Source organism: Akebia trifoliata, chromosome 8 (genome assembly GCF_017979445.1).
Source record: "Akebia trifoliata isolate Shusen 1 chromosome 8, ASM1797944v1, whole genome shotgun sequence".
Classification (NCBI taxonomy): Eukaryota; Viridiplantae; Streptophyta; class Magnoliopsida; order Ranunculales; family Lardizabalaceae; genus Akebia; species Akebia trifoliata.
In genome coordinates, this window is record NC_141382.1 from 47,880,936 (window position 1) to 47,952,359 (window position 71,424).

Consider the following 71,424-nt stretch of genomic DNA (forward strand, 5'->3'; position numbering starts at 1 on the left):
GCTAAAAATCCCCAAACTGGATTGTGTAACTTGGTTTCGTGTCTCGTCTCATTCAGGCCCAATATCGAGTGACTCAACACACCCCGCACATGGGGGCCGAACTAGGCCGAAGCACATGGAGATATGAACTGGGTTATGTGGGGGAGAGAAAGACCCACTCTGGTATCATGATAAATTTAGGGGTCCAACTGAAAACCACTTGCCAATTAATGCAATGAGTGTTTGATGTGGGACTAAACTCAACATGCCACAAAATTCAATAATTGTTTGGACATATTCTAATTGTCCAAATTATATTGTGACCGATATGATTAATGAACACCCTAGTTATGTTAGAGGAAAATCCCTTGGATGCATACATGGAATTAAATTCAGATATATCTCTACGACATATCTTGAAACATTTTCATTTCCACAAGGCTTAACAAGATATTTGACTGAAAATTTCTTTTTTCGCATATATTTCATTGGAAATCACTGTTCATTTAACAAAATATTTTGGTAAACTGTTACTTTCATCCGTATTATCTTACATGGATTAGGTATTTATTTGTTATGCAAAGCTTTTCAGCTAATGGTTAACTATTAACATTATACATAGGGGTGGGGTGGGGTGGGGTGGGGTTAAGGGCACCCCATCAAAAAAATGATGGTTAACCCCACGTAAACTTTTAACCCCACCCCATCAAAAAAGAATTGTTAATAGTCCATTTTTTTGTAAATACCTAATAATGTTAATAGTTAACCATCAGCTGATGAGTTAACCCTATTAAAAGTGGTTTACAAAAAAATGGACTATTAACGATTCTTCAACTTGTTTTGATGGGGTTAGAAGTTTCGGAATGGACTGATTTTTGATGAGGATGATATATTCACCACAAAGATCATCATCATAAAAAAATCAGCTCATTCCGAAACTTTTAACTCATATAAGACAAAACAATTTGGCTATGGTGTGGGTGCCCTTGGTAATAATTGGGTTGCCTTTAACACTACCCTATGTATAGTCTAGTTGCTCACCTTTAGTAAGCTGTATTTTTTTGACCCAAAAGTTTTTGCATGATTAGTTGTAGTTTATGGAAAGAAAAATTGACATGGAGGTGTTTATTTATTTCTTCCTTATTGGTCTTGATATGGGTTATGGATTTTGTTGCATTATATTACAGGTTCCACTCGGAGTTGTTTTGGCAATCCCACCCTTCAACTACCCTTTCAACCTATCTGTCTCAAAAATTGCTCCTGCACTCATTGCTGGAAACTCAGTTGTTCTCAAGCCTCCAACTCAGGTGTTTTACATTAAACGTAGCTAGCTGTTCCACTGGGCCTTTAATATGTACAATATCATAGGATCCTCTATTGCAGCACACAAGTAATTTCTAGATCATCTTTCTTAAATGGACCAAGTTATTTTGTGTGACATGTTATATAATTGAATGGAGGAGGCTTCGATGGTGATAATTATGAGGGCGATGTTCTTCTCATGCGGTCGTTCCCATATTCCTTGTATGGTGCTGTAGCTGTGCTCCACATGGTGCATTGTTTTCACTTGGCTGGTTTTCCCAAAGGCCTAATCAATTGTGTTACCGGAAAAGGCTCTCAGATTGGTGATTTTCTCACAATGCATCCCGCGGTGAACTGTGTAAGGTAATCTGACACTCACTATTGGCTTTTGTCCATAAGCTTTTAGTTTCTTTACTTTTCCAAAAACTAACGATCTTCAACTCGTGAATTTTTCTTGCTTTTTTACAGCTTCATGGGTGGAGACACTGGAATTGCAATCTCAAAGAAGGTAGGCATGATCCCGCTTCAAATGGAGTTGGGAGGGAAAGATGCATGCAATGTGCTTGAAGATGCGGATTTGGATTTAGTCGCAGCCAACATCGTTAAAGGAGCTTTTTCCTACAGGTAAGCGAAAATCTTGGATCGTTATTTATTTAAAAAAAGAACATAGTGAACAAAAAATCGCACACAATATACAAGGATTTACGTGGTTCAGCAGTGTGCCTACGTCCACGGATCAAATCAAGAATCCAATCTCTATTTTCTTTCTAGTTTTTACATCCCTAGAGCTCTCTAGAAAAATAAAAAAGAAACAGAGAAAAGGTGTCTCTCCCCCAAAAATAGAAAACCCTTAAGAAAATATTACATAATTGCCCTTTACACAACAGTTACTAAATAATTTGAACTCTTCTCCAATTGATGAAAATGTTCTGCCTTACAAACTATCCACAGTGGTCAAAGATGCATGGCTATAAAAGTTGTTCTCGTTATGGATTCCATAGCTAATACTCTCGTCAAGAAAGTGAACGCCAAAATAGCAAAATTGACTGTTGGACCTCCTGAGGATGACTGCGATATCACCCCGGTCATATTGGAATCGTATGCGAATTTCATTGAAGGGTTGATCATGAATGCCAAGCAAAAAGGTGCGACATTCTGTCAGGAGTACAGGAGGGAAGGCAATCTTATCTGGCCCTTGTTGTTAGATAATGTTCGACTTGATATGAGGATAGCATGGGAGGAGCCATTTGGGCCTGTGTTGCCGGTCATCAGGATCAACTCTGTCGAAGAAGGAATTCACCATTGCAATGCTAACAATCTTGGCCTTCAGGTATGATACTTTTTTTTCTTAAAATTTCTACAAATGTCCTATATTTTTCATAAAACATCAATACACCTTGATTTTCCGGGGAAAAAAATATCTCCTACACCTTGGTATTGTCTTAAAATTTCTACAAATGTCATATATTTTTCATGAAACATTGATACACCTTGATTTTCCGGAAAAAAAAAAAAAAATCTCCTACACCTTGGTATTCTGTTGCAACTGATCCTGGCTTATCCGCCAAATTAACAAAGAAAAGGGCTGAAGAAGCGACTACATTTTTTTTTTTACTCTTGAGATTATTGTTCATCTTGATTACTTTCCTTCGTGATGATAAGACTCTGCTTGGCTACAACATGTAATTATCTGGAAAATATCTTTGCATAAATGAAACGACAATTGTTCTAGAAAAAGAAAATCTTTCTTTTAGTGAAATTATTTTCTCAAAATAAAAGTTGCTTGGCTGACTATTTTTCTAAGGAAAAAAAAAAGTGTCTTTATTTCAAATGAAGATTTATTTAGGCAGAAAGCTCTATTTATAATAATACCTTTTAGTTACTGTTAGAATGGTCCCACATCATTTGGGTACTATTGGAATGTGCAATGTATGAAACGGGGTCAACTCTCTCCTTGCAAGCCAGTTTTCATGGATGAGTTGGGCCCATAGGCTTTAACATGGTATCAAAGTGAGTGTACCTCAAGGATGGATTGGGTTAGTATCTCCAGCCCTGCGCGGAGGGGTAGAGCCGAAGCTCTAGACGTAATTTATTTTTTTGTGTGGAAAAATGATGATTATGTTTTATTCAAAATTATTATTATTTTTCAAAAAAAGTAGATGTTGCAAACCAAACAAAGTCTAGATGGAAAATTTCTTTGCAAATGACAATGGGGAAAGCTAATACATATAAGTAAAGCACAGGGTTGTGTCTTCACAAGAGATATCAACAAAGTGATATCGATTAGCGACGCAACGGAGACAGGAACAGTTCAAGTCAACTCTGCACAGGCTCGTGGGCCTGATCATTTTCCTTTCCAGGTATATTGACACTCTGATTTAATATTACTGTTTTAACATTTTCCTCAAACCACAAAAAATATGTGTTGTTGCCTGGTTTTAAGGATAGTGGAATTGGATCACAAGGAACCACTAACAGCTTTAACATGATGACCAAGATCAAGAGCACTGTTATCAACTTGCATACCCCTTCATATGCTATGGGTTGATATGCTCACTTCCCAATGTAACATCTTCTGCTGTAAGAAGTCTATCTATCTACCCATATCTACATTGTTTTCTTTTAAGAGCTGATATTAACACACCAACTTTTACTTATAACACACCAATCCATATGCAAACAACTGCTTAATTTCAAAAGTATTGCTGTGTTGCAAGTAAAAGTTGTGTGGCAAATAGACTCTCTCTCTCTCTCTGCCCTTTTTGGCTGCTGCTTCTTATTCTTCCTTTATACAGTTGTCTTTCTGACTTTGAAATATGGAAAATAAAGTTTTCAGAAAAATAAGATTTGCAAGCTTTTATTTTACAATTTGTCAAGAAATTGATTTTTCATATGCAATGAAATACTATTAAATCAATATTCCTATGAAGCTGGCCGTTCAGATTTAATTAAAAAAAGAACAAAAATTACTACAAGGGAACCTGAATAACAATCAAAAGGCTTCCTCTATTCCTTTGTATCACGTCTTTATGTTGCTCTAAAAATAATTCGTCTTAAAGTGACTGTAGGACATTCCATTTGACACTGAGCTGACGTGGAGGTGTGAACAGAACCATAGATGCTTTTTCGTTTTTTTTTTTTTTTATATAAGAAAAATGGTGTGTGGATGTTCTTATTTGGTGTGTCATATGTAGTGTTTTACTAATGGGAGGGTATTAATATTAGATAGCTGCTATTGGCTCCCCAACTTTTACTTATTCCACCCCAATTAAAAATAAAGAAAATAATTAAATGATTGCCAATAAGTAAAAGTTGAGGTGCCAATAGCAGCACTCTCTCATTTTATTTATTAGATATCTATTTTTTTGGATTTAAGATTTTATATGAGTCTAATCATAATTGTAAACAACTGATGAAATTGTTTGAACAAGTTTTATAATGCTTCGTAGTGCTTAAATAATAATTTGAGCCAAACCCTTGTAAAGTTTAAATGGCGTGTTCTAATCTTTAAATAGGATGTGAGAAATAATTTAAAAAATTGGGATGTAATAAATAAAAGTTGAGGTACCAATAGCAGCTCTCTAATATTATGAAAAAAAGGTTGGGATCTGTAGCCTCACTATTGGGAGCGGATCCTCTGTAGTAACGTTTTCATTTAAGTAGTATAGATTCATATATTGAAAAGAAAATCTAACACCTCAACCTTGCGAGGATCATAGTGTAGATTAGAATTTTTTATTTTTATTTTTTAAATGAGAAAAAAGGGTCAAAATTTTAAACCTGGCAAAGACTTTGAAAATGGAGTGCCCCTAAACTCTAATTTTTCAAGGAATGAGATTTTGTACATCAGTGACATGGTTCTCCCTCAAATCGTCAAATTTTACCATTGGGAAAACATACTATAGAGGATCTCCCATACTTAAAATGTTGGCACAATAGGAGACATGATATTGAAATTTTGTAAAAGTTGCGTTTTTTTTTTTTTTTGAGGGTGGGGGGAGAGAGTATGCACCATGCGAGAGGGGCAACCGATCTCCTCAAACAAACTCCAACTAATCTTCAAAATGATGATATTCACGCCTTGAAATATAAAGGGGAGAGAGAATTTTTGAAGGCCTTTCTCTATCATTGTTCACATTTTTTAAATATTTATTATATATATATATTGTAAATAGTGTTTTTGACTTTTTCTTTTCGTAGAACATGTTTTAAATACAATTTTTGTTCCTTACTTATTATATTTTTGTTTTTTCTCAAGTGAGTGAACAATAATTTAGAGAATTAATGATGAGTTAAAGATTTGGTTGGTTGGAGTTTAAAGTGGTTTGGAGCCTTGTTAGTAATTCGGAATACGGCAAAAATTCGGCACGTGAAAATTTTGAGTTGTATTCAATTTTGGATTGCAAAAATCTAGTCTAAAATTCGATAAATGTATAATATGCGGTATATACATTATACGTGTATTATCCGTTTCATTAAAAAAAAAAAAAAAATTTGGTTACATGATACTGATGTTAATAGTGATGATGATGATGATATTGGTGATAGTGAAGGTGATGATAAAGTGATGATGGTAATAATGAGGATGTTGAGTCAAATTCGACTCCCACTAACTATATTCCTATGGTGACCGCACTAGCTTGGACCAAGCAAGCACCAGCCATAGCCTGAGTGTTAGGCGTAGGGACTAGTCAGGATGCATGCAAGCTGGCTCGGATACCTTTCGTTATAAAAAAATATAAAAAATAAATAAATAACGAGGGTATTGAGTTATTGTTCAATTGGTTTACAAAAGAAGATCAAAGTCAACGGATAAATCAATCTGAAAAAATTAAGGTGATATCTTAAGTAAATGTACATGAGCATATCATTATTTTTTAAAGACGAAAAAGACATTTGTCACTTAAAAAAGGTGAATTCCTCCAAAATTTTGAAGCATGACCACTTTAAAGTAGAACTTATGTTACACGTTACAACTTACAAGTTTACACTTTATAACATGAAATGAGTTACAATAGCATATTTTTTTGTTCGAGTTTTATAAAAATTTGAGGAGTGAGAATATATTTTATTCTTTTTTAACTTAAAATAAGTGAATTATTCAAAATAATTCCATAATCCGAAGAATGATACTTCCACATAAAAAATGAAAAAAAAAAAAAATACTAAAATTTTCACGAATTAATGAGGAGATTGCTAACTAGGGTTTGGAGTATTGAAATTTGAAGAAATGTCAATTTAAATACTTGGGTTGGAGATACTCTTACTTTTTAAAGTTAGCTTTATTGGCCAATTAGTAACTTTACCCACAAAGTCTTTGACAATGATTTTTTTAAACCTAAAAAACATAAAGTAATTATGACAAGAAGTCGAAATTGGACATTTGGTAATTTTAAAATGAGAGGGCATTTTAGTAATTTTAAGCTAGTCTCCTTGATCGCGACAAAGGATAACATGCCATCGGTTTGAAAATCCGTGGGGTATCTTTCTAATTTACACAAACACCCATAGGGGTACCCAAAATTACCATTTTTTTTTATAACTTAATAGATATACAACCTAAACAAAGCCTAAGAGGGACTTTTGTTGGATTAAAATAATATATACAAGAGCATCTTCTTAAATTCCACCAGACATGCTTTACAATTTTTTATTTTTTATTTTTTATTTTTATTTTATTTTATGGACTATTCGTATTGCATAAACTTGAACATAGCATAGAAGGCACTTTTGTAATGAAAAGGAGAAAAAATAAAAAAAGGTGGGCATCTAACTTAGATTCATCATCACTTAGTCGGAGCATGGTTTCAAAACTTGTCTGAGACCGAGACATATTGCCCAGCTACGACACAGACAGACAAGTCAATGTATCAGACGAGATTTAAAATTCAAATGTTAAATTTTCTCACTGTTGAACGAGACGTCTCAACATATCAAAAAACTCGTTTGAGATGACTCAGTCTTTTCACGGATGAGATGAGAAGTCAAAATGAGTTTTAAAATCATGAGTTGGAGTATGAGTTTAAAACGACAAGGGAAACTTTTGAAAAAAAAAAAAGAAAAGAAGAAAATGAAAAACAAACGAGAAATTTTGAGAAATAAATAATATATATATATTAAAAAAAAATGCATTCATGATGTAAAGTATAATATATTTTACATTTAGTGTAAGTATAATATTTTTTTTGAGCAAAAAAAATATATTATTGAATATTACGTGCGATAACATGAAGCCACACACCCACCCATGGGTTGCCTAAGTGGTAAGGTGAGCACGTGAAATGTGGGTTAGGCGCACGTCACGGGTTTGATTCCCCCTCTTGAGTTTTCTCATGATTTAACTGGGGGACCATGGCGGTGGGTTGCTGTGGTAGTCCTCCCTAAAAAAAAAAACATAAAGCCACACATAATTAAACATTTTACGATGATAAAAAAAGGTTTGACCATCAATGTACCTTTGGAAAAAAGTAACACACTATTGAAAAAAAAAAATAGCATGAAATATTATCATCAAATCCTACATTAACCAATGAACCAAAGTACAAACAACCATAAGACACTATAAATTAATCATAGACCTACAAAAAATGGGTTAGTTTTGTTTTTAATTTATTTTATTCAAAACATAGAAAAAAAAAGTGTTTAAAACATAACAGTCATGTTCAAAACATTTAAACGCGTTTATTTGAAAAAAATTGACTTTGTTATTGTTTTAATTGTTAGTGGTACAAAACGTGTTTTAAATGAGACTTCAAAAAAAATTGAGTATTTTTGTCACTGTGCTTGGATTCCCTTGTCAACGTTTGTTCTATTGATCATTTATGATGCAATAATTATAACAAAACGTCCTAGAAATTTGGATAGAGCATCTTGCCTGTAATTCCCGCTAAAGACACCCATAAGGCACTTTAAATTATTGTTAGGGACATACAATGTGGTCACCAATCTTATAAGTTTTTTTTTTTTTTTTACTAATGGGGGTGTTTGGACCAGTTGGCCCAACTAAGGGGGCAAGGTTAGATAAGCACCATATCTCGCTCAAATCCCCCGAATACATACAATACCCCACAAGTCACACATACCAGATAAACTAGGATAAATCCTAATGGGTGGCCAGCATTGAAAGTTGTCAAATAGTAAATAGTAACTTGAAACCTTGCATACGTGTTTGGCATGCACAACACAACAAATCACAAATTGGATTCTCTTTGTCAATGTTACTAAAAAAAGAGAATTATTTGATGTGCATGGGTCGTAGGAAATCTCAATTCGATCTCATTCATGAATGAGATGTCAATTAGAAATTTGAAACCATGTTCTTGATTGGTCAACCAGTAACTTTACCTTAAAAGTTGATGACAATGAATTTTAGAAGAAAAGAAATATCAAGGATTTTGATAGAAGTTGAAGACCAGGGTATTTTGGCTACATGAAGACCACGAAGCTTTAAAAATTGAATCTATAGTTTACAAGGCTTTGGTGCCATGATTCCCATGTGATTTGTCAAGAAAAATAAAAATAGTGCAATCTTTTAATTTTGAAATGGAATTTTAACATTAGAGTGCAAGTTATTTTTTTAAAAGTGATGGAGTGCAACTAGTATTAGGTGATGTTCAACTAATTGGCTCCTTTCTTATTTTATCGATTATTCTTAGATCATACTGCATTAACTTGAATGGATCATGGGAAGCAAAATTCAAAATGAAAATGAGGGAAAAAAATGCATTTGGGCGTAACTTAGATTCCCTTAGCAAATTTTGTTATATTAACCATTTATGATGTAATAATCTTTACTATTATAATGAGAGAAGGGGAGAAGAAGTGGCTGAACACCAAAATTTGGGTGATCATAAATGCCCCTACGTTCATATCTAAATTTAATATAATCAAGGTCATTTTGGTAAAAGACAAAAAAAAAAAAATTGTAACTTAAATAATGAGCATTCAAAATTACAAAAATAACATTTTTACCATGTACTCTTCAAAATCCTTTATTTAATAGCTCAATTTACAAATAAGGTCACATGTGCCCCCTTGTAGTCATAATAAATCCAAAGGTTAAAATTCTTTGACCAAGAAAATGCCATAGGGCATTTTACCTTTAATTCTTGATACCTCCAAGAAATCTTAAATTATCATCAAAAGCACCCTAAGGGATCACCAATCTTTGATGTTTAAATCATTTAAGCTATCTTGACTCGACAAATGGTGAATTGAAATTTGCTCGTGTTCTAAGCATTTAAGATGCAAGCATGTGCAAATTGGGATCTCTTTGTTGAAGTTACTAAAAATGTAGTATTACAAAGTATAGACATCGAGAATCAGAACCACGAATTTGAGGGTGCTTAATATTTTTTAACATAAGAATAAGAATCAAAATCAATAATAAGAATCATAAGTGTAGTACGTAGTAGCTTTTATATCCATATCAAAACCGACTCATTAAAATCCCTAAAATAAACCTTACCCACAAATAAATTTAGGGTATTTAAAAACACCCTCCTATTAAATAGGTGATATTAGATTTACCCCTTTGTAAAATGCAAGATTAGGTTCACCCCCCTTGACCTTAAGTCAAGGTTATTTTTTCTTGATCATTTAACCCTTAAATTTTGATTTTCTACAAGTTTCAATGAAGTAATTTAAGTATTTGAAGAGTATTTTGAAAAAAAAAATCAGGATTTCATTGATAAATCATAACAAAAATGCAACATTGACTTGTCGTCAAGGGGGGTAAATCTAATATTATATTTTGTACGGGGATAAATCTAATATCACCAATTTAAAAGGGGGGGGGTATTATCCATAAATTTATCCCAGTTTTACATAAAATGCATCAATAGTTTAATATTTCTCCTCACAACCCGTGTGTGTGTGGTGGGGGGGGGGGGGGGGGGGGGACCTCATCCTTATTAAGAGTCCTTGGACTCACCTTGTGGCCTCAAAAAACATGATCCCATGCTTCAGGGTTGTAGAGGACAAAATTTTATGAACGTTAATAAAAAAAAATAAAAAAAAAAATATTTTTCACCGTTGAATTTTAATTTTAAGTTTTGGAGTTACATAGACGTTTCACAGTCGTCCATTTTGAAAACTTTGAATGAAGTTCAAAACAAATTTTCTTTTTGATTTTTGTTGTCGTGGATCTTAGTTTTTCATTGAAAGGTAGAGGGATGTGGTGTTGGATTGTTGATGGGGTAATTCATTTGAGCAAAAGGACCCTTAGTAAGACTTAATCTTGCTGACTTAGTTAGGAAAATAGTTTTAAAGGAATAGCAAATAAAAATAAATCTAAGGGTACATCAGTAATTTCACTTGGATTGAGACGAAACATGTGGGTCGGGTCTCATCTTCTATTCTCCTCCCACCAAATCGGGCCAGGTGCCCTCACGCGGAACCCAAAGCCAAAGCGGATTCCAAAGGCAACGCTTAGCTAAAATCCATAAATCGGGCGGAATCCGCTCGGATCTCTGGAATCTGGATTCTCTTTAAAAGCGTTTCAAGGGCACGAATTTCTCCTCACAATTTCGCAACAAAGAAAGCGAGCGAAAGCGAGAGAGAAAGAAAAAAAAGGGGAAAAAAACCTAATTTTCTTGGGAAAAAAACAGGTACACAAGTTTCTCAGAAAACTAATCCAGACATGGTTTACGTTTGTCCCTGATATTTTTATCCCTATCTTGCAAATCCCTAATTTCTGTATCCTTAATTGTAGTTGGTTCTGTTGTTGTTCCTTTTGATGGTTTCTAGGGTTTCTGTCAGGGTTTCAGATGGAGTGAGTTTCAGTGGAAATCGAAACTCTGAAGATCTGAAACGAGAAAAAATGGCGGAGAAAGGAATCGAAGACCAACTTGTGGAAGCTGGGAACAAACTTCTCAACCCTCCCTCTTCTGTCGAAGAGCTTCTCAATCTTCTCGACGTAAGCTCTCGTTTCTAGGGTTTTTCTTATTTGTAGTCGAGTTGAGTTGGAGATTTAGATTTTATATTACACTATGATTTTAGTATTATTGTCTTTCAATTTATTGACTGAGATTATGTTTAGAGATTGGAGAAGTTAACGCGGATCTTTGTTAGAAGGTTTTTGGTGTGACCTCGAGACATTTAATGGTATTTTTTTATATTAGGGTTTAAGTTCTAGGTCTTTAGGCTTTGTTTGGGTTGAGAGAAATGAAGAGAAAATAAACTCATTAAAACAAAAGAAAGAGAGAAGAAATCCAGTTTATTTCCATAAACATTAGAAAAACTTAGGGTCTGTTTGGATGCAATAAAAATTATTTTACATATCCTAAAATGGATTTTCTTTGATCTTGTTGTGGAAACCCTAAGCTAGATTAACTTCCATATTGTTTGTCTGCCATTTATCCTGTCATAGAGTAATATACATGTTTTTCAATATGTATTACAAAATGCAATTTTAATACAGAATCTTAAATACAAATAAAAAATAATAAATATCTCATTTTGATAAATTTTTAATATCATATTTCGTTGTCATAATAAATATTTTTCATAATTTTAAAAATAATAACTATTCTTAAGGGTCAGGAGCTCACATCGTGGCATCCAAAAACATGATCCGATGCCACTAGGATGTTGGGGAAGAAATTTTGAGAACTTTGAAAAAAAAATCAACAAAAAGTTACTTTTTCACCATTGAATTTTATTTTCAAATTTCAGAGTTCGGTTGCCGTCCATTTTTCAACACCTTTGGTGATGCTCAAACATTTTTTTTTCTCTTCTCTTTCAAATCTCTGTTTTGCAATGAAATCTAGAAGCTTATAGTATTGGATTTCCAATGTGATAAGCGCCCAACAACCTGTAGTAAGATTTGAAATCTTACTATCTTGGTAAGAATATTTTTTTTCTAGAGTTAGATGTGAATTAAGTTGTGGGAAAGAGGAATCCCAGCCTTTTGGTGGGATTCCCGTTTCCAGGTTTTCTTGGCTACACTCTTCACGTGTGGGACCCGCTAAACTAGTTAAATAGTCATTATGTGTGGCACAAACACTGAAGTTTGGATAGGCTATCTTACACGGTGATTTGGATAGTGTAACTAGGGAAACAAACAGGGCTTTAAGTTTGGAGAGAAAAAAAAGGGATAGAGTTGTAATTTTTAGTGCTCTTTATTAGTCATGAACATTTCGTTTCTCTCCATTTCTCTCATTTGGAAGGAAAAAAAGAGAGGAAAAACTGGTCTGTTTTTGCCTCCAGTTCTCTCCATTAAGAATTGGAGTGTTGTCGACCTGTATTTCCATTCTCTTTGATAATTTTGTGGGAGATACTTGATGGGTTTTCGTTCGAAAACTCAGAACAAGACACCGAATGATAGATAATTTTTACCATCCTTTGCGACATCACCTAGTTTTTTAATTGTTTCAGCAATCAATGATAGGTAGCATCTTATAACTGTTTATGGGTCGATGAACTTGGTAATCGTGGGTTGAACCTGCAGTCCAACTGGTTGATCTTTTGCAGCACCACACTGGTTTTAATTATCATTCGGCTAATATAGCACAAAGAAAAAAGAGGGATAGAGGATCACTGTTTGGTTACAATTTTTTTTTTTGAATGCACATGAAATGAACAATGGTTTTTTTTATAGCAGAAGTGTTATTCTTGGATCTGGATTAGAAGATTATATCTATTCTTGGTATTCCATTCGAAGAAAAAAACCGGATCATTAGAACCGGTTGTTGATTTTATCTACTGATAGTTTGACTATCATTTCTAAATCATACTAGCAATCTTGTTGAGATGTCTAACATCCAATTAGGGTTGGACATTTTTCATTTTGATTTGGAAAATCACAGCCTGGTAGCCATTTGGTTGGGCCATTTTTGTGCACATTTTATTGCGCTGATCTGTTTATTATTATTATATGCACACACACACATGGTTACTATTATGCTATTTTTCACTTTAGTTAAAATCGTGTTCTAGCTGCTGTTCTGCTCCTTCTGCAAGTTTTACCTTATTTATGCTTTCTGACTCAAGAAAATTCATCATCACTTGAGCTCTTAATCTGTTGTTTGTTCTCAAATAATAAGTTGGTAAGGTTTGCAAGTATTGATACACCCACTAATTACCGGCCATTTACCCTCTTTCCTAACATTTCTTTTTAGTCTTATCTTGATCATGCTTTATACATCTTCTTTTGGAGTTCTTGGCATACTTTTGGGGCTTAATTTTTTTTCTTTTCATTTATTTGTTTCAATTCTTCATGGTTGCTTCCATAGATGATTCATCTATAATCTTTCTTCCTCTGTTTTCCTGTGTGTGTATTTTTCAGCAAGTAGAGAGTTTTTTATTGAAGGTGGAACAATCACCATCTAAGTCGATGCAAAATGCTCTGTCCCCCTCAAGGAAGTCACTAATTGCTAATGAACTTTTGAGGCACTCAGATATGGATGTCAAAGTTTCTGTGGCTTCGTGCATCAGTGAAATCACAAGAATAACAGCACCAGATGCTCCTTACGATGATGATCAAATGAAGGTACTTATAAGATCTTCTGTTTTAATGGCTTCCTATTGTAGTGGCAGTTTCTATATTCCATCGATGATTCATTTTCTGCATATGCTCAGTAATTATGTATTTCTGTTTTATTGCTATGCAGGAAGTTTTTCAGCTGATCGTTGTGGCATTTGAGAAGTTATCTGATATGTCCAATCGGTCTTTTCAGAAGAGGGTTTCAATTCTTGAAACTGTGGCCAAGGTCCGATCATGTGTTGTGATGCTGGATCTAGAGTGTGATACATTGATCCTCGAGATGTTTGAGTATTTTATGAAAGCAATCAGGTAATAAATTGCATAATGTAATTTCTAGTGCTCCTCCCACTTCTCATCAATCTTGAGGAAAGGCAATCCTGTTTACATTATCATGATCATTTCATAATTATTTCCTGTTTTACCTGGCAAAATTTATTCTTGGAGCAATAGGTATACTAGCATTATGGAGTGGACAATCCCGTCCTATTAATATTATTGTGGATTTTATCATAATTGACATCTAGAAGAACTTCTGTGTACTCGACAATTGCATCTCTCTCTCTCTCTCTCTCGTGCTTATTGCGTTACATACGTGACATACTTTATACAGTTGGTATGCCCTTTCGGTAATAATATTTAGGAGGTATGTAACGCTTGTTTTTTGCTGATAACCCTTATGGTGTCGTCATCAACCATGGTTTATACCAACAACGTAGGGCTGGCAAAGATCATGAATCTCCGTCTACCTATGCAGGTCCCTCCATAGTTCTTGGTTTGCCATGCTACTCCTAGCCTCGTCAAGTAACATTGCATCTGCAAATAGCATGCACTTGTGACCTTCCTTCGAATGTGACTAAGTATTCATTCATAACCAGTGAAAAATATACGAACTTCAGGATGACACCTGGTGTGAGCAACTAAATGATGAGCAATTGATTTATTTGATGGGAGAACCCTAGGCGAATGCCGGCAATTTATTTACTTCAATTATATGATGGGATAGTAATTTTCCTTTAAAAGAAGCTTTTTGGCATTTTATGTGGGTAAACATGGTTTTAGCTCACATGGCATAGTTTGACATTTGTTACTCTTGGGTAAACTATACCTTCTCTTTCATGAACACATAATTATTGCATTTTGTTCGCTCTTTTAGATTAAGTGTTTTTTTTTGCAGTTTATTATTGATGGATAGATTCTATGTGCGATATGTAACTATAAAAGAGTTGTAGGGTGTCGCATCCTATTCATTTACTTTTGGATAATCTATTTATCTATTGTTTGCATGCTAGATGCACAATTATAATCGCTTAACTGGCTTATTTTGTCTTGTATGCTTATAATGAGAGAACAATGTTACTTAACTTTCAGGGACTTCCATCCGGACAATGTCTTTTCCTCCATGGAGACAATTATGACCCTGGTGCTTGAGGAAAGTGAAGACATTAATCCGGAACTTCTCTCCCCCCTCTTATCTAGGGTGAAAAAGGACAATGAGGTATACGCATTTTTTTTTGATAGATAAAAGAAATCATGTAACATATTCTTTGCCAGTGTCCTGAAACTCGATCAGATCAGCTGGTTTGACCTGGATCTGAGACTAGCCAGTTTTTCCATTTTTCTCCAAAAACAAATGAAATAAGGTTTTATCTCTCATACAGTGAGGGAGATGGCATTTCATCACATCTTTGTATTAACAAATGCCCATCTTATTATAGGTTAACACAGAATTTTTAACTTGTTTTGAGACCTCTGAAGGGTGATCATGTTTCATCATGACTTTTTGTTAACATATACCCACCTTTATTATCTGTAAGCAAACATTATTTAACTTGTTTTCCCTTTTATATATGTATGTGTGCTTGCACATGCATGTGCTCATGTGTCTGTATGCGTTACAAATAATAATAATAAAAAACTTTAGTTTTAGTTTTCTATTTGCCCATGTTTGTTGGTTAAACCAGTCCAGTCATACCTGGGACATGTCTGTTTCCAGGGTTGGTTGGATTAACCTTTTTATTTTACATGATCTCCTTGCGCTTCATCTATGTTATTTCTACTGTAGTGTCTTTACTGATTGTTATCTGATCATTGTTTCAGGATGTTTTACCGATTGCAAGAAAGTTAGGGGAGAAAGTTCTTGGAAACTGCGCAGCTAAGATCAAACCATGCCTGATGCAAATGGTGAGATCTATGGGCATGTCTCTAAATGATTACAGTAAAATTGTTGCCTCTATATGCCAGGAAGCATCTGATACCATGGAGCGCGAGCGTAAGGATGCCAATGCATCTGGAGAACATCTGGTGTGCCTCATTCTCTATATATATTTCTGTCAAAATTTGTTCAATATTGATTATTTTTTATTCTACATTTATTCCAATGAGGATACTATTTTCATTCTGTATATCGAACCTATCTATGTACCCAATTGATTATTGATGTTGCAACTGCCTGGTCCAATCTACATTTATTTTTTGATTGATGATAAGCAGAAATTCATTAATAGGGGGCAAGGTCTGGCGACTTGACTGGCCAAGCAAAAACAGATACAAACCGACTAATCTCTGGCAACTGCCTGGTTCAATCTACATGGTTTGAAGTTAACTAAATGTTGGCATGGAACTAGTGGAGAAAGTGACGTAGTTTAACTATTTTTATAGAATGGTTTGCCCTTTGAATGTGTTATGTGGCTTTAAGTAAATCCTCCCTGTTAACTCTTTAAGCATTTATCTACATAGAACTCTGGAAGCATGTCATACTAGGTTTTCCTCGGCGAAGAAAATATTGAGCAGGCAGGATGGGGCTTGGTTTTTCAAACTCTTTCTTTAAACTCATCCAATCACTCACTGTCTAAGAAAGATTTATTTTTGGATTTACAGTGTTTGGATTGAGAGAAATGGAGAGAAGAGAAGAGAAAATAAATGAGTTTCTCTCCATTTCTCTTGTTTGGATTGTTAAGTGGGGAGAGAAAAAAAGGTGAGTTTTCTCTCTCCAAAAGTGGAGAGATATGGAGAAAAACCCTTTTAAAATGTTTTATAATTTCAATTTCAACTCTGCCCCTAGATCTCTTTTAAGATATTTTAAAATTCCAAAGTTGTCCCAAGTTCTCTCCTATCAATCCAAACATGGTGGAGAGAAATTGAGTTTCTCTTTTCTCTTCTCTTCTCTTAACGAGTGTCTTTTCTCTCAATCCAAACATTACCTTCGAGTTTGTATTGAGTGTTAGTTTTCCCCTGTTTTGTTTGAGTTTCTTTACAAACGATCTTCTGTTGTAAGTTTTTCCTATTGCATATTTTATTCTTGGTTTACTTAATGCACATTGCAGATTGCTTAATGGATATAAAACAATCTGTTTAGCATGACCTGAAATGAAGTATTCGTTTGCTTTTCCACTTAAATAAGATTCCTGTGATTCATCTTGTTAAATGGCCTCATCACAGACCAAGATGAATATAGACAACTTAAGCCATAAAGTAGCCCATTTAATCTTAGGACTGACTTACTCCAAGTCAAGTCTTCTCTTAACATTTTATTTATTGCTGAAAAGTTTAACTAATAATTTAGTAAGAATTAGAACTATTTTTGGCTGAGTGGTGCAATGAGCAGAAATTACACATCCTCGACCTACTTGATTGCTTTGTATTTCTTCTTAGATTATAATGAACTCTAATTATAAACGATATTACTTATAAATCACAATTTTTTTGTTCACAAGTAATGAGAATGTTATAATTCATAATGTTGTTATAACCGTTATTTTGTCAACGCATGTCTTTTGACCTCCTCTTACAACCTCCATCGATGTTATTTTCTGAATTGTTTTGCCTTTCTTACAGTCTTCAACTTGCACCAAAGAACTCATTGATGTTGGGGTTTTCATTGGTCTCTGTTGTACATGCCCAATTGATATCTAATGATTTCATTTTTTTTATATTTCTGATCGGACAAATCCTAATTACCTCAGATTTATCCATGTATAATTGTGTTTTATAGTCTTACCACTCATCCATGTCAGCATGATCATATCTGTTAATGCTTATTCTTGAACATGTGTGTTTTTTTTTTTTTTTTTTTCCGACTTTTATTTTTGTCTGAACAATATTCTGTTCCAAAAACGTCTGGTCTTTGTTTTCTCTTAGTTTGATTGTTTCGTGTTAGTCACATGATACTCTAGAAGTGCACTTGTTATTTTATTTTATTTTGATAAGTACAAGTGCACTACCTTCGCTATATCCTATGTTCATTACATGGGTTATATCCTCATCAATCTCGTCATTTTTATGGATAATTGAAGCTATATCTTGAAAATTTTCTACTGTGCCATTTCTTGCCCATCAATCTTATGCATCACAACACGCATGAGTGCCCTTGTGAAGTTACCATTTTTTATATGTGCCCTTGCTGAAGTTACATTGCGTGTCTTTTCTTGGTTATACCTATCTTTAAGGTTTTAGATTTCAAGGCATCCCTTGTTTCTCATTTAACCAAAATCACATCTGTACAGGAAGTGGCCTCCTTGTTTATGAACATATAATCCATTCGTCTGTAGTGTAAAAAGGTGTTGGCCTTATGGGCCAACCCTTAACAAAAGACTCTCAGCACTGTTATCACTCTTTAAATGTCAACAAAAAGCTCCATTCTTGATATTTGAAGGGTCACATGGTAGATTCATCGGATCTAGAGCCAATCCTAACCTGTAGTGTACCTCAAAAATCTCAATCATCAAACTTATCAAAATTATAAAAATATTATTGAACTGAAGAACCTTTGGGCATGGATTACATATATTTTAAGCAATTTATCTTTTCAATGAATTTTCTAAATGGCATGGTGCTGGGTATACCTTTTGCAAGAGGTATGAGCCAGAAGTCAGTTTAGACATTTAAAAAAAGTGTGTTATCGCCATCACCATCACTTGGTGCAAAACCTATAAATGGAAACGCCTGTTTCTCATCTCTAGCTGCACTCACACATCAAAATTCAACTAAAAGAGCTGTTCTCTATCTTTACAAGGGTTTATTTAGTGAATCCTCTACCCCAGACCCAATCTAGATGATAAGATTGCTCAAATAGATCTTGATCATTGAATTCCTCAAAATTACAAAAAATTATTGAAATGGACCCCCTGGTCTGGCCATTTATCTCTGCCTTGAATATTATAAGTGGCATGGTTTTTTATTCGATATTCGCTTGTGCTATGTGTCTCATTGATGAGAACATAATCATGATTTTACTGATTTATTGACTTGGACGTGCTTCAGGAAGATGAGGGCAAATTGCTGGAAAAAACTGGCTCTGATGAGCCACCTCAGGCATGTAAACTTATTGAAATATACTTGTTTCTAGTAGTATTTATCTAATTCCTGAATCAGGTCAAAGTCTGAAAAGTGCTGTCCAAAAACCTATTATCCATTGAACAGGTTGTTGAAGAGCTAAAGCCAGAAGCGGCATGTCCTGGTGAAGTTGATCCCATTGAGAAAAAAACACCAAATTTTGTGAGCAATGGTAGTGTTCCAACTGAGAATGATGACTCTTTGATCGGTTTGGATTCTCCGAAAAGGAAGTCAGAGATTTCTCAAGGTACTACTCAGTCCACCAAAGCCGAACCTGATAGTTTGGACATCTCCAAGGTGGTAAAGTCAGAAGCTAAGCCAGATCAATCTAGCAAGGAAAAACGGGGCCGGAAACCTGACTCTTTGATGCATTCAGCAGAAGCCTCTGGTCAATCTCGGATTGACAGTGATAAAGAAAACGAGGACTTACTGGACCAGAGAAAGAGTGGCAGCAAGGAAGCTGATAATTCACTTTCTGAAGATCCACCTCTCGTTGAGGCAACTGTGCCTTCGGTACAAGGAAAAGAAACTCCGACGCAGGTTCCTTCGCCAACTGCATCACCCAATGAAGGTGTAAAGACTGCTTCACCAAGCCAGAGCCTCCGTAATGGAACTCGCATCAAGAGGGATCAACGAGGATCAAAGAAGAAAGCGAACATAGGTCAATCCACTGATTCTGGATTGCCTTCAGAACATAAGGTAGATTTAGCGAGAGATAGGATTGAGGATGAAGCCCCACCATCTTCAGATATCGCTAAAAAAGAATCTGATGAAAACAGTGACAGAGAAGCAAAATCACGTAGACGTTCAAGCAAAAAAGCATTTTCTGTGAAGGCTAAGGATATAATTCCACATCCTGCAGATGCAGTCTCAAAGAAAGAGTCTGTTGCCACTAGTGATTCAGATGAAAAACCACTGAAGCGGTCAGGTAGAAAGATAGATACGAGAAATAATGACGAGGATGAATCATCAGTAAAAAGGCGGGGAGGTAAACCACAGAGGGGAAGAGGAAAAACTATTTCTGAAAAGGATGTAACTGGAGAACCGAGTAACAAGGTAATTATCTGCTGTGGTTAATCCATTACTATGATAGGTCATACTATTTTTCCCAGCCATTGAGTTTGATATATTCTTATTGTTATGATTGCACAGAAAATTGTTTCCTCGCCGAAGTTGACTGCAAAATCGGTTAATAAAGATCAAAGTCATCCCGAGGGAACCCCTAAGGCAAAATCAAAGAGGAAGCGCACTCCAGTGAAGGAAGAGGTGTGAATTCTTAGTTACTCAGTAATATCAATGTCTTTTTCAGTAGGCAGAACTACTTACGAGTAGAGTTGTGTTATGGTTTTAGGTAATATTGTACACTTGCTCACCTTAAAAGTATCATCTTGCTTATATATATATATATATATATATTATGGGGAGCATTCGGCAGACAATCTTAGGGGAACAACGTTGAGAGACAAAATTTGTCCTATATGGCTTAAAAGTTTCGGATTGAGCTGATTTTTTCTGAGGATGATCTCTATGGTGAGCAGATCTTCCTCACAGAAAATCAGCCCAATCTGAAACTTCTAACTCCATCAAAAGTGGTTTACATAGTTGAAGAATTGGGGACCATCGATTTTTATCATTAATTTGTAAATCACTTTTGATGGGGTTAGAATTTTCAGATTGGGCTGATTTCCTCACCATAGAGATCACCCTCACAAAAAATCAGCCCAATACAAGGACAAATTTATCTCCCAACGTTGATTGTCTGCCGAACGCTACCCTATATAATCTTGTTATTTTTCACTCAAAGGTATCTGTAGGTTCTTATTCTGATTTTATTTATTGAAATAAGCAATATGGATTACTCATCTCTGGTTGATTGCTAACTTCTGTGCCCCATTCTGGTGAAGTGATAGGGGAACTAGGAATTTTTTTCTAAAGTTTTTGGATTTTACCTTTTTTTTTTATTTATAAACATTCTGATGGTCGAAAACTAAATGATGTCATATGGATCCGGTTCCCAAGTTCTAAACCTTAGACTCCTTTTTGACCTTCTTTTTCTCAGTTCCCTTTTTTTCCCCTAGTTTGAATTAGGAAATTAAAATTTAAGTACCCTGATTAAAAAAAAAACTAGTTTTTTAGTTCTAGTCATCCCTTAGCTAAATTTCTTTGTTTCACATCACCTTAATGATCATGTATTTTCAACTGTTCTCTTTGAATGCAGGTCGCTTATATCCTTGCATTGATTGTTCCCTTTTTTTAAAAAAAAAAAAAAATCCTAAAGATGTGTGTTTGACTAGTTAAATAGGGATGGATTAACCACTGTTTAGTTTGATTGTCAAAAGTTCTAGGCGCATTATATCTGCCTGGTTGCCCTGGAGCCTTTGGCTTGGTGAATGTCAATTGTAATATTGCATCTAATTTTGTTTTAGAATACTATTTTAAAATATAGGATAGTATGTAGTGTAGAGGTAATCTTTCTACATAGAAAAATGATAGAAAATTATTGAGAAAAAAGGAAGAAATTTCTAAGAGCTAATTTGCTTGGTATTGGGAATGGAGTCCCTAATGGATACATTAAAATGATTAAGGATTTGTATGGGGGCTTAAGGCTATTGTGATGTCAACATTAGGGATCAGTTTTAAGTTTATATTTGTTTGCTCGATGTAAGATGAACTGCCCATTCGAGAGCACGTACCTTGGTGTATGGTATTTGTGGATTATGAGACTAGATTCAAGTAAAAACTAGAGTTACGTAGATAGTCCAAGGGCTTCAGAATAAGTAGGACCAAGCTCGGGCATGTGGAGTGTAAATTTAGTATCGACACGGAGGAGGAATTTCCAGTAAATATTAATGGTCTTGAAATACACCACTCTCTTTCAATATCTCGGACCTATTATATCTTGCAGTGATTCTTGGCAAGTATCACGAACATAGGATCGACAATAGATAGAGGTGTACCAACCAAAGGATTTAGAGATCACACCTAACAGAGCAGCAATCACAATACAGTAATGAAATCAATTAACTAATTCTTTAGCCAATCAGAAAAAAATACCTTTCTCTGAAATTGATGTAACACGGGTAGTTGCAGATCCTTGACAGCTGCTTCAAAGTTCTAATCCCGTTAAAATTGGACACAAATTACAAATCCTGCAATGATCTTTCTTAAAAATAAATTACAAATCCTTCCAGGCGTTCTAGATATGTCTTTTTAACTTTATTACGCATACTTCTCAAATAATTTTTATTTTTATTTTTTTACTACAATGCATTTAATAAAAGTGGAATTTCTCTCTTATAAAATAAGGACTTCGCCAAACTTACAATGATCTTCCTAAGCACTAATATTGAAATTGCATGATCTAATCTTGAAATTGCATGATCTTGGTGTCATTGGAACGAGAGAACTTTTTACTGGTACTGATATTAAAGCATTAGGGGATCTTCGTACACATGAAAATATGTCATAAGTGGTTTTAAGGTCATTCTCTTTTCACGGTAATCAAAATGCTACCTTGGTCTCCTTTGGAAGATTTCAGAATTACAGTTTTTGATTGATTGTTCTTTCAATGTCAGACACCTGAAACACAACATTCTGTTGAAGATTCTGGTGAGAACCTTGTTGGTTCCAGGATAAAAGTTTGGTGGCCAGACGATCAGACGTAAGCAGAGACTTTACTCTAAATGACCTTGTATATTATGGAATTCTTATAGTTGGAAGGCGTGAGCTCTTGATATGTACGGTGTTATGCAGGTTTTACGAAGGTGTTATTGATTCTTTCGATCCTGTTAAAAAGAAGCATAAGGTGAATGAACTCTCATGGACTCTAGATACCTGACATTTTGTTCTTTCAGTGGTTTTATTCAAACATGTTTATAACAGTTCAATACTTTTGATGTTTCCCCTCTTTTTATGCAGGTTTCATACGTTGATGGTGATACAGAGACACTGGCTCTTAAAAATGAGCGATGGGAGTTTGTTGAAGGAGACACTGTACCAGATGAGGTGGGTAAACATGCATGATCCTGTATTCTATTATCAATTCTGTGGCTGATTTACCCCTTTGATGCTGCTATATTTGCGTACAGGAGCAATCAAATGATATTCCTAGTCCTGATGCTTCTGCTGAAATGTAAGTATTGCTGCTTGCTACTACCAAAAGTTGCATTCACAAGTGATCTTTCTTTATTGTAGTGTTATGCTTGGACCAAAGTATCAAACATTGTATTAGGTGGCATCATATGTGGGGCTTGTCTATCAATGAGGCAGCACCATTTCTTGGCACTTGGTGCTTTGGGGGCATTGACGTACTAATTTGATACCCACTTGTTGGTCTAATCTAAACTTTGAAGATACGAGGATAGCTTATAGAAGTATGTTATGAGCATATGTTGCCGGTATTCCATCCTTGGTTTTGGTGCAATAGCTGAACCACCATACTCCCTTGACTATGGATATATTCTTGGCTTTGTTTTTCTTCAAATTTTATTTGTTCTTATTTGTCAAATGTCCGTCTCCAGGCCTCAAAAGAAGAAAGCGAAAACAACTTCAGAATTGAAGGCCAAGCGACTGAAGACTGATGCTTCACTTAAAAGGTGAGTTTTAGGTATTCAATCATTAACAAAATGTGTTCGTTTATTGATGCTTAATGCTAAAAGCTGGGTTTGGGATCCAGGGGAAAAGGAGCTTCTACCAGCAAACCCAAAGTTGAGGCCACAAAATCTGATGGTAAATTCAAGGACAACAGCCCTAAAACTGCCAGTAAACACAAGGGTGACACTCCTAAAACAAGTAGTAAATTAAAAGATGACACCCAAAAGATGGGCACCAAGTCCAAGGATGTAACACCGAAGACCAGCACCAAGTTGAAGGATGGTACACCGAAGACCAGCACCAAATCCAAGGATGATACACCGAAGACCAGCACCAAGTCCAAGGATGTTACACCCAAGGCTGACACCAGGTCCAAGGATGTTCCAAAGACCAGCACCAAGTCCAAGGATGGAAAGAGTAGCACCAAGTCCAAGAGTAAAACCCCTAAAAGTAGCAACAAGTCTAGTTCTAATGGCCCTTCTGCGAAAGGGAAACTTGGCACATCAAAGCTCCAAGAGAGTGAGGAATCAGGTGAAGCCAAAATGTTGGATTCAGCAAAGGTTCAAGAAAGTGAGACTAAGAGAGGGAAGAAACGACAGAGAAGATTTGGCTGATGGTGTATTGCGGACTCTTGATCTGATTGGTACTACTAGCAGAGAAGCCACTTGTTTTGTACCATCTTCCTCAAGTAAATATAGTTACATCTGGTCTTTTCCTACTTCAATCTGAGAAGCATGTATCCATCTGTTGCAGTTTTGTGCTGCAGTGCTGCATTTGCAAAAGGCCCGTGTATTTGGTACTTGTCTGGTTTGACAGTTTCGAAACCCGTGACTAGGGATGTCCAATTGACATTTTGGGGTTTGAATCGTAGTGGGTTCATGTTATGGTCTCTGACAATACTTATCTTTCAGGTGGGTATCTTCTTTAGAGTGCCTGCAATTGTAGATGGTAAGCTTAACTTTGTTCAAATTCTTCTTATAGATAGTGTGATAGGTTTCAGCAATCTGAGATGGTATTTTTCCATAATTAATAGTTTATTGATTATTGATCTTTCTTGGAATCTTTGCTGGTGTATCCTGTTGCAGTCCATGACATTCAATTTGTGCAAAGAGATGCTATTGTGACACCAACTTTTGCTAATGCCACCTCATTCATACGTAAAATCAACAGAGAATTAGTACACAATATGGTGTCGTTAGCCAAGTTGGTGTGGCAATAGCATCTCCCTTTGTGCAAATCATTTCATCTTTCATTTTTTGTTTTATTTTATTTCTATTGGATGGACAGGAAGTCAGCCATAAGTAAATATCATGTCGAGGATCATTGATCATGTCCTGATCTGTTTCTTTAGCACATCAATATGTTTTTGAGGATTATGGAATTAGTTGAAGGTTTGGAGTACACACGAGAAAGGTAGACAAAATTGTGTTGGATGCACAAGTATTTTAGCAGTCAAGTCTCTAATGAGACACATTGGTTTGATTTGGGTTTATTTTTCCCGACCAACCTGTGCGTCGGTTGACAATAAAACCTGTGTATGGCTGGTGGACAATAAGTAGAGGTTTGATATCCCTGGACTGTCCATGGCTATATGAAAGCAATAATACCAACAACTTTGAAATATGGTGGGTTCTGGGGGATGTAGCAAATAATTTCTTGTCTGCAGGAGGAGTTAACAGTAACATATCATCAGAAAGGTCCTTTTTGTGGGGAAAAGATATATGGAAACAAAATCTATGAAGAGTTGAGGGATCAATTTGATTTGATCCTTGTCTTTGGTCTGGGTGGATTTCAAAATGAACTAGAATGGAGAAAAGAAGGCGGCCTGGATGGATTTCAAAATGAACAAGAATGAAAAAAAATAAAAAATGGTCTGGTTGGATTTCAAATTGATCCTTGCCTATGGTCTGATTGGATTTCAAAATGAACAAGAATGCGAAAAAAAAAAAAAAAAAAAAAAAAAAAAAAAATACTGGAGTTTTATATCCGCCTAAGACATCAAAAGAGATTTGGGAGAATCTTGTGAATCCATTTCATTGGTGTATATATGCCCTTTCTAAGGTAAATGGAGATGCTGTGACAAACCAATAATAATAATTAGTGATGCCTTGTATACTTCTGGAATAGTGAGAGGGTTGTATGCCAAAGGTATTGAAGCAAATACTTTTTTTCTGTTTTTTTTCTTCATTGTTATGGATTTACTAATCTGTGCTTATCAAGCCATGCTTAGCGTGTTTAGTTTACAGAAGGGTCAGGATTTTTCCCCCCCAACTAGTTTACAGACCTTTTGAGTGGTTTGTAATGAACCCTCAAATTATGAGTTTTGTATTTCATTTGAAGATCACTTTTAACTACGTTTGGATTGAGAGAAGACAAACCCATTAAGTGAAGAGAAGAAAAACTCACCATGAGAAATTGAGACAACTTTTAAAGTTTTAAAATGTCTCAAGAGCGATCTAAGGGCAGAGTTGAAATTATAAAATATTTTTAAAAGGTGCCTCTCCACTTACGGAGAGAGAAAACTCACATTTTTTTTTTCTTCTCTACAGTTCTTTTCACTTTTCTCCCCCACTTAACAATCCAAATAAGAGAAATGGAGAGAAATTCATTTATTTTCTCTTCCCTCTATTTCTCAGTCCATCCAGTCTTTCGAAGAATATGATGACCAATTTATAATTATCGAGTTGGGTGGTATTTGACAAACCCGTTACAATCAAATTTTATATATATACATATAAAGATATGCATATAATATAATAATATATTTATAATTTTTAAAAAAAATAAGTAGTCATAACTACTAAGTAGTCAAAAAAAAAAAAAAAGAATTTTTCAGATGCAAAAGGGGTTTGATAATAATACAATTAATTTTTTTGAGGAATATTGAATGGCCAAGGGACTAAATTTGATAAGAATTACAAGGAATGAACCCCTCTAAAATTCTTCTACTCTCTTTAGAGCTCATTAGTAAATAGTTTACTAGGCATACCTGTAGTCTAACACAAATAAATAAATATTCTTGATTTTTTAATTAAATAAGTTAGGATTTATTTTAATATGGAGATAGGTATAAAAACTCTCAATCCATCTCTTTTGGAAGTAGGATAAGATTTGATCTTGTCCCTAGTTTGATCAACACAAAGAGAAGGTAACTATATTTTTCTTTTAATAATACTTTTTTTTTTTTTGATAAAGTGCAAATTTTATTAAAAGAGGACAAGAAATCCTCAAAGAAACAACAAGAGAAACAAAGTAAACAAAAACAACCACTCCCTAATTCCCATCAAATAAAATCGCTTCATTTTTCGTTTGGTTGCAAAGAAGGCAATCACTCATTTCTAAGCTCTACATTTAAGAGACCAAAGAGTTGGGCCGAAAAAAAGGGGTAAGCTATTCGTAGGTGAATTTTCTGAGATTTAAAAATCATGTCTAGAGCAACTCAGGGTCAGCATTTACAAGGACCATTCAATGTATAAGCACAAAGCGGAGTATAGGAGATCATGTCAATTTCTTCAACTACTCAGACTCAAACCAAAAGGGTGGGAAATAGTTGGGGGGAATTCAGACTAATAATTGAAGCCCAAACACAACTAAAACTTCCGACTCCAAGTACCCCAAATTGATACAAATGCTACCAAGACAATGTACTGTTTATAGCTGACACTAGATTAAATTCAAAACCATAACTATGGAAGGATACATTATAAATCAAGGATTCCAAGACAAATAGGACCAAGACAACACAAAAAAAAAATGCACCGTGACTTCAATTAGGGCACTTAAATGGATGAAACCCTAGTAAAGATTAACAGTCAAACAATCCTTAAATAACCATTTCTATTGTTTAGATTCAATTATACATAAAGATTGAGAAATTGACAAGGATGTGATCCACAAAATTAGTATTTGTGAGTTAAGTGGAAGAGTACTTACCGATTGCTATGTGATTGATGTTTATTGATCAAATTAAAAAAATTGAATTACAAAATAAACAATAAGACCAACCATATTTATGAATTATGGAGATGAATATTGGATGCTCAAGAAACAAGTTTATAGAACGAGCATAAGAGGGATGAGGATGTTGAGATGGATGGGTAGTGAAATTAAGAAAAAAGTAAAAATAAAATAAATAATAGATAAGTATATTCAGGAAGATTTAGGAATAGCTACAATATGAGATGAAATAAGGAAAAGTAATTTGGGATGGTTTTAATGTGTCAAAGAAGATCAACAACATTGGAGAAAATGGGTACAAGTCAAGGACCCTAAAAGGAAAAGAAGTGGACAAGAAATGATATAGATGTAGGTAGGAAAAATATAAAGGAACCAAAATTATACAAAGATATAGTTTGTTTTTTTATCAGTAAGCCTGTTTTTTATGAGATCAGTAAATTGGTGATGGTGGCAGGAATTAAACCTAAGTCTATGGTATCTTCACCCATAGACTTCACTAAGTTAGCTGACATTGTTTGGTTTCTGAATTAGTTAAATGGTGAAATATGATTGAAGAAATCAGACCCAGTAATTGGGATAAAACCTAGATCCTACCTACTTTTATTTTGATTTAGAACCTTCATTCTCAACTTTTGATTTAGTCTCTCTCTACCTCCCTCCCCCCAACCCGATCAACCTAACCAACTCAACAAATGTATTTTGTGTTGGGGTGGGCTTGGTTCTCAGCAAGCCAGAGTTGTACTCATAGTTAATAAGATGAAGCCACATCAAACTCCAAGAATTTTATAAATGAGCAAAAGAACTAAAGCACAACAAGGCACTGGATATATTAAATGTAAGGTATTTTCTTGATAGGGTGCTGTCCTTATATCTAATTAGGTGAAATTGTGTATAGATTTCTCCGTAATTCCTCACAATTCCAGTTTTAAAGTGTTATGCAGATAAAACCCTGAATTATGGTGTTGGCAATCCATTTCTTGAACACATAGCAGTACAGTTGTAAATGCAACTGAAAAACATGCAAATTGCAGAAAAGTGATTGATTGCTTATTGTGATTAGTATTAGGGTTTCATTAGTAGAAGGAGCGAAGTAATCGAAGTAATAGTTGGTTGAGTAGACCAACCTAAAGTCTAGGTACTTCTAGCCAAAATATACAATGGGGACCAACCAAGGTAAGGAGATACCAAAAATGTGGAAACAGCAAAAAGAAACAATAGAAACTACTAACTAGCACCTCCTAACAATGATTCCTACTTAAAAACAAAATCCTCAAATAAAGAGACCCCCTAAACACCTCGTGGTGCTGGACAGGAAGTAAACCACTTACTGAAACAAGTCATGAATCATGCCTTCAAACATAAATTTTTTGTTTAAATGTTGAATAAAAATCATGGGTAAAGTGGAGAGAATGTGAAGCGTACATGGGATAGGAAGTAACAATCATTGAAACAACTACTTGAAAAATTCTGAATTTAAAACTGTACTCATGTTCAATGAACCATCATACACTATTAGGTCTCAATGAACTCCTTGTTTGACTATTAGTAAGTAGAAGCGGCTTAATGTTTTTTAACTTTTAATAAGTAAAGATATTTCATTAGTTAAAATATGAAGAAAAGGGGTCAAGGCAGACAAATATAGAAAAGGGTACAACTTAAAAATAGGTCCCATTTAAACCAAAAGTCTTCAAAAGCAGACCCCTTTGAACTCCTTAAATATTTTGCTTAAAGAAAAAAGGAAAAGAAAAGAAACTGGAAGTCCAACTATGGACATGAGAATTTCCTAAAAAGAGTGCACCTTTCCTTCAAAATCTATTTTGTTTCTCTCTTTCAGATTCTCCAACATAAGGAAAACAGGGTAAAAGATCATAAGTTTCTTTTGTCGTTCGAGAAAGCCTTAACGTGCCAACTTTGAAACAATGCTAAAATTGAAGATGGAAAACACTAAGAGGTTCAAAATGATGCTAAAAAATGCACCCATACTTCTCTCATAAAAGGGCAATAAATTAGCAAATGATTGATAGACTCCCTATCCGCTTTGTACAAAGAAGGAAAAAGTTGACGGATGCTATTCCTCTGTGGTGAGGATTTTTTCAAGGACGGCTCAATGTTGGGAGTAGAAGCATAATCAAAAACTAGAAATTGAACTACTTTATGAGAAAATACAGGAGTGGGATTCTGATGCAAGAACAATATGCTAAGTAAAAGATTCTTGGTTGGTACTTGGGTTTGACTAAAATCAATTATCTTGATGACGCTAAACTTGTAAGAAGTAGCAAAATCTATTTCAAATGATATGGTATGCCAAACACATGAATAAGAACTCCAATGCTTTCACTTGACATTCGTTAGGGACAAGAAACCATGAAATAAACCTACGTAGAAGATCCGAAAGACTTCCTTTCCCACATTAGTCGGGTGGGTTAGCTTTATAGCTGCATAAAAATAGATCAACCACACTAAATGGGGATGGATACTTATAGCTGCCAATAGAAGATTTGCTTGTTTCCTGACCTTAACCAACATATTCGACAAAAGTTCTTTTTTTTTTTAATTTTTTATAATGAAGGATGGACTAATGCCTTCGGATGCACACTATCACTTGCAAACCCGACAAAAACTCATTTCAATCACCTATTTTAGCAGGAATTGAATAAGTAGAAAGCCATCAATATCTAAACATTTCTATCATAAATTTGCATTAGAATCAGATAATAACTTCACAATTCATCTAAAAATCCACTAGTGCAAAATTTCTACATAAACAAAGAAAATATTTATATCCACGAATTAGGGCTTGAAAGTGTAAGGCTGTGGGAGTGACATCGGACCTCTCCTAACCTCATCATTATCCAAAAGCCTCTTAACCCTCTTCTTTGCGCAATACTGTCGATCGAAATGCTTAACCTACAGTTCCAAAAAAGCTAGCTTTTTTATCCCATAATTAATTTTCCATAAAATTAAATAGAAAAAAAATAGAGGGTTCAAATAGAAATGTAGGCGTGAATTATTACCCATGTGGATCTGCAATTTTTAACAAATTCAGCCCTAGACTTCTTGCATTCGGCAGGATAGAGGAGGCCCACAGAGGCTATTTCAGTGGGTTTCTTGTTTGATTCCTTCTCTATACAAGCATAGAATGCATCTCTCGCCTAAATTGAAAAATAACCCATTAGAGATCACTCTTTTTTAGTTCTCTCTCTCTCTCTCTCTATTTTTGAAGAAAACAGGAAGAAAAAACAGAGAAAGAAACAAGAAGAAGAAGAAGAAGAAGAAGGGGTACCTTGTAGCAAGCTTGTCTGGCTTCTGCAAGGACGTCTGTGTAGATTTTATCAGAATCTCGAGGTGGGTGATCTTCCATGACCTTCATCACAGTAGTATTAGAGAGAGAATATGGCTGAAGTGGGGAAGAAGATGGTCTTCAAATAGAGTGAAGATTTCGTGTCGAAGTCTTTGATGATATGTTGGATCAAGAATCATGATCAGTTTTCTTGGGCCTCGAAAGCCCACTAATATTGGTTCCGGTTGGGGTTGAAAGTCCGGTCCAATCCCAGCCCACGTACAAGAATACTGTCATTTTCGATCCATCCCAAAAGACACGTGGCATACTTATCTCGGTTTTAAAACTCACCTTAGTGGATCCCGATTTGACTCTGCCAGTGAGAATGGGGACTGTCTATCCCATGTGAATCGGACTCTGCTTTTATTTGGGCATAAACCAGTTCGAACCATAGTTAGCAATTTGTTGTACTACAAAAATCGCGATTAATTCGAGTATGATTTGGAATATACATTTAATAGTTCGTTTAAAAATTCAAATAATGGCAAAAATTTGATACGAGAACGATTTGAATATAATTCGATTTCAATATCCAAATATTTAGGAAAACGCCCTATCTTTTTAAGATATATTATTTTTATATTTTAGTTTTCAAAATCACCATCAATACCTTTCATCTTTAAACTCATCCTTGTAAATTAAGAACATATGATACTTTTATGCATTTATATCAAATACTCAAGCCTTATTACAAATCAATAACACTTGGATACCTTTGCACGTATTCCATTTTAATATTTATTTTAAAATAACATATATAAAAAAATAAAAATAAAATAAAACTAAGAATATTGTTTTTGTTCCTACGATTAATCATACTATTAAAGCAAATCTTCATAATCCAAAGCATATACTATCTGACTTAATTAAGTTAGCAAGACTCATGTTCAAAAAATCCGAGAGTGAAAAAACTAAGTATAATACTAAAGTAACATTATGGGGGGACATTTTTACGTGAAAGCATGTATGAACCATAGATGCTTTTGATTGAGATCTCTTTTACATAAAAAATGTCCCATACAATATTCCTCCAGCACGATTCAAAAATTAATTGTTGATTGATAATTGTGGGATTCGATAACAAACAATGATTAGTGATTGTCTATTGATGAAACATTTGATTTGTTTAATTTGAAAGAAAGAATAAATCATGAATGATTCAAAAAAATTCATTAAGTCAAGAATTTTTAATAAGAGTTGAATTGGACGAAAGTTTTAATTGTTTTGTGTATTATTCAAAAACTTCAGTTATAATTTGTGAATTATTCCAAGAATCACTAACAATGGTTCAAACTTCAAACATGCCAATTTTTTATAAACTCAGAGGATTTTTTAAACCTAAATTTGACTCATCAAGTCAGAACAAGATTGAAAAGAAGTTTGACTCAGCCAGCAGCCATTCAAATTTCAAAAGAGCTGATTTTTGAACTCGGTCGAGTCAGGTAGTTTCCATACTTTAAAAATCTTCTATCGAAGCTCATACTTTCAATTGAATCAAGTTCCAGACATTCGTAAATATATTAAGTTCTTTAAAAATATATATTTTTAATTATTTGAAAAGCATTTTAATGATCATTAACTAACAAAAATTAAAATTGTTATTATAGTTCAAAAATTAATATAACATAAAATCAGTTAATATCGAAAGCTAAAATAAGTTTTTGGTGAGAGCTTTTTGGATTTCTATGCAATAGAATGAGCAAGTTTACATATTTAAGGATGAGCCCAGTCCATCAATATGACTCAAAACTTCACAAATCATTTTTTGCTCAACCTCAACAAGGTTAATGTAGATGATCATATTGTTACAAATTTAAACAATATAATATATAATAGAGAAAAACAAGATAATATATAAATGATTCTCTGAGGGAATCAACCACCAACTAAGCTCTTTACCACAATGTCTCCTTAGATTTGATCATTCCTCTCATCTATTTTTATAGCTAATTCACAACTACCTCAAGTGCTAGTTTAAATGAGAATTAACCTTATCTAAAACTAGCTGATAACCAAAAAACTAAACCACCTAATATGTTAGTGAACTCAACTATGATCATCAACCATGACCGCAGGACTAAGCTTTCCACGAGTGCTGCCAGGATGGGTGCATTTGGTTGCAACAATATAACAGGAACATTCCTCTTTAGAGACAATTTTCTGAGAGTTTTTTGTGTACCTCTCATAAGTTAATAAGAACAGGTACTTGATTATAGTAGAAGAAACCTCGGTGCCGAGAGAGAAATAACAAAACTTTGACAGCTAAAATACAGCTAATATAGTGAGAGATTAAACACCAAACAATATTGCATAAACCTTAAATCAAAACCATGCCAACACCATTCTTCGCATTTTCATAAGTTTTTTGAGAGCACACCGGCAGCAAATAAAAGATTTCTCCGAGAGAACTGTTTCCAAAACAGTTAACCAACATTAGATCATTGTATTTGTCTTGTATTTTTAAAATAGAAAATTAGAAACCAGAGGCATTGAAAAAGGCAATTATGAGTTACCCGCAATGTGTAGACAGGACTAGACTTGGTTGGTAACGTCTTCAGTGATCTCAATCTGTTTGTACTTCCCGCTCTGCTGATAAAAATTGGATTAGCTAAAATCTCTCTCCGAAAGAAAAAGGTTCGAATCAGACAAATTTGGGCACTTTTCTGATAACTATGTTGTGGTTGAACTTACTTTTCTTCCGTCTTTGGCGTTTTCGTGCTTGCAGTCACATCCCATAACTTGACGGTGCAATCGGCAGATCCAGAAGCAAGAAGTGAACCTTCACCACTAAAAAGTTCAAGGAGAGTGGGTGATTTTAGCAATGAAGATAAATCAAAATCTTCTTACAATCATATTAATTGTATCACGCAATTGTGAAGTTGCGTGGCACTCAAGAAATTTCAACCTGAAATCAAGCGTCCAAATACATGAGCTGTGCCCTGTTAAAGGTGTAACACAACGCCCGCTTGAAAGATCCCACATCATGATCGTGCCATCTTCATCACCTGATGCCATATACCGCCCGTCGGGTGACATTGCCAATGATAATACCATACTCCTGTGACCAATGAAAATTCGGACACACTCCCCACTTTGCACGTCCCACAATCTAACGGTCTTGTCACTAGAACCAGTTGCAATGTAGTTACAGTTTGCATGCCACTGGATACACTGAATAATAATGTACAATTTGTCAGAATCAGTCAGCAAATTACTAATTTTTCTATCAAAGTGTGTACAAGGGCAACATGGTCTAATAAATAATTTTGCAAATAGTGACTCATGATTTTTTTAATTAAAATTTGTAAGTCAGTTTTAACTAGTTGTTATCAAAATGAGCAGGGCAGAGCAGTCATTTTTTGAGAGTTGACGGAAGTCACACATAGGACTTAGGCTATCCTTGTTCACCAAACGATGGAGGCATTGTAGTTCAAGTGCAAGAACTTTAAAAAGTTATCCAACAACATTATTTTCCCCTTTTTATAGATTATAGGGGTCAGTTTCATTAGGTTCTTCAGAGGCTTGAACCAGGTCTTGGCCTCTTGGGACTTCATATCTAGAGTAAATTTCAGCTTGATTTTAATAGATTGTGATTGAGGTTCATCTTGATACCCAATGTATAACGGAATAGCCAACAGATTGAGAGAGAATCATGAAAGAAGCATTAAATTACTCACATCGACATCAGATAAATGACCTGCCATTATTCTCAGAGGTTGTATTCTATCCATGGACCAAATCCTAGCAGTTCGGTCATGTGAACAGCTGGCAAAATAGTGCCCCATTGGGCTAAACTGCAACAAATAAGACGATAAAAGATTGCTGGTCTTAGTTATGAATAAGAAGCATACTTACGCCCCAAAAAATGATGTTTTAAAGATAATAGTAAATTTTTTATGAGAACACATCATAAAAATGTTACAGCACTTGCATAAAAGCCAATAACATGGAACACGGAAGAAGCAATTCGAAAGAAGTCAAGAGGCCAAAGAAACTACCCCTTTACTCAATAACCAGTCTATTTTTCAACCGATAGAAGCATATATTGAGACCGAGATTTTTAATCAAGGATAAACAAATAAATAATATGTTAGTGCATGATAAACCATAAAAGGCATAAACGTAAGTTGGTCCCCAAGAATCCAATAAAAAGAACAAACACAGCAGTAATGGATCATGAGACATTTGAAGGCTGAAACACAAATAAAACTAATATATAGACAGCTGAATATTGTCTGTTTGAATAGAAAATTTAACACAAGCATATGGACAAATGCAGTCAAATACAAGCAAGAAGAGTTGGACTAATACAGTTGCCGTTCTAAACAGGACCCAGACTTGGCATCAGCTTAACTTGCAAATCGATTCATTTTTTTACATCACATTGCCAAGCTTGTATTATTTCAACAGATTTTTCGTCTATGCAATAGAATTAGCAATGCCATATCACATCAATTCATTATTCGGCTTATGATAACTTAAGGCCCCTTCGCCAAGGAAAACAGAGACTTGGCAAATTTAGAATACAAGAAGGCAATAGCTGGGAAGAAACCAATGGAACTCCCATGGGATCTTAATGTTTTTTTATGCTACAGGATGTCTCAACCCCCTTTGGAAGTGGGACTAATCTCTGTGGCAAAGTCGCGGGATCTAAATGAATTAATGATGATGTTGGTACTTTGTTTCCTCCTTTTGCAAGATCCCTCTCAAATATTTGTGTGTCACTTTCTTGTAATAGTCTTGTGTGCCAAACCCCAGCTAACTTGATACCATAAGACAAATAAGAAACATATAAAAATAGGAAATATAATCACCTTGTTGGTGAAACCGTTCATAAACTCAATGTCAGATACTAAAAGTGTATGGACCATTATACATATATCCCCAGGAGATCTCCTAGATCAAAATCAATTATATCAGAGATTGCAATCAGCTGACCAAGTAGATTTTGAAAAGTGAATCTCTCCTAACTGTACTAATTAATGACAAAATAAAATATCCAAGGCACTAGATCATTCCATGTTATCTATCTTGAACATCGTCAAGTATGTCAGTGTCAAAGATGTTCCCATGAAAATAAACTAGTTTGATATATTGTTGCCTTGTTGGTAAAAATGCCATTCTATAAGAATTCATCCATAAAAACATAGAATATGTAGAAACGTAACATGATAAACAGGTACTTAAAATCACATAAATGATGCATATTAATTAGCGAAAATTTTAAAAGAATGTACTTTTCAAAATTTTACTGATAAGAGTATGTCAAAAAAATCCATAAAGGGATAGCCAACACCAGTATTTTTTAAATACTGGCAGAGATATCATGTCATGTAAAGGCTGCATGACAAAGCAATGGAAGCATTGTGAAGTGATGTAGAATTCATGTCTGAATTAAATAAAATGAGTGTTAGGCACGTGTCATTGCCAGCATAAGCCGTTGCGTACATCCAAAACATTTCAAGACGAATTGCAGAAGATTAAATTTCTACCTGAACATCCCACACAGGGTAATTATGACCTTTGTAGCAAACAAGATTCGCATTCAACTTTGTGCTCCATAATCGAACTGCATCAGTGCAATTTAATTTTGTTGAATCACCAAGTAGCTTCAAGTTATAGAATGTGCAAAAAACCAATCACTAAGAAAATATCAGTAAAATGCTACATGTAAGGAACCATACTGGTTGAGTCTGATGAAGAAGACAGAATAAAATCCCCTAAAGGGCTAAATGTAGCTGAATAAACGGGTCCAGCATGCCCTTGAAACAATGTATATGATCTTTTCCCACTCTGTGTCCCCAGAACCTGTTCATTAGGATTCATCTCATTTTCTCCCTGCATAGTAGCTGACACCAAAACAGGTTATTATAAAATTAAAAAAAAAAAAAAAATTATCAACACAATGACTATGTTGATGTGTGTGTTAATATAAATGTTTTTTGTATATTAAACGATTGATAGAAATAACCATTATGGCCATTAAAATTCACAATTGTCACATGTCATCTTTATCAAAAGTAATGATTACATAATCAAAATTAGCTTTTTTATTTTGGTAATATAAATTGTATTAGATAAAAGGAGAGGAAACCCCTAATTTGAAGGGAACAAAATACAAACCCAAAAATGTGAAGGAAGGCCCTAATTAAGACCACATAAAAGAATAGTCCAGAAAGAAAATGAAGCAATGAATTTATTGGAAATAGGGAAGCATGATCTACACAATAATGTAAATTCATTGAGATAGGGGCAGTAATATGGCAAGATAGAAGCACAGATCTACCATTATAGGAACATGAAAATGCAAGTGCTACATCTAGAGCACCAATTCAAAGCTCATGATTTGAAGCATTAAGAATAAGAATTTGGATTCTAACTTCTTAACATTAGGTAATAGGTTTATAGCTCTTGATCCCTAAGACCCTTTTCTTGCATATATAATATGGTGGAACTATCAAAATTGTCCAACACAACACCATGATATCAGAAGAGGAGTGCAGAAATAAATGATAATTTCCTGAAGTAGAAACTACTTAACCAGACAGCAAGTTGGCACATAAACACTCACAAGTCTCAGCTTGTTGTCCGATCTTTGCCATATCCCAAACCTGAAAAAAAAAAAAAAAAAAAAAAAAAAAAAGAAAGAAAGAAAATTAATGAAATATAAGGAGTAAAACTCACTTTCCACAATAAGGGTAGCCTTGTGCATGCAAGCACCCAGTCACCCATAACTGGGTAAGTAGCACATGAGCACGTGAGACTAGCAACATACTTATAAGTTCTGACAAAAGGAGAAAATATAAATAAATAAAATAAAAAAACCTTCAGTGAGGAGTCTGAGAATCCCCCAGCAACAAGCGATCCATCATGGGATATTGATGAACAGTTCAAACTAACAAGTATTTGAGACAAACATCAGCATTGGAACATAAATTATGAAGAAAAAAACCTATAAATGATAAACCTTCAACGGACAAAAATTCTCTTACCCATTATGTGTGTTAATAAATGTATAAAAGCAAACTGATGGTAATGCCATGCTACCCAACTGTACACGATTTCTAAGGTCCTCAAGAATGGATTGTTCTACTTCCGTAGGCCTGAAAGAAGGCAATTCACAAAATAGATAAATACTACATAGCAGAAACACTACACCAGGATCGATGTTGTTTCACATGTACATATCTTTTTTTCTAAAAATATTCATAATCCTATATCAGGTAATGTAGTACAACAGTAGCAAAGTTTTTCTTATACATGTCCTTAAGAAAAAGTCCATGTAAATCTCCTCATCAAGCCTCCCAAAAACAATGATACAATATGAATAACCAAACAAGAGGCCTAGGGTTTGTTTTTTCAAATGTGGTTTCTGTGGGAGTCCTGAGCTGTTTTGGGGTCAGAGTTCAACTTGGCAAAAAAATTTGTGTGGTCAATCCTCCCTTTTGCAGTGTCCTGGGCGTTATGGAAGGAGAGAAATCGGTGAATATTTGAGGAGTGCTCAGCCTTTGACGTGTGCTTGTCCTCAATGGGCTTTTTATTTTTTTTGTTGTTGTAAAATTTTGAAGGGTTTTAGGGAAGTGTTTTTTGAGGAATTCTTGGGTAGATGGGAGTGGGTTTGTACCTTATCTCCTGTCTATTTTGTTTGTTCTGGTTGTTATCTTTGTTGGTCATCTCGACCACTTTAATACAATTTGCATTTACTTATAAAAAAAAATATATTGAGGAGAATAGGCAAAACAGGTCCCTGCCTCTAGGAGATTTTTGTATACATCAAATTTAGCAAACAAACCAGTTTGATCCTACGAAAATAACGACTACATAAAAAATTCAAACTAACAACCTGCAAGTTGGTAGAAAGCATTAGTGAGTCCCAAAAAACGTCCAAGCCTTACAGTCTGTAGGAACAGAATGGAATTTTAAACCCTTAATTTTACATACCCACTTACCTAATTTTCTCTTGTTTTCATCTAAAACAACTTTGATTATCTGGAAAACTCAGTCAAAAAAATAAGCAATGACATTGCTTAAGCAACATGAATCCCAACTCCACCGGTGTAGTGCTTATTCTACATTCTCAGTCCCAAGCCCAGATAAAGGAGGGCTGCATCATGTTGGCAGCCGGTGTAAAAATTCGCCACCTAACAATAATCTTGATCATACATATATCATTGAGTTTATGATGGGATCTATGGTTTTTAATACAATTGAATAGAGAAACGGGTTTCATTAAGCCAACCCGTGCATGTCTTGTGATAAAGCTTTGAGGATGAATATTGGATCACAAGCAGTCCCATTACTAGAAATACTGAATCTAACATAGATATATTAAAATTATATAAACGATAAATACATACAAAATAAATGAAAACAAAACATTTAAATAAATTGAGATTCATATGAAAAATAGGTGTCCGGTGAGTACAAGACATTCAACATGACAAATTCTTAGAAAATGGAGAGTCTTCAATGAATAGGACAGGATTAGCTTTTTTTGGTACCTTAGCTTAGATTAGTTCATATTAGCTATGTCTTTACCCATTAAAAATGAAAGTCGAAACAGAGGAGTCTTGTGGATACCTCACGGGTAAAGTAAGCTCTGGTTTGACTCGAGGTGCCATGGACACAGTGTTTGTCTCAGAGCGAACGCCTTTTCCTGTTGCACCAACAACTTTGTCCTTTTTCATTTTCTTAACTGAAGTCCCTTGCTTTCCTCCCTCCACCGATCTCTTCTGGATGAACAAATGCAAATGAGAGCAAAAATTATCATAAGTATTTTATAGTTCTACAGAATATATTAGATAAGAAAACATATAAACGGAATGATGTTATGAATAACAGTAAAAATATTGATGTATTATGCCTTCAGCCGGCATTAAATTACCTTGTTATCGTCCAAGTCCCCCTCTTTCGTTTCTCCTTCAGCCTTTTCAGAATCTGACATCAAACCCCCTGCCTTCTCTAGACGATCTTCTAAAGAATCTTCAAGTAACTATGATAGGACAAATACATGCAAATGATAAAAGTTCAAAAGCAAACAATTGCAGATTCTCAGCAACAGAAAGAGCATACATTTCCAATTGAAAACAAGAAAACCCAATATTAATGGTTAAAGGGATAGCTTCATTTAGATTTGAGAATTAAGCACAAAGAGGGGGCAAATTTGGACCCAGCAGACACTAATCAGACTCTAAAATATGTAAGTTACAGCTATAAGCCTCTTCTCATAGGTATTCAAGTTACTTTTATTATACTTAATTGCTCTTCCATATAAAGGAGCTTAGTTCCTCTGTGTAATACATCTAATTCAATAAAGTTGTTATTCTTAGGATTAACATAAACCAATTGAACTGTAAATAAGACGTATTTCAGTGCATAGTGAACAGAAACTCAAAAAACAAAGGATTCTTATTCATAATGACAAAAAATAGTTCTAGTTGGTCTCAAGACTAACCCCCCAATGTATTTCTTTCTCATTTATCAGCTTAGATGTATCTTGGCTGCTCCCAACTAAAGTTACAACCTCCGCATCATCAGAAATTGAGTTCGGTTGTCCATGAGAAACTGTCAACGGATCAGATGAGTGGAATATGCATAATTAAGCATCCACAGGAAAGACAAGCATTTCCAGAATATAAATCCAAAGAAATGAACAGTAAGTAGATATTGATCATAAAAGTCCTTCCATCAAACATCAATAATTGCAGGAAGAGTAGTACCTTGGAAATTAATACGTTCATTAATTATTCCAAGCATTGTAATGGACTGAGTCTTGTGCAGATATTCCAGTAGAAGTTCGTAAGAATACTGATGAAGGAGAAAAAAAAAACAATCAGCATTTGTCATTTCTTAAGGTTATGCCTAATTTGAGCATGACTTGAACAACAAGGAAAGGAGAACAAGTCTCAACATGAGCACCATACGAGAAATGTGGCCATTTTCTAAATATAAGATTTTAAATAATTTCAAAATCCAATAAATATGCAAACAGAATTGAACATTTAGAGAAAGCTATAAATAAATTGAGAAGAATCAAAAGACCACCTGACATATCTTTATGTTTACTTTGCCCTGCCTCAGAGTATGGGCGAATTCCATTTCCTGCATGGTTACAATTATCATAGAATATTCACAATTTCCACTACTTTAACCAAGTCCAGAATATGATAATGTGAAATGAAGGTCAAGAACAGTAATAAACCTCTAGATGTGAGGGGGAAAGAATGCCTTCCAACTTTTGAAGGTCCCGTGAGTGCAAGAGTTCATGGTCTTCGCGGAAGCTATTAAAAAATGCCCTCGCTGGGGATTCCAAATGCATTTAAGAAAAGCATATAAATGCAGTTACTACACTAATGGTTCAGATTGGAAGTTTCATTCGATGATACCAAACACTATGGAATCCAACCAATTCAAATAATACCTTCCTGAGTATGCCCTTTGGCCACAAGATCCATAAAACAATGGATAAATACTGGATAGAGCACACGTAGCAACTCATGCTGCACAATGCAAATAAAAATTATGTAAAATGATTTGAGAGTGTGTGTGTATGTGTGAAACATTTCACAACAGAATTGGGGAATGATAGGAGCTTCTACTTAGAAGCAGTAGCAAGAGTCCTACAATGATTGGGTAATAACTCATAGCAATTCCAGTAAAGATAGAATTTTTTATTTTTTCATCAAAGAACACACACATTAATGACAATTTTGTAGGTGAAACATAAATAAAATTGCAACAAAGAGCGAGAATAATGATATCCGAATACTGAAATCAATAAAGAGAATATTTTTTTTTTCAAGGAAGAAAGGTCTTCAACGATATTCAACAAACAAAAAATAAGAAACAACCCTAGTACACATTTTTTAATAGGTTTTATACTTCTTGCATTCCTGCACAATGTAAGCGATCTACACTTACTACCCCTACATTATTTTAACCCATTAAAAGAAAAATAAGTAACAACAACCATCTAAGGGTTGGTGATATGGACAAGTACCCAAAGAGAGAAAAAAAAAGAAGAAACAACAACCCTAATACACATTTTTGAAGAGGCTTTATACTTCTTGTATTCCTATACAACATAAGTGATCTACCCTTACTGCCCCTACATTATTTAAACCCATTATGATTTCTAAATTACCATAATCATTAACTTTGTTGGTGGGGCCAGAATGTCAAAAGGCATAACATAAAACCTCTTGCTGTTAGAAAAGGCCCTTAACATTTCTTCATGTGATTGAAAGAGGAAGCAGAGGACCGTCATCAATGCTCTTGATTTGTGAAGAAGCTGTGTGGCTTGGGAATCTTGTGTTTGAGGCTGTGAAGTCACAGGAGAAGTCATTCTGGTGGAAATTGGTGGTGGAAAGGAGAGTCAAGTTGGCAGTTGCAGACCAAAAACTAGTAATTTCTTCAAGTTGCCCGTTGATGTTTTCTATATTTTATTCCAATGGTTCCAAACATGAGCAAAGTTTGCATCGTTGTGTAAATTTTAACAACATCATATTAGTTTAAAACTCCAAGTTCAAGGATCCAAGAACTTGCTCTGGTAACAAAACAATGTAAAATAAAAATGAAGAGGAATAATAATGCAAGAATCATACCCAAAATTTTGCATTAATTTTTCATTCATAAGCTATCCAACATTGATTCTATAAAAAATAATAATCATCATCATCAAAGACTTATCCCAACTATTTGGGGTTGGCTAAATAAATTATGTTCCTCCATCAATTCTATCAAAACCCATCATATCAAAAAAAAAGGTATCTAACCGACAACTAATTTACCTTGTACAAATCCAATGAACTATACGTCCATGACCTTAGCTTGCTATACCCTTCCTGGTATCGTGCTGGACCACTCTCTGACCTAGTAGGCAAGAACATCCATTAGAAAGGTGAAAATACGCATTACAACTATAATCAACTGGATTGCAACAGACAGAAAATCAGTGTTACTGAATTTTAACTTCACCAACTCAAATATTTTATTGGATTGATCACAGCAAAATAATGCATGTAAGTCTGCTAGGAGTTGTCTGAGCCTTTGTACAAAAAAAATAAAAATCGCAGTCACTAATGGACTGATTCAAGCAGAAAGACAACACTAGTCAGAGGTATGACAAATGCGATCCCACTTGAACAATAAGTCTTCAAAGAATACCCCTTTAAACTGTTTGAATGCATCACACCAAAAAAACAGAATCCAACTCCATCTCTATGAGACTTCCAAACTTCTTGGATATTCCAGGTGAGCGTCCCCATTAAAGCAGGTTAGTGAGGTTCTTATTTCGAAAAAGAAACTTTATATGTCCTACTACAAACACCATCTAGTTTACTTCATGGTACTAATAAGATAAAAGAGATAACCGATCAGGCATGAAATGGATGATTTATTTAAGAAAACAAACAGTGAAGTAAAGAAGACCAAACAGTACTGCATCGCTAGGATCTATGTGAAAGGAAAATGGCAAAGAGCATTCCTAACGTTATAGAACACTGCCATTCAGCTCAACAAAAAATGGAGCCATATTTATAAAATCTTATAAGAATTGACAATAAGATTAATATATGTACACAACCATATGGAAAATATCTCGACTAGTTCTCTTAAAGCACATCATCAAGCTGCAAAAAAGCTCCTTAAAAACCCCGAATAATTTGAATGCAACTTGATGTGAACCCAACCAATACACCAAAAATCATAGGCATTTATGGTGTGGAAGTTTAAGACCATATCCCTAACGGGTCATAACATACCACCATGCTCCGTGGTTGACATCCACGACGGCCCACTTTGTGGTGGCTTTCACTCCCTACTCTCAGGTAGCCCCTTCTACTAATGCCCCCGTTGCCCATTTTGTGACAATTTTCACTCTAGAAACCTACTTTTGGGGCCCCAGGTAACCCTGCCCCAAAGTTGCTCCTCCCAAGGTTTGAGCCCAGGCTTGTGCTAGTTCTAGCAGAAAGAAATATCTCTGGACTATCTTCCCTTCTGCCATCAGTTGGGATATTTGGAAAGAGAGGAACATAAGGATCTTCCATGGAAAGGAATAGTCGACAAGAATTGTATTTTTGAGATCCTGGGTCTTCTCTTCTTTGGTGCAAACTAAACAAAGATTTTGAAGGGGTGTTTTTCGAGGATTTTGTGTTTAGATAGGCTGAGCTTTGCTTCTTGTAATTGTTTGGTGTAGTATTTGTTGTTGGTGTATTGACCTTTTGTGTTTCAGAGGACCCCTCATCCTGCTTTTGTTTTTTATAAAATTATACTTATCAAAACAAAAACAAAAAAAATACCTAAGCGTTAATGGTGCCAAATGTCAAGCCCATAAGTCTTTGGGGTCGTAATACAACTCAACAATGAAACACAAGATTGATTCACCAAAATTTCAAGATCAAACTGAAATGTAGTGAGTCATTGTAACAGACCACAAATGTAAATTTAGTTTAAAACTTGTTTGAAAATATATATTGAGTTCCAATGCAATTCCCAATGTAACCATCACTGAAGTCGACACCAAGGAAGTTCACCCGATACTTTGGTTATTTCTATGCTTCTAGACACCACAACCCACCAAGAGAATCCACATTTTCTTACTAAGATTTTTACCTATTTTCTTCCAATGAACTGTTCATCGAACATGGATTCCCTCGAATGTCCAACTAAGCTCAAATATTATTAGACTTCTAAACAGAGATTATTAGTAAAAATCACAAAAACCCTAATCTTAATTATTCTCAAATATCGAAAGAAACCAATCATCTTAAATTAAAAACTAAGATAAAACCCGAGAATTCAATAGAAAGGACGCGAGCGAGAACAAATATAGATGGTAGAGTGAGAAAATAAAGAAAACTTTGGACGAATTTGATATATGTAGAGAGAATACTCTGGGAAAGAGAAACTCGACTTGGAGATGTCCGGATCGGTCTGTGAAGAAGAAGAGGAGTTCTTTCTCTGCTCTTCTTGGAATGCGAGCTCGGTTTGCTTGAAACCCTTCTTCTTCAAATATGCGATAACTGCTTTCTCGATCTCTTCTTCGTCCATGGATATTGGGTCTCGCTGAAGAAAAAAAAACTCAAAAAAAACGGAGAAGCGGAGAGGGAAACAGCACTTAATTCATAGGTAAACCACCAAAGAATTCACATACAATTTGGGGTGCTGTTAGTAAAAGTTGGTGTGCACTAGACTCTCTCTAATATTAGTAGAATCGTGATAACCGGACTAGACCACGTGGCATACTCTATCGACTCCTATCTGTATCTTGATAATACATATTCCAATGATGCTAATCTTAGGAATAATTCTCAACAGTTAGATTTTGCGTTTGCATGGTCAAATTCACAATGTACTAGAGTTTGCATGTGCCACAGTCATTTTTGGGGAAACACATGAGAACTCGATACGAAGACGATCACTGGTAGTAAGCAATTGGTCGATCGATGAAAGCTTACTATTGTCTCAATCCCAAAAAAGGGGAGTCCTTTGTCGAAAGAGTGGGCAATAGTTGAGGCATGCCATACTAAAATTGTGACGTTGGATCAATATGGGAGGAACAGAGTATGGATAAGAAGGAAATTCATTGCGTGAAATTCACTTTTCAAGTCAGGTAAGAAACAACTCGTTGAGTTAAAAAGATCGAAAATTTTTGATTTCTTTAGGCAGTCCTTATTCTATTCTTTGGCAAGGAATAGTGGTCCAGTTTGATGAGGGAAGAGTACCCCTTTCCCTTCTTATGACCCCCTTTCCCTAAAAACTGTTTTTCCCCCCTTACCCTCTCAGGGGGAGTAGCTCAGAGTTCATAAAACAAGTTCTCTAAACTAGTCATCGGGTCCCTCAGACCCGAAAAGTAAGTAATCTCTTCCAAGTATACTAATTTAATGAACTTCAGTTTGCCTGATAGGAACATTGAATAGAAAAGGAAAAATAATAAAATTTTAGTGGGTTATCAAAAAATGAGTAAATGGGTAAAAGCAATAAAGTTATAGAGATATTCTTATAAACATATGTTTCAAATATAAAAAAATGATAATTAAGAAAAATTGAGATAAAATCAGGTGGTGTTGTACTTGTATATACCACAGATCACACTGGAGTCTGATGAATATTATTATGTAAGGCCATCAATGAGTCAGTTATGGTCTATATATATCTTGATTCATGTAATGCCCCTGATTTTTGTTTACGTTTCTCAAGAAAAATTTATAGGTTAACCAATATAATTTATTTTTCTTGAATTGGAATTTGATAAATTCAATTACACCATTAGATCCATAACAAAAAATTAATTGAAATAAACTATAAGATAACTTTAAGACATAGACTTACTAAAAATACGAGAATAATTATGTTAATGACCATTACATCCCTAGGCTTCTATAAATACCAAAATACAAATAAATTTATAGATTTTATTCTCTTAGTAAATATTATCCTCTTCTAAAGAAAAATCCTAGAGAAACCCTAACCTCCACAAAACATTAAAATCAGATTTTCCTATATTTGGAAAATTCATTAGATTTCGATGAAGGAGAAGATAACGATCACTTCGTCATAAGCTTCGAGGGGAACTAGAGAAACAAATGTTTCGATCACCATCCTAAGGAGAAGACTTCGATTCAACTCAATCTTTCACTTTTCTTCTTGAGTTTTAGCATCAATCTAAGATAAGGAGTTTCTAGACCTTCTAATAATCATATTAAGTAGTACTGATAATATGACGGACTTTTGGTGGACGAACTTGACTAATGCTGATGTGGAAGCACATAACTTATTAAAAAAAGAAAAAAATAAAGGCCCTATGTGGATACATTTCTCCGCGCAAGAACAAAAGCTCAATCACTCTCTGCAAGAGCAAAAAACCTCTCCGCAGAAGAGCAGGTTCTTAGAGCTTCTCAATAAAGAGCAAAAAACCTCTCCCCGCAAGAGCAAAAACCTATCCAAACATTTGCTAACTCCCCGTAGGAGCAGAAGTCGTCAAGAAGCTCTATCCAAATGCATAGAAAGTTTCTCTCTCCAGCCCATAGTGAAAAAAAGAAACTTTCAGATTTGATCTTTTGAAAATGCGGAATACGGACTTCATTGTCGCCTTGAATAAGGTGTGGGCTCTGCTTCTTTATTGATGGCTTAATAACAAAGATTTGTTATTTCTCCAGACTTAAGTTTTTGTTTTTTTTTTTTTTTTTTGGTTTCAAAGGTTGACAGGTTATATGGTTGGAAGAGATGCCCCAATGCACCTATTGTGAAAGCTATGAAACAACAATCTAAAGATGTACAAAATTGAGTTCAGTATGAGACTTACCCTTTTGTAGTCTTTGTGGTAGGGGTTGTCTTGTCTGTTTAGCTGATTTAGTAACCACTCTCTCTGTTTTTGTTTTTCTTTTTTCAGATTGTGACACTGTTCAAGGAACAGGGTTTAAATACTGAATTGTACTACACAAATAAAGAAATGGGGGAAACTTTCAGGGGAACGGATCAAGGGACATATGAAAAAACATATGTAAAAACAATGTAACATTAATAAATTTTCAAAATATGGGTTAGAAGTTTCGGATTGAGATGATTTTTTGTGAGGATGATCTCTATGATGGGGAGATCATCTGAGATCATCACAAAAAAAAAAAAACAATCCAATCTGAAACTTCTAACCCCATTAAACGTGATTTAGAATGTGGACTGTTGATTTTTTACCAATAATTTGTAAATCACTTTTGATGGATTTAGAAGTTTCAGATTGAGCTGATTTTTTGTGAGGATGATCTTCTCATCATAGTGACCATCCTTCCTAAAAAATCAGCTCAATCCAAAACCTCTAACCCATATTTTGAAAAATCATTGTTTTTACATATGTCCCATGAACTGCCCCCAACTTTCAGTATAGTCCCTACAAGTGCGATCAGGTACGTGCCATGGACTTGTTCAAAACCAAGCCTCATATCAGATAATGGATTCAAGAATTGTAATTTTTTGTTTTTGCTCAAATAAAACAGTGGTGAAGGCATTCTGGATCTGCTATTGTTATTGGTGCAATGGACTCAGAAAACTATGGTGGAAAAGCTTATGTTTAGCAACAAAGTGCGAGTGAGCTTTATTTTTGTTCATTTACTTAGTATTGTTTGCATCAACTTAGTGAAAATTATGTTGTAATTTTTTGGATTGGGGTTGTCTCCAGTGCACGGTATTGGAGGTTAAGGTTATTGAAGGCCTAGGGACAACCATTGATGTTGTATTGGTTAATGGTGTGCTTCATGAAGGAGATCAAATAGTTGTTTGGGGCATGCAAGTAAGCCTTCTAAGACTTGTCTTTATTCCATATATTTTCGGTCACATTTGTTGAAGTTTCTTTCATATCGATTTTTCAATGTCAGGGGCCTATTGTTACCACAATCCGAGCTATACTGACCCCTCACCCAATGAAGAAGCTTCGAGTTAAGGTGAGGAGATTTTTTAATTAGTTCTTATGTTTGTGTTCCTTCAATTGTTTTTATAGTACCTTTGGTGAACTCTGTTGCAATTCTTTTATGTTCTAAACCTTCCATTTTATGTTTGTTCATATAGACGATGTAGTCATGTAGGATCAATACCAGTCCTTGCATCTCATCATTAACTGATAGCAGATTTGATCTCTTATTTTTCTATAGAAAATATTCTGTATACATCAGCTTACTTGGCTCTATTGTTTAGGGATTAAGTTAATTGAATTTATGGGCCGTATCTTTTTAACCTCCGTAGGAGCTATTCCATCAAAAACTGATTTTGCAATTTTTTATAGATAAGTTGATATTCCAACTTATTTACCATTTTGGCTTGAAAAACAGACTTCTACATGCATCAATCTTTAATGAAATTTTATACTAATGAAAAAGCTGTCTATTTCTCATTTGGGCTTTTCTCATTTCTCTATTTTAGGTGGGTCTGCTCAACCTCCTCTTATTGTATCCCTCTTCTTTAATGAAATTTTATACTAATGAAAAAGCTGTCCATTATGTCCACAAAGCTCTATTATGCTTGCAAACACAACTTATCACAAGCACCACAATATGATTGATAATTTTGTAATTGTTCTACTTCCAGGGATCTTATCTGCATCATAAGGAGCTCAAGGCCGCACAGGGTATCAAGATCACTGCCCAGGTGAAGTTAGTTTCCAATATAATTAATTAATTATATTGAGTGGGGTGTTCTAAAAGACTTCTTGTGTTATATTTGCTTGCAGGGCCTTGAACATGCTATCGCAGGCACGGGTCTCTATGTGGTGGGGCCTGATGATGATTTGGAAGTCAAGGAAGCAACAATGCAGGACATGAGATCAGTCACGAGTAGGATAGACAAGAGTGGGAAGGTGTTTGTGTGCAAGCATCCACACTTGGGTCATTGGAAGCATTGTTGGAGTTCTTAAAGAGTCCAGCAGTGAACATACCCGTCAGCGGAATAAACATAGGCCCCGTACACAAGAGGGATGTAATGAGAGCAAGCGTCATGCTTGAGAAGAAAAAAGAATTTGCTACCATCTTAGCGTTTGACATGAAAGTGATACCCGAGGCTCGTGAGCTTGCTGATGAGACCGGTGTCAAGATTTTTACTGCCGATATCATCTATCATTTGTTCGATAAGTTCAAGGCATATATCGACATTCTTAAGGAAGAGAAAAAGAAGGAAGCTGCCGAAGAAGCAGTCTTTCCATGTGTTCTTAGAATTATACCAAATTGCGTTTTCAAGAAGAAGGACCCAATTGTCCTGGGGGTTGATGTTCTCGAAGGCATCGTGAAGGTATCTCTCATTTTCTGTTTTGGACATCTCTTATCACATTTTTTTATGTATTAATATTGTTTGGCTTATGTATACCATGCCTCTGACTATATTTTGATCGAATAGAGCTCAGGGCACTCCAATATGCATTCCATCAAGAGAGTTCATTGATGTTGGACGGATTGCGTCCATGGAAATTAATCACAAACAGGTTGATATCACCAAGAAAGGGCATAAGGTGGCCATACAGGTAATGGGTAGTGTATTTGTTAGTTTACTTAGGACCTAGTTAGACAAGTTACAAGGTAACCAATCTTTGTGCTTTTCAGATAGCTAGCAATGATCCCGAGGAACAACAAAAGATGTTTGGGAGACATTCGAGATTGATGATGAGCTTGTTAGCCACATCACAAGGAAGTCTATAGACGTTCTGAAAACTAACAATCGGGTAATTTTCTACAATAATCTTGTCGTTAAGTTTATTTCACTTTTAAATTACAAAATATTGTTCTTTGGTAGTTGTTGATCTAATGTTTTCTGTTTTTCTTGCCTTTATTAAAATTGTGCAGGATGATCTCTCTATTGATGAATGGAGGCTAGTTGTGAAGCTGAAGAATCTCTTTAGGATACACTAAGCTGGTAAATGGTTGTGAGCTGCTGTGATCTCCTAGACCTGCAAAATTGATTGACCAATTTGTATTTCTAAGTACAACTTGTAACTAAGAGCGTTTAACCATGAGTGTGTCATCCTAGTAAAGATCAACTCATAATTTGAATCACACAAAGTTAAAATTAATGATTCTGAACAACCAAACCTCTAGACTTCATTTAGCAACTTCGAATCCAATAAGCGGTGAGAGTACGTAGGTTGTGTGTTCAATACCTAGTGGGAGCAATATTTCCTCAGGGCCACCCACAAGGGCGTTCTACCTGGTGCATGTGATGTGAGGGCGTTATACGTGTCGGGGGGGGGTCCCATATGCCTTGGTGCTGGCCCTGGCTCATCTGGTCCCCCTGGTTGGACGTAAGTCCGGACACCCCCGTTATCCAAAAAAAAAAAAAAAGTAAGGCAAGGGCGCTCCCTTCGGTTTTAAAAAAAAGGACAATGATTTTTGAAAAACCGATGTCTAAAGTCATATTTAAATGCTACTTCTCACTGTGAAAACAACACTTTCGATGTCAATATTTAACAAATTGATGTCTACTCCAAAAATTGAAGTGATGCCTAAATTCTATTTTGTAGTAGTGACCAGGCTTATTTTTTGTAGTGGATCTAGTCTCAGCTGTTATCTAGTTATGATCCAAGTATGGTATTCGATGTGAGTGGCATCAACCCACCTATCAATGATATATTAATTCTATTAAAGTGAGTACAATAATTATGTAAGATGGGCATCATAACTATGATCGGCTCAAAATTAGTATAATTATTATGTTTGATTAGAAGGTGACACGTGCAAACGCACATGTATTTGAAGGGCTTATTTGTAATTTAAAATATTAATTAAAGGGTGGTTTTGAAGATTACATAGTAAAAATGGTAAATTTGAAACTAACCAAGTGATTTTAGTGACGTGGGATTGCTTTTCTTGAATTTTGACCAAAATGACACTGATCATATTAAATTAAAACATAAAAGTGGGGGCATTTATGACCACTAAAATTTTGATGTGGAACCACTTCTACTTCGCCTTCTCTCATTATAATAGTAAAGATAAGGCAGCAATCCTTTCCATACATTATTGATAAGAGAATCTTATTATTGAAACATCTTAGATTTGGGCATTTAACATATACAGTTGGATGTCATAGCTCACATTCACCACAAAATGGTGGCTGTAGAAAGGGTCGGTTGATAAAGGTGGAATTGACCTATTAACCACTTCACGAGTTGAGTCCGATGATCATGATCACATGAAAGTCGACTGCTTAAAGGGCATATGAGACTTTTTCATGCCATTTATAACAACTCATACCAAAATCTTGGAGCATTATATATCATTGTCGCGAAGAAGATATAGCTCTACATAGATAGTTGAATGGAGAACTTGTGTTCTCTAGATAGAATTGAATGTTGAAATATGATTTGTCGTTGTTGAGTGTCAACCTCAATGTGATGGACAATTCACATTGACCATCTCACCCTATTGCATCTACAATCGGGATGATTCGCTCGAGTCTTCTCGATCTCACACTAGTTTTTAAAATATGTTTTATACATAATTGAATGGAGGAACAAGATTTGTTGAATGATCCCAAATCTATGAGACAAGCCTTCGAATATGATGACGAATCTAGTAGCTAAAAATGACCAATTAGAGGCATTTTTTATTCAAGGATGGTATTCGGTGTGAATAGCATCAACCCACCTATTGACGATAGATTAATTGCATTAAAGTGAGTATAATAATTATGTAAGATGGGCATTCTAACTATGATTCACTCAAAGTATATTTTTTTTCTCGGAAACATGGTATCCCTGTTTGTAGAGGACCAAGACCTGGTCCATCTGGCAGTCCATAGGACAGGCCCAACCTAGGTTTCCCAACCATACCCGACAGGATTAATCCATGACCACATGCACCGACCGACACAACACATGTGGCATCTTAATCAAGAAATAATCCTTAGTTTCGAACTCACAACGTAAAGGAGCAAACTCTAGTTGTTGGTCTTACCACTGAGGCACACCCCTGGTGGGTAACTAGAGTTAAGACTTGGAGACATGAACCATCAATCCTTTTCATCCATTATTGATGTTTACATCATTGTTGAAACATCGTAGATGTGGGCAATGTACATAGTTGGTTGCAATGTCCCGCATTCCCTACAAAATGGTATCTAAAGAAAAGGTTAGTTGGTAAAGGTGGAATTGACCTATTTGACCCTTTTACAAGTCAAGTTTAATGATCTTGATCACTTGAAAGTTGACGAGTTAAAGGGCATTGGAGACTTTTTCATGCCATTTATAACTAATTATAATACAATCTCTTGCATTTGAGCGTTGTGTATCATTGTCGTCGTGACGAAGACATAGTTCTATAGACAGGTTGAGTTGATTGGAGAACTAGGATTTAAGTTATAATGCAAAATTGTTGTGTTCTCTAGATGAAGTTAAATGCTGAAATATGATTTATGTTGTGGACCATACCTCGTTAGGAACACGTAACGATTTAATTGATAGTTAGAACTAGTGGTCTGTTTTAATGCCAACACATCGATTACCATATCATTCCGTTCATCCGCGCATTTGCTTTTGCCAATAATGTTGAATTTGATTGGTGTTATGATATGACATATGTTCATCACTTATATTTATTGTTTCTAAAGTTAAAGGAGTATTGAATCTAACGACAACACGCGTCAAGGTACGAGAGTGTCTCTGGCATCTAATCATTCAAGTATTAAACTTAAATAGTATATTTTTTTAATTATTATTAGCCTGATTGCTTATAATGATTAAACGTTGGCCTTAAAACATGGAATTCTTGATTTTTTAACTAATTTTTATGTGGAATTCTTATTCCATTGAAAACAAATTAGAGAGAGTGTGTGTTTAAAGATGGTGGACACACCACTGCTTCGTTTTTTTCTTTTTTCTTTTTTCTTTTTCTTTTTTGTTGTGGGTATCCATACCATTCGGGTGGGACTGATCTCATGATTACACGTACCGCCTCTCAGAAATTCCTACGTGCAATTGGTTGACACACCACTGCTTGGTTACACAACCCCACCTCCTCTTTGCACCACCAATATCTCTAAAATGCTTGTATAACTGTAAAGAAAATATTTTTAAAAGAAAAATAAGATATTTTTTTGGTTGGGAAAATGGTTTATAACTTGTATGATTGCAAAGCAATATGAGTTTATTGGCAAAATGAATTTAATGTTCAAAGTTGAATTTACAGTGGGGCAATAGGGGCACTTGCCCCACATTAAAAAAAAATTACATTATCGTATTGAAATTTGATATATTTTCAGTTTGTCCCGAGGTTAGAAATTTTTTGGCAGTTGTCCCCCCCCCCCCCCCCCCCTATCACTGACGACAATGCTCTTTTGACTTAGGTCAAAAAAGTGTTATGTCATAGGTTAATGAGAAATGACCTAAATACCTTTTTCTTCAACCTTTAACAAACCACTCATCTTCAAGTTTTTCAACCTTCTTAGGCAATTATAGTTTGCCCCCTCTACAATAAAATCATGGTTTCGCCCCTACTAATGTTTGATTACACCTAGGAAAATGGTAAAGAAGAGACTTCGTTTTTGTTTGGAAATTGGAGGTAGTAATAAGATAATGACACCGATAATGAGAAAATCATTTTCTTGAGTGATTGTGTACCATTATATTTTGCCACCAAGAGGTGATAATCACTTTTCAAAGAGAATAAATTTCTTGTAAAAATATGCAATCGTATACTTGAAAATCACATTGTTCTAACATGTAAAAAATATTTTCCGACTATTTTTTAAGTGCAATGATATAAACCCTAATTGAAATCAATTGATGCTTAACAATTTTTTGCAAGTGCCAGCTAACCTAGTTGGTAAAGTCTTTGGATGATGATACTAGAGACTTGGGTTCAAATCCGGCCAACACAAAGTTACTAAACTCATTAAAAACATGTTTACCGATAATATATATGTGTAGAAATTAAACGGGAACTTGTGGGAATGGCTCATGCACCAAACTTTTAGAAGTTAGGCATGTCTGTTCTATAACATTTCTAGATAACATCCATTGAAACCAAACATAAAATTCAATTAAGAGGAGTAAAAGTCGTATCTAGAGGAGTATGGTTACTACTCACTACATCATGTATCTTTAAGATAAATCTCAATCGTTGGATTTCGTATGGTTACTACTCACTACAAGATTGTGTAAACACATGAGTTAATTAATTTCCATAAGTCTATGGATCGCAATTCATATATATATAAGTAATTGTTTACCCCTATTATCTGACACTTAAAGATGTGTAATTTACCATTTGGAGGATTATTAAAATACCTGGGAAACCTAAAGTCTAATTTAATATTATAGAAAAAGTCAAATGTCCTACATTCGAGTATAATCTATATCGATATTAGGGCATCAGATTCCAAAGTAGAGATACATACTTTCCCATATGAATTGTCTAATGGAGCTACCTAAGGAAGAATAGGTAGCAAGCATTTATTGTATAAAAGATCAATACACCCTTGTCTTTTTCATTAAAAAATAAAATGAAGAGGGGTATTATTGAAACGAAAAAGTGTTGGACAATACTAACATCCCCATAAAGTATTGGACGTTTGCATTCCTTATATATATATATATATATATATATATATATATATAATGGTTTACAAAAAAAAAAAAAAAAAAAGGATTGTCTACAATTCTTCAACTTGTAAATCAGGGTTAGAAGTTTTGGAATGAGGTTTTTTTTGTTTTTTTTTTATTATGTGAGGATGATCTCTATAAGACAATCAAAGAACGTAGCCAAAGTGTTTTGTGCTATACAGACTAAAAGTTTCGAGATGGACTGATTTTTTGTGAGAATGATCTTTATGGTGAGGAGATCATCCTTACAATTTTTTTTTTAAACTTCTAACCCTAGTTTACAAGTTGAAAAATCATGGACTGTCAATTTTTACTGTTAATTTGTAAACCAATTTTGATGGGGTTAGAAGTTTAGAATGGACTAATTTTTTGTGAAGATGATCTCCTCAACCATATAGGAAAAAACTTTGGCTATCGAATGTTGTCCATTTATATATATATATAAATGGTGAATCTCGAAGCATTGATAAGGACTCCAAAAAAACCTCCCACACCATTTCACAAAGATTTTGAGGAATTTCATTGAAATGACTTGGGCAAGTCATATCGATCTCAAAGGCAGCTAAGCGAGATGGTTAATGTGAATCCTCCATCACATTGACTTGTTTGAACTAACTCATTTGACATACCGCAAAACTACGATTGAGTTAATGAACATAGAATCAAGTTTTGTGTTTAAAAATTTAAATAATATATGTTATTTATATAAATATCAGATTTGGTGATTGAACATATACTAATCTAGCTTACAAAATAGTAATAATCATATATTAATAAATCATTTTAAACCCATTTAAATGATTTGATTTGTCCAAAACAAGATGACTCAGACAAATCAACTCAGTATTAGTGGAGGCAAGATGACACAAGATACCTTATTGTCAAATTGCAACAAAAACATGATTTTAGATCTCTTAGTAATTTTGTGATTAGAATGAAAAAGAGTTTTGTTAACGAATCAAGATCACAATTGGTGCCCGTTCCAATAGAATAGGAACAATGTCTACGTGGTACGTGTTTTATGGGAGTCTTAAACACATCAGGCTCCTAACCAAGCCATTTTTCTAGCGCACTCAAATGTGCCATATAGACATCATAGGTAGTTATACGAACGGAATATCATTTGTTAACATGTGCCCTGCGGGCACACGTTTAGGTGTATCAAACACACCTTGGAAATTGAATATCCTACCAAATATGCCCTCAAAAAAGAATTTCTTCCAAAAATGCTCTCATATGCTTATCTTCAAGGAGTATTTAATGCATCTTAACGTGTACCCTTAGGGAACATGTTAACAAAATTTAAAAGAAAAAAAAAAGTCAATATGAGATTTCACATCATCCTAGAATATCCTAAATCCCAAAACAACTAATCGCATGAACTCATATGCATTGAAGGCATTTTCCAAATTACAGAAAAGCCAATTCGAGATTTTACATCACTTTGAAACGACTAATCACATAAACCCACATGTATTAAAGGCATTTCAAAATTATATGAGATTCTGTGAAATCTTGGATTGATTTTTTAATGCAGGATCATGAATGTTACCCTACGATGATAAATCTGAGATCAGAATGAATTAACATAAACAATACAAATATAAATCATTAGCTTATATATTCATGAATATACAAGAGAATTCAAGCGATAATTAAAATAACCCTAAGATTCGTCACAATCTCATAGTAATAACTATTCAAGTACTAATAATAGGTTCCAATGGAAGACAAGTCTTTCTCCAACTTAGGATTTCAGTTAGATGTTCAAAATAAATTTCTATGTTCAATTTTAATACAAAAAATTAAAATAAGTGGTGTTTATTTATTGGGGCAACAAGTTAACAACGTTTGAAAAAATTATAAGTTAAAAAAATGGAAGGTGATTAGGATTTTAGGTGGCAAGGAATGATGTGATTCGAATAGGGAAGGGAAGGATTAGGTTAGGTTTTTATGGGTATTAGGGTTTGGTTTCAAGAGAGAAAAAAATGTTGATAGGGTTTATAGATGTTTTAAAAATTCAAAACAGAAATATAATAGACAAAGTGAGAATAAAGATGTTAATATATATATATATATATATATATATATATATATACTACTGACCTCAATTGAGAAATCGATAGAGAAAATAAATGTTACCTTTGACTTACTCCAAAATGGCCTCACACCACACCATTAATAGGAATACTACACCATAATAAGAATATTAAAGTTTCAATATCAATTTTATTTATTATTTTCATTTATTATTTATTAATAAAAATAAAAATAAAAAAACTAATATAATCTATACAAAGAAAATAAATCAAGTATCCTAATCAAACTAAAATATCAAATAAATAAATTTAATTTTCGTAACTTTTTCTCTTCTATTTTTCAATCATCTCATTTTCAAATCCTAATAATCTTAAATAAAAAATAACTAAACTGCCACTAAATATTATACTAAGACCATGGACTAATAAAATATCAAAATAAATCATAAAAACATAAAATTAAAGTCGTAAAACAGAAATCTAAATAGAAATTAAAATCTACTTTTCAAAATTTAATTCTGCTCGACCGGAAAGATTTCGTCATTGACAAAACAAAATTATAGTAATTCTCATCATCAATTGTATTCCACATTACTTTTCTTCCGAAGAATAAAATAAATCTCTAAAAAATTAGAAAAAAGCCAATCTTAATCATGACTTATCATTTTATTCACAAATAATATTGAGATAATATGAGTGAATCGCCTAAGTGTAAACAAGGCAAATTTTGGCCATGATCCCTCCTCCCAATCAGAGATGATATTAAGGTGACGTGGGTTTTCTAAGATGATTTGAGCTTTCAAAAGAGTCCTGCCCTCTACCCTCTTTACTCTCATGAGGTGGTACCACATGAAGAGAAGAGGGGAGGGGAGGGGAGGGGAGGGGGATTTTCGAACTCCTCCCCTTGACATACTCCCGGCATGACAGGTGACATCTACAAAAACATGCAAAGTCAGAGAATAGAGGAGTATGTCAGGTGAGGTGGAGGGGAGGGGAGGGGGATTTTCGAACTCCTCCCCTTGACATACTCCCGGCATGACAGGTGACATCTACAAAAACATGCAAAGTCAGAGAATAGAGGAGTATGTCAGGTGAGGTGGGGGAGTCAGGAAATCATTTTTCTTTAAAAACATGGATAGAAAACCAAAAAAGATCCAAAACCACAAGTACAGAACCAAGATCTTCTTCAAGATCAATTTATAAGCAGAGATCATCAAATAATTCATATCAGGACACCACCAAGACCTAATTAACCACAAAAAAAGTATCAAACAAATCACATAATTAAAACCTAATAAACATTATAATTCAAATAACAATTAAATCTTAAATCTCTCCTCCTCCTTGAACTTTCTTCAAACTCTCTGCAGGAGAAGTCCACAAGATGTCCTTGAGTGCTGGACGAAGTTCCTTTCTGCAGAACTGATTATACTCCAACGTATCTCCTCCATCTTTCTTCACCTCCACCACCATCAACGATGGCGTCACCGCAAATATTTCCGCCTCAATCGCTAATTTTCCCTTCCTACCCTTCTCTGTCCCCTGCAATCTCACTCTCGATTCGCTCTTCTTCACATTGAATCTCATGGATTTCGCTACTTCTTCTAATCTCGAAATCACACTACTTGCAGACTTCGTCGTCGCAAATCTCATCTCCTCTCTTTCCTCTTTCTTCTTCTCCTCAAACAATGGCGACAAATCAAACCCCTCTGATAACGAAATTATGTGAAACGCGTTTAATGTCTCCGAATCCTTCCCTTTAAACCCAATTTCGGATTCTTGATCTTCTTCTTTGGTGGTTGAAATCGAATTAATCGTTTTTGGAATCGATTTCTTGAACCAGGATGTTTGCATGAGTTTCGAACTTGTGATTCTTGTATTAGGGTTTGGATCGAGAAGCTTTGAGATGATTCTGCGCGATTCGGAGGAAAACCAAGGAGGACACTTGAAATCTCCTTTGTAGATCTTTCTGTACATCAAGACGACATTATCGTCCTGAAATGGTAAAAAACCTGCAAGAAGAACATACAAAATCACACCACAAGACCACAAATCCGCCTTCGATCCATCGTAACCTTTCTTCCCAATCACCTCTGGAGCAACGTAAGCGGGAGTTCCACACGTCGTGTGTAACAATCCGTCTTGCTTCAAGTGTTCCGAAAACGCACTAAGCCCAAAATCTGTCACCTTTAGATTCCCATCTTCATCAAGAAGAAGATTCTCTGGTTTCAAATCTCGATGATAAACACCACGACTATGGCAGAAATCAACCGCAGAGATCAATTGTTGGAAGTAAGATCTAGCGACGTCTTCTTTCAACTTTCCTTTACAGATCTTCGAGAAAAGCTCGCCTCCTCGAATTAGATCCATGGCGAAGTAGATCTTCGATTTGCTCGCCATGACTTCATGGAGTTCTACAATGTTGGGATGTTTAACCATCTTCATCACAGATATTTCTCGCTTAACATGCTCCATCATCCCTACTTTGATCACCTTCTCTTTCCCAACAACCTTCATCGCTACAGATTTACCAGTTTGTATGTTTCTTGCATGGTAGACCTTCGCGAAGGTTCCATGGCCTAGAAGACGACCTAACTCGTATTTTCCATGAAGTACATTCGACCCATTACTGTTTCCAGTTTTTTCCTCCATTTTAGAACAGATTTAAGTTTTTTTTTTTTTTTTTTGGTTGTAAATGAGAACTAATAGAGGAGAAGAATCAGAAGGGAACTGGGTGGGTTTGAAGATTAGGAGGAGGAGGAGATGTGAGAGAAGAATCTACTACCCGTCTTCAACGTGTTTACGATGGAGATTTCTGCCTCCATTGTTCTTCTTGAATCTCCCTCCCAAACCCAAGTTTCTTCGCGAACTTCTTCTCATCTTTCTGCATTCCCAGAAGAATGGCGAGAATTTTGACAAAACGAATAAGAGAGATATTAACAGCTAATTTTGTTTTAGGGTTTTGCTTATATAGTTACTTTTAGAGAATGAAATTACTAGATTGCCCTTGATTGCTTTTTTTATAAGTTCTATACTGCCGTTCTCTTGCGCGAGAAAAATCCTCAAGTCACTATCCAGGACACTGCTCGCTGTACTGTCGTGGCAGTGTGCCAGAGAATCGTATAATTTTTTTCCTCGAGATACAACTTAAAAAATTTATTCTAGTCCAAGAAGTCGTTTCAGAATTTCTCTACTTCCCTTGTGTCCGACTAGCCTTACTAAGTAAGTAAGGATTTCACCCTTACTTGGGGTCACCTTGTGGCATTCAAAAACATGATCCCCTGCTTCACAATGGTAGAGGATAGAATTCTATGATTTTTTATCAAAAAGAAAAAAAAAATGTATTTTTCACAGTTGAATTTTAATTTTGGGAGTTAGATGGAAGTTCGGTAGGTAGCGATCTATTTTCAAAAGCTTGGATCAAACTCAAAATAAATTGTTCTTTTAATCTTAATTTTTCGATGAAATCTAAAGGGATTTGGTGTTGGATTTTTAATGTGAGTATCTATTTTGAGCAAAATGAATCTTTGTAAAACTTAAAATCTTTCTATATTAGTAAGAAAAGTGTTTTACTACTTATTGTGATGTTAAAAATAGAGAGCTGCCAGCTTCTAATCATATATATTTTTCTTTCATATCCTTTTGTTTTCATTAAGCACAATAATTGAGAATTGAGATGATATCACAAAATACGATTTAGACATAATCCTCCGTAAATATTTGAGATACCTTCTTTTATTTTCAACTTGATGACATACCCCTTAATTTTGATCTTTTCTAAGAGAATAATAGATTTAAAAAAAAAACTACAATGCCCTCTTGCTATACTTCTAGTTAGGAATACTCGATTTTTCTCCTTCGAATCAATTATTTTTTCAATTGTACGATAAAATATTTTAATCACAATGTTCAACCTTTAAGATTTTTGTGAGAAAATAGGAACGAAGAAATCTGGGTAGAAAAATCAACTACTTTCTTGAAAAGATTGAAGCTCGTGAATTCGAAGACGAGACTAAATAGGTTAAATGGTTTGAAAATGATAGGTTTTGGGGATTAAAAAAAAAAAGTGGGAGTTTTTAGAGAAGATTCTTGGATTTTGGTTAGAGGTTGAAAGTGAGGGCATCTATGTCATTACAAGTTTGTAATGGGTCAAGTTTTTATGATATCAATAAATGTAGAATAGCCATTTTGGAAAGGATATAATTATAGTGAAATAAATCAATGAGTCCTTTCCTGGCAAAAATGGAAGAGAAGGGAAAATAAATGAATTTTTCTCCATTTCTCTTGTTTGGATTGTTTAGTGGGGTGGAGAGAAAAGAAAAAGAAAAAAGGTAAGTTTTCTTTCTCAAAAAATGGAGAGAAACCCTTTTAATATATATTATAATTTTAACTATGTCCTAAATCTTTTATAAGATATTTTAAAATTTCAAAGCTATCTCAATTTCTCTCCTATCAATCCAAACATGGTGAAGAGAAACTCAGTTTCTCTTTTCTTCTCTTTTTTTTTTTTAATGGATTTTTCTTCTCCCCACTTCTCTAAATCCAAAATTAGTGTTAAAGTTGAAAAAACTCTCTCCAAAATTTACATTTTTTTAATGGTTTTGTTAACGTGTGCCCTAGGAGCACACGTTAAAGTGCAGTAAATAAACTTATAAAATTGGAATCTAAAGGTATTTTGATAAAAAAATATCTTTGTTAAGGGCATTTTCGATACAAAATCCAATTTCCAAAGTGTATTTATTGCACTTTAAATGTATGCTCTTAGGGCACACGTCAACAATACCCATTTGTCTACCCTTTTCTTGCTTCATTTTAGAGTCGTAATATTGTGACTCAACTTTTTTTACTTGGTCGATACTTTCTCGACGTTGAAAGCAAGTCAACCGTTTTGAGTTTCTACAATCACATGCCAAATAAACCAATTTGAGTAACAAAATTGGGAATTTTTAACTTTTTACTTCTCCACCAACACAAAACGAAGAATCTTAAAAATTTCTTATTGCGATTCAACCTGTTCGAGACTAATTTTGGAGTTAAATTGAAGCTGAATCCAAAAATTCGAAATTGAATTGAAGACGAATCTAACATTTTCTTGGATACTTTCTAATAAGTACTCAAAACTAAGAAAACGCCTACAAATATCATGGATTGGCTTTGTTATCAAGAAGCATAGCAACATAAATGTGTTCCAAAAATTAGTGAGTTAACACAACATAGTTGCAAAGTTTCACAACCAAGGCGTAAACTTGAGGTGAGGGGTAAATAGTCAGAAGGAGCTTTGATTTCTTGCCATATCTAACAGATAAGAGAAGTGAAAACAAGCTTTCGAATATGATCCAAGCAAAGGTCAACAATCTTTTTGCCAACTGAAATTAAATACGTGAAATAATCTAAGAGAGAGACCTAAAAAGAGATTCAACTTTGATTTAGCAACTTGATTCAATTTCGAAATTAGTCTTGAACACGTTGAATTGTAAAAATTTAAAAAAAAAAAATTCTAGGGTTCTTCATTTTGTGTTGGTGGAGAAGTAGAAAGTAAAAAAAAAAAAAAAAACCTCAATTTTATTACTCAAAGATTAACAATGAACTTGACGGCTAATTTTGAGTTGAAATTTGTGTGTCTATTTTTAAATGACGTCACAAGATGGTCTACCTAACAACTAACTGTAGAGTCTCAAAACAGTTGACTTCCTTTCCACGTCGAGAGAGTATTGATCAAGTAAAAAAGATCGAGTCAGATATCAAAACTCAAAAATGACAAGCAATGTGTAGAGGATCATTGAATTTCCTCCGGATACAACTTAAAAAATCTATATTTCTTTGTACAGTACCACGTGAGCACAATATTAAAGAGAGCATTATTGGCACCCCAACTTTTACTTGTTACACCCCGAATTAAAATTAAAAAAAAAAAGTAAATGATTGAGAATGAGTAAAAATTAAGATACCAATAGAAATTCTCCTTCTCTTTTCTTTTTATTTTTTTTATTTTTAGGATTATATGAACCTTAACAGAATTGTAAACAACTATTGAAATTGTTTGAATGAGTATTGTAATATTGAGATAATAATTGGAGCCAAACCTTTTTAATGTTTGAATGGTGCGTTTTACTTTTTAATTGGGATGTGATAAATAGTTTATGAAATTGGGGTGTAATAAGTACAAGTTGGGGTGCTGATAACAGCTCTCTAAACAAATAAAGAGCTACCAACCCCTAATCAACTTTAACTTTTCTTTTCTTTTCTTTTTATATCTATATGTTTTCATTCAAGGATGATTATTGAGAATTGAGATGATGTCACCAAAAACAATTCAGACATAATGTTCTCTGGATATCTGAGATACCTTCCTTTTTTATTTTCAATTTGATGACATACCCCTTAATCTCTTACGCTGTTTTTTATCAAAAACACTTGATTTTTCTCCTCCAAACCAATTATCTTGAATTTTATAATAAAATATTTTAATCTTCATGTTCAATTTTAACATCAACATCCTTTAATCTTTGAGATTTTTGAGAAAATAAAAATAATGAATTTTTGGGTAGAAAAATCAAGTACGTCCTTTAAAAGATTGAAGCTAGTGAATTTGAAGACTGTACTAAATAGGTTAAATAACTTGAAGATGGTAGGTGTTGGGGATAAAAAAAGGGGGGGGGGCCTTTTGATGAATTTTTTTGAGAAGATTCTTGGATTTTGCTTAAACGTCGAAGATGGGGCATCTAGGTCATTGCAAATTTGTAACGGGTCAAGTTTTCATGCTATCAATAAATGTAGAATAACTATTTTGCTAAAAATATAATTATAATGAAATAAAGCAACGAGTCTTTTACTGGCAAAACCCCAAATCCAAGTATTATCACAGAACCCTTAAAGTTGAAACAACTTTATCCAAATTGTACTTTTTTGTTTTTTAATTGTAGATGCCGACTAGCATAGTTGGTAAAGTCTTTGGGTGTAGATGGCCTAATTAAAGGTAGACTTCACTAAAAAAAGAGTTTTCGATCCAAATATCCGAAGTCAGTCTTGGAGCTGGTAGGGGCGGGCATACCAGCCTATCCACTGAAAGATGAGATGAGGCAATGAAATTGTCGAGAGATAGTTGCTTGCCAGCCCGGAGTGGAGGGAAAGAGTAGCCGACCCAACCTTGCCAGCAGCTGCAAATTCTACAGTGGTTCAGTCTGATTCGTTCATCCTCCAGAAAGGATATGGAGCCGGCCCAGCGGGTATTTACTTGTGCCCTGCTATCGGTGGTTGCTCGCTGCCATCCCTGTTCAAACGGAACAAAGAGAAGATAAATGAGATGTCTCAGACGATATTTTGAAAATCTTGGTCGAATAAAACTCGGTTCAGTCAACTGGGATATTTTAGATTTTGATTAAAATAATTAATTTTTTTAGAGTTTAAATATCTATCACGTAAATAAAATATAATTTTATAACTAAATATCTCTAATCTATTTTATTTTATTAATAAAGTATAATTAATTTAATTTAAATATGTAAATCGTGTTAAATGATTTGTCTCGTTAGATATGAGTTGACTCATCCAAGACAACTCGGTCTCGTCCATGGACAAGACAACAAACCAAGTTTTGAAACGTATATTTCTAAATAGTACATGCGTCTTGTTAACTTGTGCCTTAAGGGCAAACGTTTAAGTGCATTAAATACTACACATTGGAAATTGAAATTCCTACCAATAATGCCCTTAAAAGATTTTATCGAACCTACGTACCATGGATTGAAATTATTACAAATAATTAAAGAGTCGTGCTACATTGCCTGCACATTCGATCCAACACTGAGTTGACCTGATAGTGCACAGATAAACATAAATTTACTTCTTCGAAATACAAATTAGAAAATTAACGATTCTCGATGCACTGCCATATTAACTCAGTGTTGGATCCAAGGTCAACACAGGTAGTAAAACATCTTCCATAATTAAATATAAAAAAGGAATGTCGGAGTGACATTGAGATTTATTGCAATTCTCACATTTCTGACGTGGAGGTGTGCACATAACCGTAGATACTTTTTACTCATATCTCGAGAAAATATATCTATGGTTATGTACGCACCTCCACGTCAGAAATGTGAGAATCGCAATAAATCCCAATATCACCCCAGGATTTTTCAATAAAAATACCCTCAAGGGTCTTGTTAAGGTGTGTCGTGAGGACACACGTTAAAGTGCATTAATTACACCTGAGAAATTGAATTTTCTACCAAAAATTCCCTAAAAAAAATATTTTTTATTCACTAGGCATATTTGTTGGGCACACGATAACAATGCCATACCTCAAATACTTATTTCCAATGTGTATTTAATGCAGAGTCCTGCTAGCCTTATTATGAGAATCTCGAGATTTGTAACAAGTTTCGAGGTCTTGTTTTACACATCTCGAAGTCTGTATCAAATATTTGATGATCGCGCAAAGAAAGAAAGACAAAAATGATTAATGGTGGGACGTGGGTTACAAATTCATGAAGAAAAAAAGTTGTTAAAATCCAATCCCGAATGTGCAATCAAAAAGCATTTGATCTCTTTTTGTTCATAGTTTAAATAGATAGTTTTAATAGGGACCATATGAAATAATTTCTCACCGTTAAAGATCAGACGATGATCATTGGCACTTTTTTTCTTTTTGGACCACTTTGAGAAACACTTTCTGATAGTTACATTCCCTCATCAATATTTGAGGGGACACAATTTATCTATCGAAAATGGTTTTGTAGTTTTCAATAGCTTTTACAACTATTGGTCTCTTTCATATCAAGGATTTGAGGTATCTTATTATCGCGAACTCAGATTGAATCCTTTATCAAATATTTTTCATGCATTATAATCGGTCCCCATGACCTTTTTGGCTTGCGAGGGTCCTCGACCTGTACATAGATTCTTCTTCGTATCTAACAAATATTTATCAAGATTTAATTATTGGGAAGATGTGTATACTAAAGATTATATGAATTGTTCATAGAGAGTGTTTTATCAAAATGATCTTGTATTTTGGCGAAATTATCAGTGGAACCATTTTTTTTAGAACATTTATCAAAAAGGTCGTATATCTATTTTAACATTTATTTATTTATTTTCACTAAATTGGTTATCAATTGAGCTCATATTAAACAAAATTTAGTTTTATGGCCAATTATCAAAATCATACAAATATTTATTTTTATTTTTTAAGATACCTATGTAACTTAAAATAAGGCTAATGATTTTTGGACTCAATTTTTTCACTCGGTCTGTACTCGACTGTCGTGGCAAGGACACAGAACCATAGATCTTTTTCTTTGTGTATCCCGAAGAAAATGATCTATGATTTTGAGCCCTTGCCATGTTAGCTGAGTGAAAATAAAAAACTCGAGTCCAAAAATCACGACTCTTAAAATAATCTCCAAAAAATAAAGATTATTAGTTTTTTATATTATAATTTTGTAAAAGTGGTGTCTTTTATTTGAGATTACAAGACGGCTAATAAATTAAATTGTAAATGTGCTCATAGAGAAGGCATATATATGGCTCTTTTGATAAATATTAAAAAAATGTGACCGACTCAATAATTTTGGCAAAATTAATGATCATAATTGTAATTTTCTTCTTTTAAGTATAAGATTAAAAAAACAAAAAATTAAAAGACACTAGGGTTTAAAGTTGTTGACTAAAATATATATTTAAATGCTACAAATTATGAGAGTTGCTATTAGTTAAAGTTGGTGTGGCAATAATAACTCTCTAAATTATATTTTGTGCCCACCTCACGTTAGTGTCTAATATCCATAAAAGCCAGTGCCCCTCCAAACTTGTATGACTTGTTTGGTGGACCACAAATAAGCCGTACTACACTAGTATGGTACAACCGGGACTACATTAACTTTCCTCTTGGATACTCCCGTATTGGGGAATCCAACGGTGGAACGTGTGTTTTCGGAAACATGATGTCACACATGACGGCTTCATTTCCTCCAATCAGATACAATCAAACAAGATACCCCGGAAAACCCTGGCTTTTGTTTTCTTTATCACATTTATTTTTAAATTTATTTTCTTAGAATTATAGATTAAAGAATGAATAATTGAAAATCGATTACATCACCCCTTACACTTCTGTAGACACGTGATTTTGCCATTACGATGACCACATCTACAATGGTTTGGAGTCGCCACCATTCATTTTTGTAAGTGGGTGTGAATGGTCACCCGATGTGCATTTTTTTTAGAAAATGTGACATTTTTGGTATTTGATGACTCTCGATGGATAAAGATGAATCAACCCTTGAGATTAGGGTAAGCGGCTCGGTTAGAGAAAAGGGAAGGTGTTAGGTACCATTTTCTCCCCACTAGATAGTGGTAACCTCAACTCAACTAAGTCATTTTGATTAAAAAAAATACGAAAAACGATGTGCCACGTGTTGTGCATTTGTACCCTAGATAGGGGTTCATTTTCGGCTTGATCATAGGGTCATTCCATTGATGGAAATGACCCTTATAGACCTTTAGCCTTGGGGTCCATTCATCCTAAAAAATAAAATGAAGAGGAGAGGGTGATAGAAGAGGGTGTAGAAGAGAGAGGGGGGGATTGCCTTGAACCCACCTTGTATCTTCTTTCTTATTTTCTTCTTCTTGAGTCCTTAGTATTTTATGAAAATACAATTCTTGTATGATTGAAGGAGTAGAGAAGAGATGATGAGAGAGATGAGTGGAGTATAATATTTTTTTTTATATAAGACTTGAGGAGGATTGGTGATGGTTGTTAGTAGTGAGAGTTGGAGATAGTTTTGTAGTGAAAGTTGGGGGCCATTTTTGGGAAGAGGAGGAGGGTATTTATAGATGTTGAGGAGTTATTTTAGGGATAAAATGGGGTGAAGTGAAGAAAAAGGATAGAATGGTTATGAGTTTGAGAAAGAAGTGGGTGTAATTTAGAGGAGATTGGAGGGTATTTAGGGAAGGGGGGTTAAATGGGTGAGTTTTGACCCAAATGGTTTGGATCCTACCCAACCCATTTGGGTGGAGTGTTTGGTGAGGTGAGTTTAAGATGGTGGTTGTGATTAAATAGTATTTGATTTAAGAGAATGGAGGATTTAAAGAGGTGGTTGATGATATTTTGGGAGGGTGAGGGAGATGATGCCATGTGTTAAAGTGGGTGGAAATGAAGGGTTGGGATAGGTTGATGGGAGAGGTTGAGTGTTTGACTTGAGAGGATGGTGTAGGTTTAGGTTGTAGATGTGGGTTTTGTAGGGAATGATGAGGGTAGATTATGGGAGGTATAGGTTAGGGGTGTGGGTAGATGTGTTTGATTTGAGAGAAAAGGTGATGGGTTGATGTGTGGGTAGATGGGATTTAAAGCAAATTAATGGGGTAGGTAGTTGGGTGAGGGAGGTGAGATTGGGTGATCACATGTGTCATCTTTGATTATCAAGATGGTGATTGGTTGATGTGGGTAGTGGTTGATGGGTTAGGGTTGTGGGTTGGATATGAATTGGATATGGATTTGGGCTTAGGGGCTTTGGAGTGTTTTGGGCTTGGGTTATGAAATGGTTTTGGATTTTAGGAATTGGTTGGGGGTTATTTTGGAATGGATTTTGAGAGTGTAGGTTGGTTTTAGATTTTTAGGTGATGTGGGATTGAGTTTAGGTTAGGGGGTGAAAAAAATGGATTTTGAAGAATTAAGGATTTATGGGCCTTAGGTGGGTTTAGATTTTTTTTGGATTCGGAGATGGAGCGGTGGAAGGTATAGGAGGTGGTAGGCGTCCTAAGTCTCGTTTTTTAATTTTATTTATTTTTTTGAAATTTTTGAAATCATTGGTTTGATCGAGATGCCACGTGTTGGCGAATCGGGCTTTTTAGGCACGTTGGTGAACTGTATCGAAAATTTGACGTTTTTGATTTTGGAAGCGGAGCAGTGAATATTGGGAAAACGTAAGGTAGGCCGAGTCCTTTTGGTGGCCTCCTAAACCATTGAGAGGTCTTAGGGGCCTCGATTTGGTCAAAATGTCACTTTTCAATGACTTGGGCCCTTAAGGCCCGTTGGCCCATTTATTTGGAAAATCGATATTTTTGAACCCTTTCGAGAAGTGGCCCGTTCAAATTGAGGTGTCTACAACTTCATTGGTATGATTGCACTCCACAAAGAAAAAAAGTTTCATACCTTCTTCGACAATTCAATTCAATTTATTTTAAAATATTATTTTTAGAGAAACTTAAATGCTAATGAGGGTAATTTTGTAAATTGAGGATACCTCCAATACACTTAGGTTCATGTGATTAGGCAATATGGGATTCTGTGAAATCCTGGATTCACTTCCATACAAGTAAAAAAAAGTTTCCCTCCCAGTCAATTCAATATACCGTTCAAGTAGTGAAAGGAATCTCTATTTTTTTTTTTAATAAAAAAAAATCAAAACTATATTATAAGAAAAAAAAGAGATCTTTTTTTTTTTGTTGTGGTAACCAAGGACCCAACTAATCCTTGCACGCACCAAGTAATTTTTGGGAAAAATTCCTAAGGGTCACACCTAAAATGCAACTTAAACTACAGAGTCCAGACCTTAACTTCGAAAGGCACGGATCTCGCCAACCCTTTAGAGTTAGGAGAAGAGATACTATTATTGCTATTGTTCAAGGATTTCTTACTTTAATTCTAAGAGAGAGAGATTTTTTTATTGAAGAGAAACTTTTTAATTTATGTGATGAAGTACAACTAGGAGAAACTTTTTATTGAAGAAAAACTTTATATATATATATATATATATGAGAAGCATTCGAAGGCCCTAAAGAGAGTCAAACATTGTACCAAACATTTTTGAAAATAGGAGTTAGAAGTTTCAGAATGAGCTGATTTTTTTGTGAGGATAATCTCTATGGTGAAAATACCATTCTCACCAAAAATCAGCTCATTCTGAAACTTTAACCCTAATTTACAAGTTGAAGAATTGTGGACCGTCCGATTTTTATAAATCACTTTTGATGAGGTTAGAAGTTTTGGAATGAGCTGATTTTTTATGAGGTAGATCTCCTCATCACAGAGATCATCCTCACAAAAAATCAGCCCATTCTGAAACCTCTAGCTCATACATTGAAAAAATGTTTGGCCCAATATTTGATTATGATGAGTAAATCTACCGCACCAAAAATCAGCTCATTCCAAAACTTCTAACCTCATTAAAAGTGGTTTATAAAAATTAGACGGTCCACGATTCTTCAACTTATAAATTAAGGTTAAAGTTTCGGAATAAACTGATTTTTGGTGAGGATGATATCTTCACCATAGAGATCATCCTCACAAAAAAATCAACCTATTTTGAAACTTTTAACTCTAAGTTTGAAAAATATTTGACTCACTTTATATATATATATATGTCCAATGTTGTTGAACTTAAGAGCTACAATAAATTTGTATCACGTGTATTTAAGTAACATGAGAACCTGAGTAACTCTAGTTCTGGGAAAGTTTTGAGATACCCTATAACTCTTGAATGTAGTCTTGCATAAGAGACTAAGGAAAGTCCAAATTAGCTTCATAATCCATGCTTATCCGAGTGATCATTGATCTCATTAAACTTAGGTATACTTTGAAAATCTGAAAATCATATTTCCAAGGGAAGTCATTTCTCCAAAAATCGCTTTCAAGGAATGTGTCCTCATTTGAAAATATAGGATATCTCGAATATTCACCAAACATGGAAGGATAAGTCCAGCTTTTATGTGAGCTTTGAAAACCCCATAATTATTAGAAGAAGCCAAGAGAGACCGGTGTTTTCTGGTACATGTGTCCCTCCTCAACTGTATCGTTTGTGGGTCCCACTTTTCGTGTCCTTGTCATATAGTGGGACAAACCCTCATAAGATTCTTACACTCAAAATTAATATATATATATATATATATATATATATATATATTATATATATATATATATATATATTTCTTTTTAAATAATATATGTATAAAATGTTTTGACTAAATTGATCACTAAAATATGTTTTTGTATAATTTGTAAATTACTTTTTAATAAGTAGCTCTAATGTGTTATTTTGATTAAGTCAATAATTTTTCGCTAATGTATGTTTTCGATGTAACAATGCACCGAGTTATTTTCTTCGAAAGATAAATATAATTATGTCTCATTTTTTAATTTTAATTAATTAAATTTTTTAAGTAAAAGATATTGTCAAGTGTGAACTTTTTTTTTTTTTTTGAGAAATTTTCTTGAAATTGGAGCTTGGAGATTTAAAGGCTGCTTTTGAAGTGCCAAGAAAAGAGAGAAGAACTCGTTGTCGTCGGTTCAAATTGTAACGAGATGAAGGACGATGATTCAATT

The 71,424-nt window shown here is 34.6% G+C and overlaps 5 protein-coding genes and 1 pseudogene across 7 annotated transcripts; 3 read left to right on the forward strand and 3 right to left on the reverse strand.

The window, feature by feature from the left end:
- Positions 1 to 1,140: 1,140 nt before the first annotated feature.
- LOC147397349 (NADP-dependent glyceraldehyde-3-phosphate dehydrogenase-like) lies at positions 1,141 to 4,871 on the forward strand. The gene is made up of 4 exons (XM_086450796.1): positions 1,141 to 1,644; positions 1,750 to 1,905; positions 2,233 to 2,611; positions 3,525 to 4,871. Exons 1-4 carry the CDS (start codon positions 1,481 to 1,483, stop codon positions 3,648 to 3,650), a joined length of 825 nt encoding a protein of 274 aa, XP_086306922.1. The 5' UTR covers positions 1,141 to 1,480; the 3' UTR covers positions 3,651 to 4,871.
- A 5,860-nt stretch (positions 4,872 to 10,731) lies between these two features.
- On the forward strand, positions 10,732 to 24,741 carry LOC147397350 (transcriptional regulator). Of its 2 annotated transcripts, none has more exons than XM_086452931.1 (15): positions 10,732 to 10,889; positions 11,029 to 11,197; positions 13,568 to 13,771; positions 13,893 to 14,074; positions 15,134 to 15,260; positions 15,863 to 16,066; positions 19,025 to 19,075; positions 19,184 to 20,152; positions 20,249 to 20,362; positions 22,672 to 22,757; positions 22,850 to 22,901; positions 23,015 to 23,101; positions 23,185 to 23,228; positions 23,617 to 23,691; positions 23,772 to 24,741. In XM_086452931.1, the coding sequence occupies exons 2-15, from the start codon at positions 11,102 to 11,104 to the stop codon at positions 24,301 to 24,303; spliced, it is 2,823 nt and encodes a 940-aa protein (XP_086309057.1). In that variant the 5' UTR covers positions 10,732 to 10,889; positions 11,029 to 11,101; the 3' UTR covers positions 24,304 to 24,741. The 2 variants fall into 2 exon arrangements, with proteins under 2 accessions (XP_086309057.1, XP_086309059.1); XM_086452933.1 differs by having other exon boundaries at positions 10,745 to 10,889; positions 11,041 to 11,197.
- Positions 24,742 to 30,318: 5,577 nt separating this feature from the next.
- LOC147397352 (Cytochrome c oxidase, subunit Vib family protein) lies at positions 30,319 to 31,063 on the reverse strand. Its single transcript, XM_086452936.1, has 3 exons — positions 30,930 to 31,063; positions 30,661 to 30,798; positions 30,319 to 30,553 (listed from the first exon to the last, which is right to left on the reverse strand). Exons 1-3 carry the CDS (start codon positions 31,014 to 31,016, stop codon positions 30,437 to 30,439), a joined length of 342 nt encoding a protein of 113 aa, XP_086309062.1. The 5' UTR covers positions 31,017 to 31,063; the 3' UTR covers positions 30,319 to 30,436.
- Positions 30,319 to 45,103, reverse strand: TAF5 (TBP-associated factor 5). Of its 2 annotated transcripts, none has more exons than XM_086452935.1 (20): positions 44,899 to 45,103; positions 42,776 to 42,857; positions 41,407 to 41,485; positions 41,188 to 41,285; positions 41,031 to 41,087; positions 40,706 to 40,793; positions 40,441 to 40,550; positions 39,871 to 39,978; positions 39,567 to 39,718; positions 37,979 to 38,089; positions 37,812 to 37,881; positions 37,558 to 37,597; positions 36,671 to 36,835; positions 36,479 to 36,555; positions 34,664 to 34,780; positions 33,892 to 34,157; positions 33,678 to 33,773; positions 33,500 to 33,572; positions 30,930 to 33,394; positions 30,319 to 30,553 (listed from the first exon to the last, which is right to left on the reverse strand). In XM_086452935.1, exons 1-19 carry the CDS (start codon positions 45,033 to 45,035, stop codon positions 33,341 to 33,343), a joined length of 1,980 nt encoding a protein of 659 aa, XP_086309061.1. In that variant the 5' UTR covers positions 45,036 to 45,103; the 3' UTR covers positions 30,319 to 30,553; positions 30,930 to 33,340. The 2 variants fall into 2 exon arrangements, with proteins under 2 accessions (XP_086309061.1, XP_086309060.1); XM_086452934.1 differs by having other exon boundaries at positions 44,878 to 45,102.
- Positions 45,104 to 46,372: 1,269 nt separating this feature from the next.
- On the forward strand, positions 46,373 to 50,542 carry LOC147397353 (eukaryotic translation initiation factor 5B-like). The gene is given in 13 exon segments (XM_086452937.1): positions 46,373 to 47,086; positions 47,185 to 47,271; positions 47,377 to 47,887; positions 47,978 to 48,068; positions 48,160 to 48,270; positions 48,356 to 48,421; positions 49,062 to 49,121; positions 49,204 to 49,324; positions 49,327 to 49,757; positions 49,870 to 49,986; positions 50,066 to 50,111; positions 50,114 to 50,184; positions 50,306 to 50,542. Coding segments are annotated over 11 exon segments (1,233 nt in total). The 5' UTR covers positions 46,373 to 47,086; positions 47,185 to 47,271; positions 47,377 to 47,834; the 3' UTR covers positions 50,372 to 50,542.
- Positions 50,543 to 58,269: 7,727 nt separating this feature from the next.
- Positions 58,270 to 60,045, reverse strand: LOC147397354 (CBL-interacting serine/threonine-protein kinase 6 pseudogene; annotated as a pseudogene).
- Positions 60,046 to 71,424: the final 11,379 nt, after the last annotated feature.

What these genes read in the sequence shown, in the direction of transcription:
- LOC147397352 (XM_086452936.1), bottom strand. Translation starts at nt 31,016, where the DNA reads ATGAAGGTCATGGAAGATCACCCACCTCGAGATTCTGATAAAATCTAC. An exon ending in CCAGACAAGCTTGCTACAAG is followed by an intron (nt 30,799 to 30,929) that starts GTACCCCTTCTT and finishes TTTTCAATTTAG; the next exon opens with GCGAGAGATGCATTCTATGC. An exon ending in AAAATTGCAGATCCACATGG is followed by an intron (nt 30,554 to 30,660) that starts GTAATAATTCAC and finishes TTGGAACTGTAG; the next exon opens with GTTAAGCATTTCGATCGACA.
- LOC147397349 (XM_086450796.1), top strand. Translation starts at nt 1,481, where the DNA reads ATGCGGTCGTTCCCATATTCCTTGTATGGTGCTGTAGCTGTGCTCCAC. An exon ending in CCCGCGGTGAACTGTGTAAG is followed by an intron (nt 1,645 to 1,749) that starts GTAATCTGACAC and finishes GCTTTTTTACAG; the next exon opens with CTTCATGGGTGGAGACACTG. An exon ending in CTAACAATCTTGGCCTTCAG is followed by an intron (nt 2,612 to 3,524) that starts GTATGATACTTT and finishes AGTAAAGCACAG; the next exon opens with GGTTGTGTCTTCACAAGAGA.
- LOC147397350 (XM_086452931.1), top strand. Translation starts at nt 11,102, where the DNA reads ATGGCGGAGAAAGGAATCGAAGACCAACTTGTGGAAGCTGGGAACAAA. An exon ending in ACGATGATGATCAAATGAAG is followed by an intron (nt 13,772 to 13,892) that starts GTACTTATAAGA and finishes ATTGCTATGCAG; the next exon opens with GAAGTTTTTCAGCTGATCGT. An exon ending in GAGACACTGTACCAGATGAG is followed by an intron (nt 23,102 to 23,184) that starts GTGGGTAAACAT and finishes ATTTGCGTACAG; the next exon opens with GAGCAATCAAATGATATTCC.
- TAF5 (XM_086452934.1), bottom strand. Translation starts at nt 45,035, where the DNA reads ATGGACGAAGAAGAGATCGAGAAAGCAGTTATCGCATATTTGAAGAAG. An exon ending in TGAACGTATTAATTTCCAAG is followed by an intron (nt 40,551 to 40,705) that starts GTACTACTCTTC and finishes ATCCGTTGACAG; the next exon opens with TTTCTCATGGACAACCGAAC. An exon ending in GTCCTGTCTACACATTGCGG is followed by an intron (nt 33,395 to 33,499) that starts GTAACTCATAAT and finishes TTTTGGAAACAG; the next exon opens with TTCTCTCGGAGAAATCTTTT.